Source organism: Aquila chrysaetos, chromosome 3 (assembly GCF_900496995.4).
Source record: "Aquila chrysaetos chrysaetos chromosome 3, bAquChr1.4, whole genome shotgun sequence".
In the NCBI taxonomy this organism is placed as follows: Eukaryota; Metazoa; Chordata; class Aves; order Accipitriformes; family Accipitridae; genus Aquila; species Aquila chrysaetos.
Genome location: NC_044006.1, coordinates 35,498,482 through 35,570,570, shown reverse-complemented (window position 1 = coordinate 35,570,570; position 72,089 = coordinate 35,498,482). Strand labels below are relative to the sequence as shown.

At 41.4% G+C, this 72,089-nt stretch overlaps 1 protein-coding gene across 6 annotated transcripts; it reads left to right on the top strand.

Moving 5' to 3' along the window:
• The first annotated feature begins 14,842 nt into the window (after positions 1-14,842).
• On the top strand, positions 14,843-63,614 carry LRRC3B (leucine rich repeat containing 3B). 6 transcript variants are annotated; one of them, XM_030010428.2, is made up of 3 exons: positions 52,569-52,777; positions 53,431-53,991; positions 62,365-63,614. In XM_030010428.2, the coding sequence occupies exon 3, from the start codon at positions 62,528-62,530 to the stop codon at positions 63,305-63,307; it is 780 nt and encodes a 259-aa protein (XP_029866288.1). In that variant the 5' UTR covers positions 52,569-52,777; positions 53,431-53,991; positions 62,365-62,527; the 3' UTR covers positions 63,308-63,614. The 6 variants fall into 6 exon arrangements, with proteins under 6 accessions (XP_029866285.1, XP_029866282.1, XP_029866286.1 ...); XM_030010425.2 differs by lacking the exons at positions 52,569-52,777; positions 53,431-53,991 and adding an exon at positions 14,843-14,996; XM_030010422.2 differs by lacking the exons at positions 52,569-52,777; positions 53,431-53,991 and adding an exon at positions 15,004-15,101.
• The last annotated feature ends 8,475 nt before the right edge of the window (positions 63,615-72,089 follow it).

Here is a 72,089-nt window from a genome sequence, read left to right as displayed (position 1 = left end):
AATCATGCATGGTTATTATTTAGATTCACAGTTTCAAAATACAACTCTACATGTCCAGTTCCAAAAATAGGTCAAAGCACCTCTCCCAACATCAGTAATAAAAATTCACAGGGTAAGCATAGAAGAAAGCCACGCATAAATGCATATCCTGCAGCCCACCCTGCCTTAACTGTGAGGGGGAAAGTGAGAGCGGAGCAGGGTGCCTCAAACATTAACAAAGCTCATGGCTGAGAACAAGATCTAAACCTACTACAGAGATTTCAGCCAGCACCTCCCTTTACGAAGAGGGTACACTGAATGTCTGCTGGTCTCCCCAGGGGCACTAGGACATGGAAATGAAGGACATTTCTCAAATTCCAAACCGTTTGGGGTTTACTACGTTAAAGCTGACCCCTTTAATCCCATCAGGAAGCTTATTGGAAACCAACACTGGTTTTGGAGCGTTGGTATAATGCATTTTCAATTGCTGTTCTATGTAAGAAAGGGGCTAAGCATTGCTTCAGCTACACTGGCAACCTCTGGCCCTGGTGGTGATGGGTGGCACTGATGACTGATAATAAATGGCTATTCTAATTGCTACAAGATTAAGAAAAAGGATCGTTTTGAACAACAGTTCTATACCCCAGTCTGCTTCTTAATACCTAATCTTTTGATTGGAAGATGATTAGCTAGTATTCCCAGGCATTATATTTAACATTCATTTACTCCCAGACTGGTATAACATAATCATAATGAAAATAGATTTATTGGTTTGTTTCTCCTTCTAGCCCAATTAGGTAAAGCTCAGAATTTTATAGGATATTGAGGACACTGAAGCAGACGCTGAATAATAACAGCTAATCTCTGTCCATTGTGAAATATCCCAGAACAGCTGCAAACGATGGCCAAGCTCTGTTATTATCCTGGATAGCATGAAAATTAAGGATTTCTTCCAAGCACCTCCTCTGCATTACAGACCCATTTTCATTTCCTTCTCTCATATCAGAATCCCATTAATTTCCACAGATGCAGAACAGCTATTCTTCATCCTGTGCTGACTTAGAAGTGAAGACTGTCTGGACTATCCCAACTTACATTTTAACAAAAAAGACTGAGGTTGCCACAGGTTATTCTAAGTGTTCCTTCACTTGTGCTAATTATACTGAAATATGGTATATACAAAAACAATATTAATGATCAGCCTACAAGCACTTTGGGGGGTATCTATGAAACCATGTTTATAATTACCAAGAAGTCCGCAGAGAGCACAACACATTGTGTGTTAAATATGGGGAGTCTCCACCCCTATAGGAGAAATAGTCAAAATGCAATAATCCTTGTTAAACTGTGGTGCAGTAACACACTCTTTCAGCAGCTTTTTTGGGCTTCATGTTGTATAAGACATTACAGCACAAGGTATTGCTTCCCAGGTCATACATTTGTCCCAGGCAAGTGTATCACAGAGGTAACATTTCTCAAATATTCCATCTTCTGCCCAACAGTGTGTTTTTCTTGTCCCACCATTTCCTGGTTTCCCATTCCCAAGAAACTGAAATAAATATAGTTTGAGAGAGTAAATTTCACTAGAATCAGTGCCTGGAAAAATCTCAAGGATGACACCACACATCTTACAAGCAGTATAGTAAGACATGGTAACTCAAGTGCTGTTTTTTAAAGAAAGTGACACATGGTAGCCCTGGTTTTTTGCATTCCTTGCTGTTTTTTGAAGTGTGTTAGACAACTCTAAAAATAGGTATGAGTGTAATTGCTAGGCATTTGTAAAGGAGCCTGTTTGTGAATGCCAAAGAGATTTGAAGGTAGATAGATTTTGAAAAAGTTGGGATAGAGTAGTTCCTTTTCCTTCATCCCACATGTTTTTGGGGGGGATGCGAGAGCAGAGCACGTGTCTGCGCATGGTGCAGTACAGCCCTGCCAGCAGTCTGCAGCAAAAGGGCCTGTACGGTATGCAGCCAGCAGAAATGGTGCTGTTTCATAAAACATATGCCACCTTTTTCAATACAGAATTTTCCTCTAAAACACAAATGCAGTGGTTTTGTTCATGTGTTTCAATGCTTATGAAAGCTACCAGTTGCAGATACTGGTATAGACTCTCATAGCTTTCCTGAAGTCAGTGAAACTAAGATAGTTTTATAGTTCTCTATTTGTTCCAAAGAAGAGGAAGAAAATGTGCAGCCTTGCTACCCTCTTTTACTCCAACATGATCCTGATCTTGACAAGTCACCATCACGTTCCAGAAAGATGACCAAAATGCTTCCCTTGTCTCTCTGTGCCTGCTGTCCCTATGGAAGAACAGTCCCTGATGGCTTAGGGGCAGCAAGCAGGACACGCTGGATCCTGGGCATTAGTGAGAGCATAGGGTTGTTCACAATGGCTGTATCTCATGTAGACAGAGACACTTCAGCTTTAAAGTAGCTAGCTTGGGCGCTGCTGATGGCATGGGAGCCAGGACAGCTGTAGTGCACAGTCTGCCCAGGAATGCTCAGGTAGTTAGCACATGCATACTTTGTAGTAGTGACAAATTATGTAGTTTGAAGGGTTGCATAATTGAGCAATGGGTAAGCACTGGCTTATGAGAGGGTTACCTGTTGTTCTTCACTACTCTGCTTTTGCTGAGACTGGGAAAATGATTGTGTAACAGCCCCAAGCTATGACCGCTCATTTGCAATGTGGAGAAGTGGCCCCTTAGAGCCCAGGCTGGTGATTCCCCTGCAAGGGCTGTTTGGTCACCTGGGACCCAGACCGACTCTGAACAAGTGGTTCACCACAATTGCGGTTAAGGAGTACATAGCCTATTACCAGTTTCCCAAGTCATCCAATCATTTGATTCAAAGCCTCTAAATTAAAACTTTCAGTTGCAAGGCTTTTAGCATCACAGGTCCCGATACACTTCATTCTCGGTTCTGAAAATGTAGGGAATAACTGCCACAGAAAAAAAAAAAAAAAAGAAGAGAAAATGCATTTCCAGTCAAGTGTATGCAGTATATGATGTTTCTTACATATATATTGCAACAGTTTTCAAACTCCTCTTTCTTGAAATAATTTTAGGCTTAATTAGTACTTTAGAAGATTTGTTCTTTGAAGATCTGTAATGACCAAAAAATGTTTAGTTTGTTACTGAATTATATCTTTCTTAATCAATAACAATCACACGTACTTAGGTGTGAAGCATGCATTCTTTGACACATCTCAAAATACCTTACAAAGGAGCACAGCATGCAATTCATCATTATACCCCGCCATGTCAGATGACTCACATTATTCAATCATCAACAGATTTTTAAAACCAAATTCCATGGAATTTCAATTGTTTACTGTGCTATCTCTGAACATTATTTTTACCCATTAGTATGTCAGCCAATATTGTAATATGTTTTTCACCTAATTTGGCAAGGCAATTAGGAACTCTTATCTTTTTGTGTAGTTGTTAAAGGCACAGATGCCTTGTACGATCTGAATATGGTTTGTAAAATCTGAAAACCTCCACATGTATTTTTGCTTGTCTTTGAGCCTGGCAACAGTTGAGATATTGAATTTTATTAAACTGTCCAAATAAACCATTACTCTTGTACTGGTGGTGGTGTGTGCCAAATAGTAGCCTGAAGCAGAGCTGCTTGGCTCTGTTAAAACCCTGAACTAATAAGTTCATAATGAAAGCAACAACTCAAACTAAACTGTAAGAAGCATGGAAGGGCCTATGCATCTCTCATAAAAACTAATATGTTGTTTCATTACTGTTCTGTGGTAACAGGGGCCACATTTTGACTTGCCGTCGAAAGCACACACAGTATTTGCGTACACAACCTCTCCACGAGGAGATTCTTCAGCACATTTAGGAAGTGCAGCCCAACCCCTTCTTGCACGTGAATATAAAGGACAGGAAAAAAGGAATAGGAAGAAAATCACTCCTTGATTTTAGGGTGAAGAAAAGATCAAAATCTCACTTCAGTTCTGTATTGAAGGCTTAAATGGAAGAAAATTGCACAGGTCTGTGCCAGCCCTCTGCATCAGGGTGGATGTTATTCCAAAATGCAGCACAGTTTTGCACGCCCAACAGGGAACAGTGGTACATTGCTTAAAAAAATCTGCTTCTTTGTAGGTCAGATACAGATACATGTCTTGCCTCGGTGAGAACTAATAAGAACTTCAAGTTCAGGTCTCTTTTTTTTTTTTCAGTATACAATTCCAGATGAATTAAAGGATTTCTTTTCACCCTGTTTTTTACTGAATCATATTATTTCTAAAATCATGATCTTCTGACTCATATATACACAGAGATCTTACCATCCAAATGTTTTCAACCACTCATCTCCCTCAAATTCATTTTTACACTTATTTTTGTAATGCTTCTGTACGATCTAGAGAATATTTGCCCTAAAATGGAAAACTGAAGTAGAGCTGACACTTCCCTTACCTGCTCTCCCTGACTTTTGAAATTGAACTCTCCTCAGTTTTAGGCAAATAATGCTATTTCAGAAATGTCTCATTGGTATAAACAATGATGTAGTTGATGTTTTTCTCCTGACACTGTAGCATCCATATATAAGATCCATTGTTATTGTGCTCATGCTGTGTTTCTGTAAGCACAAACAATGCATCATCACTGGACAATAATTTTGCCAGATCAAGGCTGCGACTTTGCCCTCTGAGGGTTGTCTGTAAGGAGCTAATAATGTTGAACTAGACAGAAGGATTTACAATGAACGTCTTTTTAATTATCATGCATAACTCTAGGGAGCTTTTCAAAATGGTCCCTCTTTGAGTAATTTTTAATGTGTTTCTAAAAGATTTAAAGTGATATAGGTCCAAAGGCAGAATCGTATGTATGGCTATTTTTAAACACTACTGTAAAACCCCAGCTGCACAGCTTTGTCTGTATTCATATTTTATTAATCAGTCCATTTTAACGTCCTCACTTCTCTCTCTCTCTCTCATTCTTTTCCTCTAAATCCCTGCCCAGCTGCTTCCCAGAGACCATTTTAAAATTAATTCTAATGATTTGAGGCACTTTTAATATGACTATCATCACAAGACTGTTCTCTTAGTGAACCAAGTCGTTAGCTGGCAGCAGTATTATTTGGGGACTGCGTCTCATTGTTTCCCCCAAGCTGACAAGAGTCAGGCCAAATTCTTGCTCTAATCCTGTTTACTTATTTACAATTTAAATGAATTTAAATGAATATGCCACAGTATAATTGGCTCCCTTAAAATATAATAGTAAAATAAAGAGGGTCTAAGCTCCAGCTGTTTTTCAGGGAGGGAGACAATTTAGACAAACCCTGTGACCCGGCTCATTCCCTGCAACCAGAAAAACCCTGCACCCATGAATTTCCTCTGGCCTGTTGGGCATCTGGGGCAATTACTCCCTTCCAATTTATGATCAGTATTGACTAACAGTTTCAGATACTCCGCTGAGCCTGAAAGAGTTCTTAGCAGACCACTGATTTTAACTGGGGACTAATGCTTATTCAAGTTAAACACTGTCTGGATGACAGCCTTTAGTGCTTTTTAGCACAATAGCTGTGCTTATGAGAGGGTTCTCTGGTCAGAATTTGTGCACTTAACTAGTTAAGTAGTTAAACAAGAGCAAAAAAGTCTGATTTTATTGACAGCCAGAAGAAAGATGGTAATTATGCTTCAAATGTTTCTGCTTACTTGATCACCTTCTTTACTTTTGTTTTACAGTTGTTCTTGTAAATCACTATGCATCTATCAAGAGTCAGTAACTTCAGCTTTGGCAATTTGCCTAAGATCAGTGCCTCGTAACAAAAAATCCCTTAGTGGCCTTCTTTGCAGAAAGTCATACTTGTCCCACTTCCTAAAAAACAGAGAGACAGAGTTCATGCTTCTCATTTTCCCAGGACCTCTGGTTCTTTCATGGTACTTCTCCATCCAGGTTGCACTGGCAAAGCTTAATTCAATGGAGGGTTCCCATTGGACTGTCTTCTGTGGAATATTCCTGAAAAGGAGACTGTTGAAGAGTAATTATGAGAATCACAAACTATGTTAAAACTCCTTCAGCTTCTCTTCAGAGTTTAATTTATGGGGGGGGGGGAAATGCACATCATCTTAAGGTTTCAGTCTTGGTCCTCCCTCATGTCCGGCACCAAAGAACAGTAATAACAAGGGATGTCTGATATCTGACACATGTGAAGAGAAGGAAATCTTCACACATAGGAGATATATATATATATATATATATATATATATATATGTTACTACAGATCATGTAATTTCCCCTGTAATACCTGTTACTACACCATAACATATTTGTCCATAACATAACATACCTGTTATTACACCATCACATAATTGTCTTGCAAGACAATTTCATGGAAGATGAAAGTACTTTTTTTCAACAAACTGGCTGCAGGAAAAAAAAGTAGCGATCTTACAGTAATAACAGCTTTTATACAGCACTTCCTATCTCATGAGCAAGATTTACTTTGAAAGTAAATTGCATATACCTTCCCATTTTATCTAGGTGGAAACTAAGTGCCTAAGCATGAGGGATCATTTAACCTATATATTTCATTCTCCCAGTGTGTCCATAGGTGTTGTTAAAAGTGTCACTCAGCAAAAGACTTAGGCACACAGTTAACTTTAAATCCTTTAAAAGGCTCAGTTGAAGTCAATGGCAGTACTCTTGGTGCATAATATTGAGCAGATGTATAAACACCTGCAGGATCAGGATCTTAGGTTGGCAGCTTCTTTGGAGCACATCATATTTCTCTTTCTATTAATGTAAAATACCATGTAAATGTATGGCAAAATATGCGCACTCAGTAAATATGCATAAATCCCAGTGAATTAGGCTAACAGTTTTCTACATAACAATAATAGATATAATAAAAAAAATTCAACCTAAAACCTAATCAATCAAGTTGATTACTTTGAATGACTCAAGACAACAGAATCTGGGTACCATGCGAGTTCTTCCAGAGCAATCAAGTTTTTTTAAGTCCTCACAATATTGTACATAAAGTAAGAAATATCTTCAATATCCTCTGAACAGTGTCTCAGATGTCCAAGTCTCAGATGGTTGGAATGAATACCTGTCATATTATTGTTAGCTGTTGCTGGATTACTGTTTTAAAATCTCTTTTTCTTCTGTTTCAGGAAGATAATAAATCCACCAAAGTTTCTCATTTTCTGCCCAGACACCCTGCAAACTGCTTCTGGGATAGTGCTGGTTGCTTCTTATATGTCCCATCATAAACAATGATTCTTTATGCAAACATTTTTTTCCCATCTAGCTATTAAAAATGAGAGCAAGAATTATGCAATAGGGGATTTGTTTGTAAAACCTCATTTGCAGTCTGTACTCAATAAGACAAGCCCATTTCTTAAATAAAACTGTATTTTAAGAGAAACCTGTGATAAATCTAAACCAAGAAGAATATCTTGATAAGCTGAGGCTATAATGTGTCCTTTCCTCCTACCCTGCAGCAACAAAAAGTATCTACAGTTCTGTGATGATAAGCATTATATGAAGCTACACCTACTGTGCTCTTGTAGGCTGCCAGGTGCAAACGTTGGGGGGATCTATAATACCGTGGTTTACTCATTTTTTAATGAATAAGTCGCAGCATCACACTATTCATTACACTTATTAGTGATTAATACAACACTCATCAGTATATTATTCAGAGGCAGTAAGTTATGGAGATGTGCATCTATACTGGTATGATACACGTACAAATGTTTTCTGTCTTGTTTCTGAGTTGGTTTTCTTTCGTTCCTTTCTGTGACTTTCTAAGTAAGAGGTTAAAAACAAGTTATTACTCACTATGTTAGTCTACATAGAAGAACAACTGATTTATGCTTATTCAGTAATGGTTTTCCACATGGAGCCACTTGCACCTTGCAACCACACCAAACACCATGGTGCCTTTGTAAGTATTTTGCCAGAGAGGGTGTTAAATATCTTAGTTCTCACACAGGGATGCTGAGCACCCTCACATATCACAAAGATGAAACATCTCATAGCTTAGGGCTGGAAGTCTTCCAAAACCTGCTTTGAACAGGGTTTCTCCATGACCAAGCTGTCTGGCTGTCCTTCAGTCCTGTCCCATCAGTGTAGGCAGGAAGGGACTACAGATGGCGAAACTGTGAGGCCAGGTCTCTCCTACTAAAAGCAGGTACCTCTGAGAAGTTCTTCCCACACATGCAAGGCAAAGCCCTGCAAGTAAATGGCAATATTTTGTGTCGGTGTCTTTTTTAATTTTGGTGGGAGTTGCTTTGGTTTTGAACTCTCCATGGGTTTGTCTCTCCCTGACCAGTGGTACTGGAGACTGCCAGGCGCTTATGACTCATGGTGTAACTACCTGTATTCCTGAGACCCCTGGAAAAGTAGGGGCTGTTATTATGTTATGTACAAGCTTTACATTTCTTCACAATTTAAGGCCAAGAGAGATCATCATCAGGTTGTCTAACCTGATGTCCTGTGTATCAGAGGCTATTAAATGTTGTACATGTATCTCAAGGTTGAGACAATTACTTTCATTAGCCCATAGTATTTTAGTCCTTGAGAAACCAAACTGTTATGTGTCTAAAGCAGTACCTGAGATCCCTGCAATACTTGAGAACTGATTAGGTGTGACATGCTCAGACAACCACAGAAACAATCCACACAAAAAATCCACCATCCTTGCCAATCCGAACTAGAAAAATCTCTACTGCTCCTGGACTTGGCTTAATTCAGACCCAAGCATCAGATGTTTAAGATAATTTTCTGCACTGGTTTACTCTCTTCCTGGCTACAGCAAAATAAATAATATATGCTTCAAGGGAAAGCAAAAACTTTTACTGCAGAATATATGAGGCCAAATATCCTCTGGGAGGAGTGGAGAAGGGATTCTTCCTCACCACTGTAGGCAGCCAACTGGAGCTCTCAAGTATGGGATTTGATTATACTCATTACCTTAACGCCAACCTGCAAATGTCTGAGTGGGCAGGGTGTAATTCAAGACATCTTGTTTCAGCCATAATGGGAGAAGGAGCACAGATGCGTCATTCTAATGGATGTAGGGCTAGAGGGATCACCAGGGAATCTAGCCTGGTATGACCCTCCTTCCCTCCCTGTTTGAGGCTGCTCTGTCTATTAGAAGTTCTCTCAGAAGCTGAAGTAAAGCTCATATTTAAGAAAGACAGGGAGTTTTTAGGACAAGATCAAGCAATGGTGAGTGCACCACCTCCCTTTGTAAGCTCTTACAGAGTCTAATTACCTTTACTGCTAGGAAATTGCATCTGATTTCAAGGTTGATTACACCTAACCTTAAACTTCCAGTCACTGGATTTAGTTGTGCTTTTGTCAGCAAAAGTGAAAAAGCTCACCACTATCTGTTATCTTTTCCCTGTATCTTCTCAAGCTTTTTTTGAATAAGTGGAATATGTCCAGCTCTTTAAGCCTCCCATCTCAAGACTTGTGCTTGACTCACAAAATATTTGGATTTTCTCCAATATTTTCTCTTCTTCTTTAAAGTGCAGACACCAGAACTGTGCTTGATATTTTGGAAACATGCAAGGACTCTGCCGAGTCCTTTCCACAGCACTGCACTGAGATCTCAGGGGTGATTATCTAGGGTGATCTCTTTTTATCATTCCCTGAGACTCTGCTCTCTGAGACAGTGTCCATTCCTACAAGCTTTTGGTTCCCAGAGGTATTAATTTGCATTTGACTGTAGTAAAATGAATTTAGTGTGCTGCTTGTTGGACAGCGATCATTTAGCCAGATCAAATCATTGCAGAAGTAATATATCTTCTTTATTTACTGTGCTAAAATACATTGTGTCATATGCAAGCCTTTAAAGCAAAGATTTTATCTCATGGCCTGGACTGCTGAAAATGATAAAATATAGTATCAGGTGAAGACTGTTTCTGATTCTGCTGGGAAGCTCCCCGCATTGAATGAAACCTCCCCATTAAAAGACTATATTTTGAAATTTGTCAGTGAGACAATTCTTAATCCTCGTAATGGGTGACCTGTTAATTCCACGTAATGCAAGACTTGAAATCAAAATGTCACGTGGTATTAAGTCAACTGCCTTGCAGAAATCCAAGTATGTCCTAAAAATACAGCTGCTTTTCTCATGCAGACCTGTAATCTTTTACATAAATCTTCTAAATAACCAAAAATTCCACAACAAGTGTGTCTGACAAGACCTAACTTCCACTAACCTGTTTTGACTAGCATTAAATATATTTATTCTCCGGTTCTTTTTCTATTATTTAAGTATCCCAGAAATGCATGCTATTTTATGAGCAGCCCAAAACACCAATTTCAAGTAATGGATGGCACATAGCAGAAAAATATACTTCCCTACTTATATTTTTCTCTGAATCGGAGCTAGGTGGAGTATGAGCTGAACTAGCTGAGCTTATTTACAACTGCTGTTTCTCTTTCAGAGTTAATGAATTATTGGCAGTCTAAGGATTTTCTGTTATTTAAAACAGAAACTCTCTTTTATAATACAGTGCAACAGAAGCTACTGGTACTTCTTGAAGAAAGCGTTTAAGGCCCAGTCCTCAAACCCTTGTGAGAGTAGCAGTGCTTAGAAATCAAGATGGTCTGCACATTGCTAGCACAGAGCTTAAGCGAGATTAAGAGACACAAAGGATTTGCACTGGCCCTCTTCAAAGGTGGCTGTTCTCCATTATTAATCTTCTCGGGGCAAAACCTCATCACCTATACATGCAGCGGCAGTATCTATGGGCTGAGAGGAGCATGAAGACTGTTGGCACCATCATGCCTAGAGAGACAGCAGAAGCAGGTATCCAATTTAGGAATACAGCTATAGTGTGAACACTATAGTTCGTGTTGCTTTTAGTATTCCCAGGACGCAAAATTTCATGCTTTTTGCTGCTCTTGTGGCTCAACGCAGACTACTGCTCTGGGCCCTGTGTGTGTCCTCCCTTTGAGCATGGAGTAATCCCAAGGAGAATGTGCTGCTGACACATCTTGGCACTGTCCTCTACAAAAAAATCACACTCTGGCCCGTGAACAGAAGAAATATTCACTCTAAACTCCTAAGCCCACGCTGCTAGAGGTAAGACCATTGTGAGATTTAGCTGTTTAATGTACCTACATCTAGAATATGAATTTCATACCATTGTTGGCTATGAAAAGAATTGATCCTCTAGAAAAAGGAATATTAGTTAATGGATGTCGTGGTTTAACCCCAGCCAGCAACTAAGCACCACACAGCCGCTCACTCACTGTGTCCCATCCCCCCCCCCCCAGTAGGATGGGGGAAAGAATTGGAAGGAAAAAGGTAGAACTTGTGGGTTGAGATAAGAACAGTTTAATAGAACAGAAAGGAAGAAACTAATAATGATAATAATAGCAATAAGAAAATGACAATAATAATAAAAGGATTGGAATATACAAAAGTCATGCACAATGCAATTGCTCACCACTCACTGACTGATGCCCAGTTAGTTCCTGAGCAGTGATTCCCCCGCAGGACAACTCCCCCCAGTTTATATACTGGGCATGACATCACATGGTATGGAATACCCCTTTGGCCACTTTGGGTCAGCTGCCCTGGCTGTGTCCCCTCCCAACTTCTTGTGCCCCTCCAGCCTTCTTGCTGGCTGGGCATGAGAAGCTGAAAAAACCTTGGCTTGGTCTAAACACTACTTAGCAACAACTGAAAACATCAGTGTGTTATCAACATTCTTCTCATACTGAATCCAAAACATAACACTATACCAGCTACTAGAAAGAAAATTAACTCTATCCCAGCTGAAACCAGGACAATGGATAAGGAGGTCACTCAATTTATCTCAGCACTGGAAGAAGTGGTATTCTTTGCTGATTTTTGTACAAAGTTATTAATATCCAGGAAGCTTAAAGGAATAGATGGTACCAGATGATTCTTTAATTTAGCCATTGAGATATTTTATTAATATTTATAAATTTTTAAGGATCCAGTTCCGTAAAGTCTTATTTGTATAAGTAACCCTTACTCACAAACAGTCTTGCTGAATTATGTAGGGGTTTTTTTGCATTAGAAAAAATATTTTGTGTAAAGGTTGGTGTTACTGGGCCCTTAAATATTTATAAACACTTATCAAATTATTTTATGATGTAAACTTAAGAACCATCTGGTATTACCTATTATTTTATGCTCCCTAATTTTCATAACTATGTGTAGAAGTCAGCAAGTATTAGCAGTTCCTTTCTTATCTGAGGGCAGCCAAATGACCTTCTCCTTATCCTTTAAACTTATACCCCTTTGTAACAGAGGACTAATCCTTTCACTTCCACCTATCACGGAAAACGGACATGCGATGCCAATAAGCTAATAAGCAAATCTGCTAGTGAGTTTGTTCATGGAGCTAAGAAGTTTCTTCCACCTAGAATAATAATATATTCTTTCCACTGCACACACAGCCAACTGAGGGGGGGGGCATGACATCAGCCATATTTCAGTTCTTAAAAATCTGCAACATTTTTAACAGCAAGTAGCTGTGCATCCCTTCACAGTAATTTTCCCCAGAAAAAAAATACTTTCTTCTCCTTTTCAAAGATATACTAAACACCCATTAATTTCAACTGAAGTTATAGATGCTTAGCTGCTCTCAGGAGTGAGTCTTTGAATACAAACCTGCAAACCAGCTACTCATGTGCAGCTGGTCAAAAAACTTTATATAAGCTGCAATTTATTCAACAGCAAAAATAAGTATTTCTACCTTTTGCGAACTTCTTTTTTCCTTAACACAAGCAACCACACTTAAATCAATAGGATGAATAACATTGTGGCTAATGCGGTAAGTTAAGTTACGCAAGCTAAGACCAGTCTTCCCTTATATTGTTATGATATGTAACTATGCAAATGGTTCATTCCACAAAGTACAACTACAGGTTCAATTTTAAAGGGAAATTACCACATGGAAGACATCCATTTTTATCTAATTGAACAAACTTTTTTTTTTTTTTTTTTTTACTGTTGTGCCAAATGAAAAGCAGATCTGCTAATCTTCTTTTTCATTAAAAAAATATTTAACAGCAGCAAGTCACTCCAAGGAAGTTTGCAATGTTTGTCGTATGAATACTAGTATTGTGGGTATGAGCAACCGAGTGCATCCATCCTGGGTGCTATCCCCAGTTGTCAGATGCCTATATACTGAACAGTGAAAATATAAACACAAGCTGAATTTGAAGAAATGGCTCCTGCACATTAGATTTTGGGTTCTCAGCAATGATTAATATTTTCCTACTGCCTTAAAATGAATCTGTGTTGGTTTCAGTTAAAGGAATAAAACTCACAAAGCCTGAAAATCATTTCCCATTGCAAATAATACAGGGCTGGCAGTCCAGTCATGGCTTCTTCTGGTCACTGACTTTGTGACATGATCCAACACATTGTAAACAGGAATGCAAGCTCATGTACTAAGTTTTTATTTTTTAACTGATTATGTCTTCAAAGCTGGGTTGAGTCAGTCAGTGTGAGGAATGTGTATGGAGCTGACGAAAGTGATTTTTATCAAGTTTCTTCATATTTGCTATTTCCTCTTATACTAATAAGAATGTAAAATGATAGGCATACATAAAAGTGTTCATGACCCCATTTGCAAATATTCTTAGGAGCAAAAAACAGGTTTTGATATATTGCAAAGGCCTGGTCCTGCATTATCTTGCTAATATGATTCAGACAGATTACTCAGGGAGGTAAGTATTTACTTGGGTAGAGAGTCCCAGGAATGAGGTTTAATGATGAAGAACGGCATTTAGCAGTGTATTAGTTGCATGTTTTTCCTTCTCCGCCCCCCCCCCAAAAGACCACCTATCTGTGGCCATAGCAGTGGTCCTTCTGACCCAGCAGTTTCTTTTTAACAATGGCCTATATGGAGATAAAACAGTTTTGTATAGTTAGAGGCAAAAAAAGCCTCGAGGAAATCCAAGCCAATTCATTTTCTGTTCCACACAGCATCTTAGGCAGCTTTCACCTTAAAGAAAACCAGCTACCAAGCAAAGATGAACCTTTCTAAAACTCTTCTATCCAGGTGCTCTCCGCTGGAGACAGGCAACAGAATCCTCTGCTGCACGAGGTAAATAGAAAGTTTACTTTGCAGAGCCAGAGTAAAAAAGTGCACAACAGAGAATGCATGTTTGAGCGCGAGAGGCAACCAACTGGTGGTGTTCCTTCAAGCCTGTATCTTGACAGTCCGTGCAACTGCTGCAACACAGCGCATTTCACGGAAGCACCTCTCAGAGAAGAAAGTCACCCTGGCAAGAATCATGGTAAACCCAAAGCAGGGTCTGAGTAACCGGTTCTACGCAAGACCAGTTCAAAGGGTCGGTTAGGTTGGGCGCAGAGTAAGTTCACCTACTCTAGCAAAACTGTGCAGTAGCAAGTTTGCCAAACCAAGTGTTATCCGCGGGCAGTAATAGCTTTTCGTTCAGACTGGCAAAACAAGTAACCTTATTCCTGTTTTGCTGGGGAACCTGGAAGACACTGGGGAGAGCAGAAGCACCCCCCGAACGCACTCCGCGCCCGCCGCGGGCCGGCGGTGCTCCCGGCGGACAGGGCTCTCCCTCGGCCCCCGGCGCGGGCGGCTGCGCACCCCGCGGCAGCGAGAGAGCCTCTCCCCCCGCCCCAGCCTCCGCCGGGGCGGCCCCGACTCTGCCCCGAGAGCTAGGTGGTGAGAGCCAGAATCAGCCCCGGGCAGGGGCGGACAGCATCACCCGTCCCGGGGGGGGCAGCTCCCCGCCATGCTGAGGGAGCGAGAGGGGAGTCTCCTCCCTCCCTCCCTCCCTCCCTCCCTCCCCGCCCCGCTCTCTCCTCCCTCCCTCGCCGCCTGCCTGCCTGCCTGCAGCCGCAGCGCAGGGGCAGGAGGGAGCGGCGGCGCGGCAGGCACAGCCGCCCGGCCCGTGCCCGGCGGAGGCAGCAGGGCAGGCGGGCGGGGGGTGGCTGCGCCCGGGCCCCGCCGCCCCGGCCCCGCCGCCGGCAGGCTCCGCCCGTCGCTCCCATGGCGCGGCGGCCCCGCGCCAGGTGAGGCTGCGCCGCCTGTTGCGCCGCTGGGGCGCGGGCCGAGCCGAGCCGAGCCGCCGGCGGCGAGACGCCGCGAAGTTTTGCGGGCAGCCGCCGCTCCGCGATGTGAGTTGCGGGGCCCCGCGGCCGCGCTTTTGCGGGGGGGGGGTGGTAGCGCCGGGGGGGGAACTCGACGGGGAGGGAGGGAGGGAGGCGAGCAGCGCTGCTGCTGCTGCCGCCGTGCCGTGCCACCTTGCCCAGCGCTCATCGGCGAGAGCCAGCGGAGATACCCCCTCCGCCGGTCTGTGCTGGCGAGCCCCCGGCGCCCCGTGAGTGCTGGGGGGCGACGGGGTCGGGGCTCCGCCGAGGCAGTGGGGGGTGTGGGGAGGGACTCAAGGGGCGGAGGCTGCGGGGAGGGGGCTGCCACCCCCTCGCTCGGGAGCAAGCGAGGGATTTGAGACCCGCGCCCCCCGATCCCGTACCGGAGCAGCATCAGTAAAGGGGGAGGGAAAAAAAAAAAGCGCACCCGCATTTGTCTCCGTTCCCGAGGCGCCTGGCCGCCGCGCTCCCCGGCCGTGTGCGGGGCGGGCTGCCGGAGGTCGCGCTGATCAGCATGCAGGCGGCGGCCGGGGCGCGGAGCGGGGCGCGGGGGAGGCGGAGGCGGGGAGCGGTGGGAAGACGCCGTGTGCGTTGCCGTGGGATTTTTCCACTTTGAGACCTAGCGGGACCGGTTGGGGACGGAGCAGGCGGCGGTGGCTGCGGTGGGCAGGAGAGGGCAGCTCCCTCTGAACGCGAGCAACAAATGGCAGCGGGCGGCAGCCGGGCTGCAGGGGCAGCGGCGGAGCCTGCTGCGCCCAGGTGAGCTGCGCCGCCCCGGGCCGCCCCCGCTGCCCGGTGAGGCACCGGGCGGGACCGTAGCGGCTGCCGCTGGGGCTCCCCGGGAGGCAGGTGCAGCCCCCCGAGGCGGGCTGGGCGGGCGCAGCCTCGGCGGGCGCTTGGCGGGGTGCGCCGTGCCCCCCCCCGGCCTGGCGGCGGCGGGGGGACAGGGGGGGCCGTCCCGCGGCGGGAGGCTCCGCGGAGGCCCGGCGCCCCGAGCAGGGCACGGCCACGACCTTCGAGGCCGCACATAAACGTCGTGGTCGCTTGCAGCGAGCGGGTACTGGGCACTCCGTGTGCGTGTGGTATGCCTGAGCTCTGGAAACTGCAGGCTCTTCTCTCGCCTCTGTGGCGATCTCCGCGTCCAGAATTTCCCCTCTCCAGAAATTTGGAAAATGTCTGGGATGTGCCAGCGGGAATTTTTCTCTCCTTCTTGGCTTCTGCCTTCAAAAATTAGGAGGTTTTGGAGTATCTGTTAGAAAATCGCGAAGTGATTCAGGCTGCAGCTTATCACCCAGTCTTTCTGAACGTCCCTAGACAGCAGAAATGGTGTGATTACAGAATAAAAACAGCCCAATAACTTGAAAAGCGTGAATAAACCAACTACTTAAAGAGTCAGAATGAAAAACAGACAAACAACGTTTAGTGCTCCTTTCAAAGAAGTGAGTCCAGAGGTATTTACCTATATATGAAAATGACAAAATAAGCTAATGCTTTTGAGATGATTGCAATTATTTAAAAAAATAATAACTACGAGAAAATGTTACAGATTTGGCAAGGAAAGGAAAACGAGTACTTCTAGAGCCGAAAACGCTGACTAGGATAGCCTTTTCTGAATGCTGAAAACTAACCGGCAACAATTCCTTCTTGTGGTAATCTGTCTAATAATTCGTACATTTAAATCACAAGGTGTGCATCACGCCCTACTGAAAGCGATAGCTTGAAGGCTTTGATATAGAGCACCACAGTGTTCGTATGGCTTACCCATTGATATGATTCTTAGTAATTTAATTAAAAAGGATAGGCACGCGATAGGCTTCTAGTTTGATTTAGAGGGAAAGAACGTATTTAAGCTGTAGAATGAACTAATTTGCAAAACCTTTGCTATGTTCAGAGTCTAATTTTCTAGTTTAGTTTCTAAATAGTAAAATCGCTTGGAATTGATTATAACTGTGATTGCTTTGTTGATTCTGCAGCCCTTACTTGTGGCGAGTTGTGTTGCCATGGGTTTCTATGGGATTACTCCCACAGGTAATATTCTGATGACTCAAGATAGCAGGATTGTGCCCGTTGTCAGGTAGTTCCAGCATATGTGGGGATGCGCCCATTGGCACTAATGAGAGGTCTTTGACTTTGGCAGGAGAAGAACTTGGGGTTAAGTCCAGATCTCCTACATTTATTCAGCTATTGCTGCTTGGTCACTGAGCCCTCATCTCACCTTCCCTGAGGTCTGCTGTAAACTATGCACGACTTCAACTAAAATGAGCTCCTGTGGGTGACTGTGGTTTTCCATTGCCTTAGGGGGAGTTGAAGCTGCTCACTATCTTGGACATCAGGGCCTGAGTGAATGAGAAGGAGGATTATATCTGCAGCTATCAAGAATCAATGAGTTTTGCCTCAAATGACAGATTAATTGAAAAGGAAGCATCGTTTAATAGGCATATAAGTTCGTGCTCTGGATCCAGTCCTGTGCTAATAAAGTCCATGAGAGCTTTGCCACAGATAAACAGAATAGCAAGACTTAATTTAAGGATACATTATGATTTGTCTCTTCCGTGTACTTTACAGGGTCCGTATTTCAGGTCTTTTGGGAGGTAGGAAACTCTTGCTCATACAGAAGCTGCGTTAGAGTAACTTCAGAGCAAACGCATGATATGTCAGCTCAAGAAATAACCTCCAAGCAGTAGAACTGAAATTTATAAAATTCGGCCTTACTCAGAAGTGCTAACTTGGGTGTCTAAATCCAGAGAAAATGTATTGCTTTGTTACAAAATCACCTTTACATGTTCAGTTAAATAATAAGGTACTTCTGAATCTTGCTTTTAAGGATACTTCCCATCACTTCACTAGGAGTATTTATGAGAGTAACACAAGGGTTACGTGGCTCACTAGCAGGAAGATTTTAAACTTTTTAATTTAACTTTTAAATTATTCATTAATTTAAGCAAGCAGGAATGTGTGTAGAAATACTTGTTGTTACCACTTCAGTTAATCAGAAGATGGACTAAGGAAGGTACTTTTTCTCAGAGTAGAATATTGCATTTGCGATGACTTACAGGATTTACATGTAACTGCTGTCCTTGGTGTCATCTGCATGCATGGTCTTTGGATCAGCCCTCACTTGAGAATGCAGATTAAATTAGTGTTCTGTGGCTAGCAAAATAATCTTTATAATTTTGCTTCATCCAGTTAAAATTTTTCCATAAATTTAGAGAAAACTCTTACAGAGCTATGAAATTTAGAAACTTACAGTAATGCTAAACAGAACCTTACTTTAAAATGATGGTATTTTGAGCCAAGAATAAATTATTTGAGTTCATGGAATATGTAGCATTTACCTTGGCTTGTTTGGCCAAGCCTTTTTAAATATTATTTTATTTACTGCAAGTAACCTCCAGAAAGTGCAGTTTTGGTAGAGCATTTCAGTGCTTGTATGAATCAAATGTCAGTATGTCTACAGAAACTACAAGCAATGAGGATATAGGAATTCCTCAGCACATTCAGTAAGTATTTTTAAAATGAATTACAGTCTGTAAATACATGCATGAACAAGGTGTGCCTTCTACTCTTGAATCCAATGTGCTGTGGGTGAAGTAGGATCAAATTTAGAGTTGTTCTCTTCTGGTGAATTTAAATCCCTGCTTCTAGTTTTAATCCAGCTCTTTTCATAAAGTAGTTTCTGTGCTTCCGTATTCTGGTGCAGTTTGTTAGTCTGGATGTTCAATGGACATGTGGGTACATCCCAGAGAAAAAGCAGTATGATGTAGTATCAGTTTTACTTGTTGCTTCATCTGAGCTCACGGTTTAGATAAACAATTGCCAAACCCACGGTGGAGGAGGATCTCATTATTTCACCATGATTAAAGATGTATGCTCCTGCTTCATGAAGATTTCTGTGGGTAATTGGTGTCTATGTCCATACTTGCCATTGATGCCTTGCATTGCTTACCCCTACAGACTAAGCAGCATTTGTAGCTGGCACTGGCTTGTTTTACATGGAGACTTAGTTTGAAGAATAAACACAGTTCTTTCTGCTACTGAACAAGAAAGTAACTTTTATTCCTCTCTCCTTGGATATTTAAATCCTCTATGAGTACCTTCAGCAAACAGATTTTTTTAAAAAACTAGCTTGTTTCTGCACTGGCTTCAGCGCTGGACATGGGAAAAGCCTTTTACCATAAGGATCGGCACAGCTCCTGAGTTACGCTTTCCATCAGCAAGGAAAAGGCAATGGTAGCTGAATTAAAAAGGGGTATCTCTCTCTGGAAGGTACGAGCTTTTATAGGGATGAAAAAAGAGAGAAATGGGAACAGATGAAGAGGGCCAGATGCCCTCAAAATAGGGGAAAAGTAAAAAAACAGTAGGGGGAAAGGTAGTGGCTGAACTGGGTAGTTTGACTTGCTGAAGGATGAAGGGGTCGGTGGAGTTGCACCATAGCCCTCTGGCTCAGCTCCCTGCTGTGCCACGGGCTTGCCATGGGACTTCAGAAAAGATATTTTGGTTAATTTCAGTGGGGCTAGAAGCCTTGCTGAGGGATTGAATTTGGCTTTTTGTGTCTCAACTCCACAGATAGAAAGGAGATAAAAATGCCTCTAGAGTAAACGGGGCTGTTAAACGGCCTTTTCAGAGATACATTGAACTGGATAATTGGAATTTTTACTTAAACAGAGACGAAAATTAGCACTACAGATCTTGATGTGCTTGATTAAGGTTTACCTCCCCTTTTCAGGGTCAGTTCAACTAGCTAGTCTGTGTTTTAAATGAATTTTTTCCCTACATTAATAACAGTTTCATAAAGCTGCTAACTTACCCTTTGAGAAGAAGAAAAAAGTTGATCTCTGCGTGCCAAATAGTACTAGAAAGATATGATAACAAGAGAAAGTGAAAGGTGATAGAAGTGAGCGATAGCGCATAAATGGGATGCTACTCTGGTTTGGAAGCAAAGCAAATGGAGACTATTTAATTATTTAAGGAACAATAAATGAAAAGCTGGTTATAAAGTGACAGTAAAAGGAGAGACAAACAGAATAGAAGACAAGTTGGGAAAGGGAAACAATGCATAAAGAAAGTAGAAAGTGGACAGGAAGGGATCAAAGGGGCAGGAGATTAATTTAAAATTTCCGTGGAGTTTTCAATTGGAAAATATTATCTGTATAAATCCATATATTGCAGTGCTTACGTAACAACCTGTGTTTTACTCAAATTGTGGAAGTCTGACACAGAGTGTTCTCCTGGGGGGTCACTTCATGTTCCTGCTTCATCCTTTGGACACACAACCTCAGTTAATAGGGCATGTGTTTTTAAAGGTAGCAATGCCTTAGTGACAGGCTGTCTTAAGAGGTATACTTTGCAGATGATGTTAGTTTTAATGGCGTTACCATTTTCTCTTCTGTCAAAGTTGCGGTGAAAGTTACCTCCTCCTCCAACAAATAATAGCATTGATTTTAAAGGGAGTATTTTTTTGCAGTTTACCAAAACTGGGTTACATACATTTGCAACTGTACTAACTACAGATACTTTGTATGTAAAGATCCTGAGTATTCAGCGTTTCATTAGAGTGCTTGACTGAGCGTTTAATGTGCTTGTACTGGGAGTTAGTGGGACATGTGAAAAGCATGTGAGGGTTGTTTCCCTCATCTAGATTACAAATGTGTATCGCTGCTTCGTGCAAAGTATTTTTGTAATACTTACAAAGTATATGTTTTTATGTGCACGTGAATAATTTGCAGCAAAAGGGTGAAGCCTTTGGACATTCAAATGAATCTATGCTGTTTGCTATTGTGAAAGCATTATAATTACAAAGAAACAAAAGCACTGGGTGTACAGTGTTCAGTTTTTGCAAGTACTTCTCCTTTAAGAACAGAGGCAAGTACTTCTTCCTCTTAGAAGAGGAACTACAACAAAATTTTTTAATGAAGTTTCTTGCTAGGTCATATGTGGTTAAGCAAACAATGGTGGTTATGTGTCTTATTGGTGAAACTTAAGCTTATGAACATTAAAACCAAAATATATTTAAGCTACTGATGTTTTAATTCTTGACTTTTTTATGCATTTTTATTTTGTGTTGGGTAATGAAAATTGTCACAATCTATTTAGACTTACATTTAAATTATTTTTATTTTGAATTCTTCATGTAGGAGGTTTTGTGTATTGTTTTCAATACACTCTTACCTTAAAAAAAAAAACAAAACAAACAACCCAAACCAAAAAACCTTTTCATACACTTCTAAAAACAGATTCTGTAATGCTTTTTTTAGTCTGAAGTTTTATTTTGAAATGGTGATGTTCTGTTATACTTTCCTCCGTCTAGGCAAAAATGGTATTTGCCAAGAACAAAAATCTTGAATCAATATGTGCAAATGTAGGAGTTCCAAAAGAGGGAAAATACTTAAAGGCAAGGAGACTGTTCGCAAGACTGGGAATCAGTAAATCTGGGGGTCAGTCTTTACAGCAAGTCTGGCTAGGGTTTGGTTTTGTTGTTTTTTTTTTTTTTCCTACATGTGCAGCAAATGGTCTTTAAAATTTATCTTGATTCCTCTGTATTATTAAACATAATTTATTGTTATTAGTGTCAAAAGAGAGAATGACCTTTAGTTCTTTTCTCCTGAAATTAAGTTAACAGAGTACAACCGCCATTGCAACCTTCAAATAGTCTGATCGTGTTTCTTAACGTCCTTTTTGCCCTTGTTTTCAGCTTTGTTGACACCGAGTCATTGAGATGAGAATTGGTGACTTTTGAACAGTCTATTTTTAACAAAGTTTGTAATAGAGGTTTACTGTTTATGAATATGTGTCAGTCCCAATCTGCACAAGCACTAAAAGCGAAGGCATGTATCAGAGGAGAAATGCATTTAAGTACTCATTTTTGGGTTTTGCTGTTCTCTGGATATGCCTGGTCCTGTTCTGTACGTAAGAGTATCAGTCTTCGCTGCTGCTGCAAGGATGTCTCCTCTTTTTGAAAGCTGAGAGATTCCAAACTGTTTCAAAGAAAATGGTCTACATCACGTTATAAAATGGGGTACAAATGGGAAATTGTTGTTTTCTAGGATCTTCAAACTTAGAGTGAAACAACTCCCAAAACATCAGATCACGGTATTTCTCAGACCTTCAGTTGTCATTTCTCTCACACTGCAAATAACTGAAGCACACCAATTCAAATAGAATAAGAACATCTCAGCTTTGACTTAAAAGCAGCACATGGATGACAGCATGCAGTAAATGGGCAATCCTTTTCCTGTATATACGTATTGAGGCTGCAAAGCTGAGATGTTGTGTCCCTACAGACCAGATTTCTGATCACATTCTTGGTTTTAAGCAGAGTGTTGTCACTGAAGGGTTAATAATTTCTGTGAAGAAAATGTATTGGTCATTCTCTGGTTCCAAAATATTTCACAGTTTTTGCCCTTTGACAGAAGACATTGTATAAGTATTCTGTTCATCATTTTCATCAATTACATGGTATGCTTATTGGCAGCTCTCATGCATAAATACTTATTCTGCTAGAGTGGGAGATGACAGGATTTAGACATGTAAGAAACCTAAATCTTTGGCTCAGAAAAAATTCCTGATGGATACAAATGGTATTTCAATAACTTTCGATCTAAAAACTTTTCTTGCAAAGCGACATGACTGTTCTTCTTGCCAGTCACGGCAGGTGCTCCATCTGTACAAATACCGCCTAATTTGAACCAGTCAAGCTTAACGTTTTTTTTTCCCACTATCTGCCACATTTTCAACAAATTTTCTCAGTTCTTTAAACAAGTGTGAGGCAGCAGTGTGGAACAAAATGGACAGAGGCCAAGCAATTCCTTAATTATAGCAGGTTTTTTTTAACACATTGAACAACAACAGTCAACTGTGCAGTGTCAGTAGCATTGCAACTTCCCTTGGTTGTGAGTAAAAAAATGAATCTTAAAAATTGAATGCATGCTGTTGTATTGTCTAATATCATCTCGGCCCTTCTCATTGTCATGCTGCATGAACGTATCAGCTGTGTGCTGTTCTTTTGATCTGGTTTGTGCAGCAATAATTGATGTACCCTCTTGCATTCAGTCTTTGTTGTCTACGAACGGCTCTTTCTTGCAAGCTCGCCATAGGGGTATTTGCTCTTACACCTTTGCCACTGATTTTGGCTCACAAATGTGGATTTATTTTTTACATACAAAAAGATGTCATGCTGGGGATCTTTCTTGATATGAAATCAGACTGCAGGTCAGATCCAATAAAATATATTTTTGCATGAATTTCAGGATGTTTGTATAAAAATATCATTCCAATTTGGACTTTCTGTGTGGCTGTATCACCACACCACAAACATACTTCTAGAGACTCTGTCCCTTCTCCAAAGAAGAACCCAGCCTTCCCTGAGAGAAACCCTCTCCATGCAGTGTCAGCTCCATGCACTGTCATCTTAGTATTTTTTCCAGTGTGGCATGCATGACTTGGTCAGCAATGCTTTGATGATAAGTAAATTGCTTTAAAAAGTTTATGGATGTTTGAGTTAGCTGGGAAATCATTAGAAAAACATAAGGTGAATGAGGACACTGCAGGTTGCACAGGTCCTTTATTTTCTTCTTGCTGTGGAGTTGCAGAGCAGGTAAGCTCTGGCTTTCTGTGGGCTTGCCAAAAGGAGTCTTGTTGACTGGAGTTATTGTGTCTTGGTTGTTGTTTTAATGAAGTAATTTTAACTATGTGGGCTAAAATTGCTAGTTTTAAATTCTGGTTCTAGAAGCTGTGGAGCGCAGCTTTGAATCCCAAGTATTCACTTGGGCTTCTGCAAAGGGAGGCTGAAATACTATCAGGCTTGCAGAGTAGTGCTTCATTAATGCAAAGCAGTGGGGTGCTGAGGGCTGATTCTGTGACCATGTGTGTTCTTCCATTCTGTGTTCTTCCATTCACTTGGCTACTCCAACTAGTCTTCTGAATTTCCTATGCATCCATAGTTTCCTCAATTTGTTTTTTTTTTAAAGAATATTATTATTACCTTTCTTCTAAAAATATTTAAGGTAAGGGGTTAAAAAGACTGTTGAATTTAATAAATACCTGTATTGTAGTAGAAATGACATCTTTGTGACTGCAGATGTGATGTGTGTATGCAGGAGCTAATGGAGCTCTAAAAGCATTCGGTCTCAGCCTTTCCGATGTTGTTTCTTCATTTTGGACCAGTCAGTTGCACGTAAAGGGCACTGACAGGATAACTTTTTAGTGACTTAAATACCACAGCTGACAGAGAAAGATTTAATTTCTAAGGATCAGCTATCAGGGAAGTGCACTTCACTACTGCCATCTAGAAAAAAAGGCATGTTTGTTTTTAATTACAGATACGGAGTTTGTGGTCAGTTGATAGAGGTAGGCTGACTGTAGAGGTGGAAAGTTTGTGGTAGTGAAAATTGGAGATTGGTGAGAGGTGGAGTTCTTGCTAACATTGACGCTGTACTCAGGTTCACTGTTTTCACCCATATACCCGACTATTCTTGGTGTTACCTAGCGGCATCTTGGATAGAAGGACTGCTCCTGGAAACAGTTCCCTTTCAGTCTGAGAAATTACCTATGAACTTTGTCCCTTCCTCAGTATAGCTTAGACTAGGTGATTTTATTTGACAACTTAATAGTTGTACCTAAGCTGCCTCTGAAAATATTTTGCACTGGAATTTTATTAGTCTTGAATATATTACTTCTTCAAAAGAATTTTTATAGTTCTTACTAGATAAAGTATGAACATGGAAAAAGGAAATTAAAAGAGAATGCTCTGTGTCTTCACTTCCAAAACAAATTCAATGTATAAAAAAAAGTGTAATTATATTATCTTTTCATCATTTTCACACCAGAATGGGGGGGGGGAAAGCCCATCTGTGAAAACCTTTTGAAACCTGCCTCCTGCGCCATGGCCTGTACTTCTTTAGATTAGAGAGGAACACTGTATTCCTCAGATGTGATAAGGAGAATATTACTATTCCATGACTGTGATAACAAGCAAAGAAAACACTGGGCTGAAAGTCAGGTGCCCTGCTGCCCTACAGCAGCGGCGGTGCTGGCGTCTCTATGTCAGTGCTGTAGAAGGAAGTGGGCGTTTTGCAGGCTCCCTGCAAGCCTGGTCGCTGCAAGGGCAGGGTGCGCCTACGACCATGTCACACCACGGCTTTGCGGCATACCTCTTTAGTTCAGGGGCTCTGTGGGACATTGTAAAGTTCACCTTGCATCCTTACGCTGTGTTGTAGTTCCCCTTGCTGGTGAAAGCCTTTGATTTTTCATTAGGGGTTTGACCCTGGGTTCATTTGCAGGGGGAACTTTATTTCCTTGCCCATCCAGAAAAAAAACCACGAGCAAAACCCCAAACAAACCGAACAAAAGCGCCAGCCTCTGTCAATGATAATCTATCAGATGTGACGGGGTTGATGTTCCTCAGTTTGGGCTTACATTTGTCAGGCTTGGGGGCGGCGTGAGAGGGAAGTGCTGTCTATAAAGAGCTGGCGGGGATGTACCTGATAAAATACCTGTGTAAGAAGGCTCCTCTGAAGAGATGAAGATCAGGACATGCTGAAACATTTCCTGTAAGATTTGTACCTCTGGTGAGAGGTAAAAGATAAAACATCCTACTAATGCTAAAGCATATCCTTGCTAAGCCTACGATTACTTTCTTGGCAGCCCTGATGGAGGCATTTTCCTGGGCCCAGAGAACAGGGATTTTGGGTGTGCACAGGACATGGGGATTTGTCAGGGCTGAGACATGGACACTGGTACAAAGGGCAAGTCACGGAGCTCCTAATCCATCCAGGGAAGCATCTCAGACAGGAGCTCTGTCTCTGGGCATCTGTGTGAAGGGCTCAGAGCTATCAGCAGTAATGGGCTTCCCTCGGAAGTCATAATCTTAAAAATCTGTTCAAGAGCTCAGCTTTTCTGCAAAAGAGGAGTTTCTTCATAGGATGGGTGGCTGGTCCAGGGTGTAAGAGGAAGGATGACAAGTTTTCAGTACCTGCTGCTGCCAAACTTAGTTATGCTTACTGCACTCTAAAATACTGCCATTTGAGTTTTTAACATGAATATTGTCAGTGTGAGTCAAGGATGTTTTTAATTGCCATGGTTTGCATAAGGCCTTCCAGGTTATGATTCAAGATTTCAGGAGGTCTCCTCCAAACCATTATTGAGAAAAAGTGCTCAATTCTTTTCCCTTAGTGGCATGGTTTAGGGGAGGGTAGGTAGGTGAGATTTCAATGTTCTCAGCAATGGGGGAGTCCTATGTGGCATTTTGCAGTGTGGGTTTAAAATCTCTAACTTGCCATCCGTTTCCTTTTCTTTTTTTTCCTTCCCCAGAACTTTTAAAACCTTGTTCTAATTTTTCTCTGAACCAAAGTGATGTTTAAAGAACAAAGTCCATTAGAGATGTTGGCACCACAAAGAAAAAGAGTTTCAGAAGATGCAAGTCAGTTTAGGAGGTCTGATATGGGAGGTGGATAGGTCTTGCCTTTCTCAGGGGAAAATGGTCATTCTGAATAAGAAGGTAAGGTGTTCTCAAGTGATGAATAAGAAGAGTCTTCAAAAGGCTTAACCAGGTACAGCACCTCTGCATTTCCCAATCAAGCTTGGAGAAATGTTTTCTTATAGCATAGCAGCAGAGCGAGTTAATTAAAACACAAACTTTGTGTAGTTTTCCGTGTAGTTTCCTTTCCAAATATTTGGATACTAATGAGAATGTTTACAGTCCCTAAACATTTTACTCCTTTCATCTTACTGTCTTTCTTCCCTTTTCATTGCTGCTGCTTTTTGAAAGTTATGTTTTCCCTCTCTTAGAGGTGTCAGCTACAGAGGACTTTTCCCATGCATCAACTTAACGCCTTGTGTGGGCTAAGAGTTACATGGAGCAGGGCAGCAAAAGACTTTCAGTGCAGGTGCCTGGAGCTGGTTCTCACACACCCCTGCCGGGGCTGACAGATGGGTCTCCTGGGGATGGAGATGGATTCTTAGAAGGAGAAGGAGCCATGGGAATGTGCACAGGTTCAGGTCTGAGACCAGGGTTGTACAGAGGTGTTCCCATTAGTGATTAGGTTGCTGTTTGTTTTGGAAACATCAGTATTGTGTTTTGGTTTTTTGGTTTTTTTTATTGAGAATCGCTCATATTTAAAGACTTGAGGTAAACCTGCATAAATCTGAGCTCACTGAAGTTGCTTTGATTAAGGTGGGTGTAAGCCATAGTAGATTTATGTCCATAATGCGCATGCTGTCTCTGTTTGTGATAGACTTATGCGAAATCATAATGAAAACACTTTAAGAATGGATGTTATTCATACTGATTTGAACACAGCATATGTCCAAATAGGAAGTGAGGTATTGTTCCTACTTTGTGATATAAAAATACTTGAAATAACTATTTCTGGGACGTTCAGTATTATCTATTGAATTTGTATCTGCCCATGTCATCTGACAGGCTACTGAAGCAAGATTCTGCTCAAAATGATAGAAGTGACAGTCATACAATACATTTCATTCCTGGTGAGCCCTGTTATGTAGTCAGTTCGGGGAGATTGGGATCTTGCTTCAGTTGTTCAAGGACAGTCCTTTGGAAAGGATTTTCAGAATTTTTAATTGTGCCCATAAATCCCCTGCTCACCTCTGCAGGTGTGGTAAAATTTCTCTTGCAACCCTACTGTTCTGTGTTGGAGAAACAACATTTCTATCTTATTTTTTTGCTCGTTCCCTCTTTTTCAAACCCCAGTGGTTGCGTTGTGCTTGCAGTGAATTCTCTCTGCCACTGCCACAGACCATGCTTTCCTTCCTCTGCAGTGTTGTTATGTAGAATTGCTTCTGTGCTCTGTCAGCATTTGACGCCTTGCAGCTGGCAGTGAATAGAAGAAATCATATACACAGAGACCCAGACTTTGCCCCCAGCTACGCTTGTGAAAACCTGTGGCATTATACAATTGGCTTGGAAAGACTTAAGAAATCCCGTGAGATCTGCTGCACTGAAAGTCGCTCTGTAAATGTTAGACAAGGCTGTTGTTTCTGCACTAGTACATTTTATTTTAAAGCCGTACCTGAACTGCAGTCGATGATACTGTTTCATAACATTGAAACAGAGGGACAGATTTGGAGTATGAGATGTGCTGTGCTGTCAGTGTGGTTCGCTACTAAAACTGTCTTAGCTAGATGCCGTAGCAGTGTCTGTGCTGCGAGACAGGCGTGCTCTGTGGGCTTCTGGTTCCTGGCAGCATTCAAACCACGGGTCGCAATGCGACCATCCTTCTCCATGTCCTGGTCTCTTGTGGGAGGGAACCAGGCCCATCTGCTGACAGGGCTGGGCAGCAGAGGTGCCCAGCGTCCCAGGCCCATCTTGGTGGACACTGGCCCTGCAGCACAGCGAGTCCCAGGCAGCAGAGGACGTTGTCCTTCCCGGGCCCAAGAAAACTGGGTTTAGGTCTGACGCATTCCTGGCACCGTCCAGTACGGAGCAAGCACACAGCTGAGGAATGTAAAAGGAAGGTGCTTGTACCCCCTTGGTCTCCAGGCAGTGGGGTGAAGCTCTGGGGTCTGGCCAGTGGTGGTATAGCTGACTACCCTGCCATTTGTGACTGCAAAACATAGCATATGTGGAGATGTATGTTGCTGTATGGAAAGGCCCATATGACCTTTTTGTTTCATGTTTAATGCAGAACCACAGGAAATAATGTTCAGCCTGTAGGCAGATACTGTACTGACCACAGCATCTTTGACTCATACCGATCTCTGCGACCGTGGAGGATATTTCATACAGCTGGCCCACAAATAACTGAAGAGCTTGAATAGCTGTATAATTCTACTTTTTAAAAGTGTTGCAGTGACAGACCTGAGCAGATTGAAGTTACAGTCAAAAAGTCCTGCCCTGAGCCATTTACTTTTCTTCTTGGTTTCTGTGTGTTGTGATCCTACTGAGACAAGAATGCAAATTATAAGAAGTGAGGAAGTGAAGCAGAAGATATGATGAGATGTATCACACACACTTCCAGTACTGTCGTTCGACGTTTTTACCTACTGGATTTTTTGGAAAATTTTCAAAAAGAAGAGTTTTGTGGGGTTTTTTTCCAGACTGAATGGAAATTTTGCCATTGCTTAATGTAGAAAGGGAGTCGGAAGGATCAAAATTACATGTGAATTATTTATGTGTCCAATTTGCTGTTATGAATGGAGGAGCAAGGATCTTAAAAGCTGTTAATTACTATGAATTTTATTGTACTGACTATGGTTGTAGCTGCAGGCCACATAGGCTCTGGAGGGTTACCTAGTGCTGTGCAGTCTAAGGGCACTTCTGGGAGGGAGGAGGGAATGTGCCAAAACGGTCACTGCTGAACAGTGAGGCTACATCTATATGTTTTGTCATGTTACTGGAGAGGAGTGGTGTTTTTCCTTCAAGGCCTGAAGATGAACAGCTTTATTTATGTTTCTTCTGGTATGTCCGGAACAGAAAAAAGAATAGAACAAAAGTTATGATATTGTAGTACAGCATCTTCACGTTTTTTATTATGTGCTTCCTATATTCAAGGGATTTCCTAGCAAGAATAGAAACATCTGCAATAACAACTCCTATTATGTTAATCTTTTGCAATCAGCATGCAGTCTGAAATAATTACAATGAATGCACCCTCTGCTCCAAACACTCACAACTTGCATTTATTTCAGGCTGCTTTGCCTCAGAAGTCTGAGAACATAATCCCTCATTCTGCTCTGCTTCATCTCCTCTGCATGAATTTATCCAACAGTACCTTTTGTGAGCTTCATTAACAATGGTCATGCCATAATAAATTACATAAATCGAGAAGTTTTTAATTAAATAAGTTAACAAAAAAAAAAGTCAAAGCATAATAAATTTAATTAGGTAACATTTTCCTGTACTAAATTTGCACATGAGGTGTGTAATGCAGTAGGCCGGGGTAAAATCTGTAATCTGAATTTTTTAGCCTTCATAGCTTTACTAATTTAATCTGCAAAAAGATTTTTCTTTCTTCTTCTTAAAATACTTTTTAAAAATCATGTGTCAAACATACCTTGTTGTGCAAAGATTATGCAAACTTAGCAGGAAAACAGTACTTACTGACAAAGACATGACTAAGAGTATGTTTGACCCTATGAAGACACATCTTCCAGTCTTTCCTCCCCTGTTTCTTTTAGAGCTGCTCGCCCAAGTCAGGGTCACTTTCTCCAGTTTGGCATTGGCCCTTCAGCTCATTCATGGTTTTGGTGCTGGGCAGAACTGGGGGGTATTTTTGGTCGAATTGGCCAATGTATATGGTATAAAGAGCACATTCAGAGCCAAGTCTCCATGCTGGTGCTCTCTGCATTTGGCTGGGCTGCTTGCCCAGGCAAGTGGGAAGGAAAAGTAAGATCAGCCTTGGCCCACATGTGCAATGCCATGGAGTGACTCCTTAGGTGTCCTCTGCAACTGCCAGCACCTGCCTTTGCTTTCCCTTTCCTGAACTTCCATCCAGAAATATTAAGATTGCTATGCAATCCCCTGCCTCCTAACCTCTTACACGGCTCAGCCAGGCTGCTTTCACTTGGGCAATGTTCCCACCTAAGGGATTTGGTCCAAAAAGAAGAGCTTTGCTTTTCCTTGAAGTTCAGGGTATGCAGCTTTATGACAGTGAATGGTGCTCTGCTTTTCAATGGTGAGACTGTGAAGGGATCGAACAAAAACCAGTGGGAGAGGACACAGAAAGGGAATTTAAAAAATTATGAATATTGGTTTGTGTTTTTCCCAGACATCTCTGCAGAGTCACAGAAAGCACTGCAAAGGGAGTATGCTGGTATATTACCTTCACTGTTTTGCTTTGGTGATGCATAGAGTCAGAATAATGTTTTGTAATTGTCTTTCACAAGTGGAAATGGCTGTGTATTGGAGGCTGTGAAAAATAATTACCAGTATTTATTATCTCTGCGAAGCATCCTTTCCTTTTGATATTTTAATTCAGGGCTTATTTAGAGTGGCAAGATTGATGTCAGCAACATCAGTTTATGGTTTGGGGTGGGTTTCTGGTTTTTGGGGTCCGCTCCCATTATTCTATGTACCATCAAACTCTGAAATCAGGGAATAAGACTTTTGGACATTCTGTGAAAAAACATAGCACCAGGTCATTTGATTTGTGTGTACATACAACTGGGGTTGCAGGGTGAGACAAAGATGTATGATGAGGGAGATAAGGGAAGGACAGAGATGCTGGGTCAGATTGTGACAATACTGCCTGTGGTGGCATTGACAGTGCTGTGTCTCTCTCCCCTCCTAGTCACCTGTCCCCTCATCTTAGGTCACTGCAGGGGTAGCTCAGTATTATGGGAAACAGAAAAAAAGGGTCTGTTGCATTTTGATATTGGCTGTGCCAGTAATTCTTCTGCTTTCTGCAAGATATATGTAATATTTAACCAGGTGAGGTCTGTTGTGAAGATGAAATGGCAACTTATCTGAGATGGTGTGTAACTCCTAAAATTCACCAGAAAGGTCACAAACCTGTGAGCATGTGGATCTCTGACAGTTCTCTGACTCACAGACTACAGTTAATTGTCCGCTAGAAGACATTATAAAGCATTTCAGTATATCCAGATATCCTATCTCTCTCTCTGTCCCTGCCTTTTTACATCAAAAGAGAAGCAGCTGTAATTCTAGAGGAGGTAGGAGGGTGTAAAGTTTATATAGTAGAAGCACATCTATTTTACAGAAAATGCCCTGCTTAAGTTTTAGGGTTCTACCTGAACAATTGCCAGACAGCACTCCTAGACTTGTAGAGTATTGCACAGAAATCATTGCTGTAGTCCTTTGCAAAATTTGAGGTAACTTGTAGCATGCAGGGTAGTCTGGTGGTAAAGAAGAAGAGGGACACACAGGTCCAGAGAACAAAACCAAGGGGAAAAGAAAGAGTTAGTGGGAACACAAAAGTAGGGGGGAAAACTAATGCACAGAAAAAGAGGGGGGAAATTAGTCAAGAAAAGATAGGAATTAAAATACAAAGTGTTGGATGAGAAAAGCAGCTCACTAGAAAGTCACTTGCTGGGATGAGAACATAGTACGTTCAAGAAGAGACTCAAGCAGACCTTCCCCTGGAGGTTTGGGAATTTCCCATGTGAAGGACCTTGGCGTGAGTGGGTAGAAACGCTCCCTCTTAAAGTGGTACGATTTAGATGGCTGAGGCAGAGAAATTTCTTAATTTTATCTGGAAAAGAAGACATTAGAAATTAAGGTCTTGATGACAGGAGTGTGTCAAATTAATGCATTACGTATTTTGGGAATTATACAATGTGTCATAAGCCAATTTCATTCTAGGGGAAATGTGACATCTTCTCTTTTGTGAGTGAGGTTTCCAAAGGGATGAAAAGCAAGGAAAATGTAAAGCAAAAAAAGAAGTCAAATGGAGAAGAAAGGCATCAACTGTGCTATTTAAACTGTATAAATCAGTGGTGGTGTATCCTACCTCTCAACCCTTCTGATAGCTCTGCGTGTTTAGGCTGCTAGATCTGTTTTCCATTTTCGGTCCATTTCAGGGCAATAGGTTTTACCTTGACCTGTAAAGCCAGTCATATCCTTTTACATAGCAGTGACTTCCCAGAGAGCAGAAACATAAATCTACACTGTTGCCAGGAGGTACATGCTGTGCCTCACAGCGGATCTGGTTTTTAACTCACAAGAATATGTGCAAGAGGATTTTGCTCGGCTGCTGAAAATATTTGAGCTGCAGTTTTACATATTGAATTCTTGTTTCTTCTGCTTCTAGAATCTGAATAGTTTAGAAAGGAAATGCAGAGTTAACATCTGCAATCTGAAATGGTCTTCCTTTTCAGAAAAATATTGTTTCTGGCATTCCTGTTGGGGAAGAGGAGCTATCCTTCCCAAGACATTCAGTTATAGGTATGAAAATGTTCAAAGAGCTGACAATTAATAATTATTATTCACTGCTGCTGCTTTGCTTCTAGTACAGTGAATGTATTTTTGGAGTAGAATTAAATCCAAGTCTCTCCAGGGGCTATTGGTATTGTGCTAATGCTAAATTAAAGCATGTGACATGTGCTGTGCACTAGGGGTGGTCAGTAGTGGCTTGACAGAATTTAATTGTGTGTGTGGCAGGGGTGCTCTGGGTCACTGCATGGTAGGTGTGATACAGCAGCAATCTGGTGGGAAATCAATCTTTCACAGCCCCTTGTGTTTTCATGAACAGGAAGGAGACATCCCCAAGCTGCTTTCCATCCTGCCCACAGGTGAGGTGGTTCAGCTCCTGGAGTGGGTATCCTGCACAGCCAGTTTTTGTTCCTCTGCTCATCACCTATCCCTTTGCTTTTTCTACTCCCAAACTGTAAATCCTTTGTGCTGGTTTTGGCTGGGGTAGAGTTAATTTTCTTTACAGTAGCTAGTATGGGGCTATGATTTGGATTTGTGCTGAAAACAGTGTTGATAACACAGGGATGTTTTTGTTACTGCTGAGCAGTGCTTACACAGAGCCAAGGCCTTTTCTGCTCCTCACCCCACCCCACCAGCGAGGAGGCTGGGGGGGCACAAGAAGTTGGGAGGGGACACAGCTGGGACAGCTGACCCCAACTGACCACAGGGATATTCTGGACCATACGATGTCATGCTCAGCATATAAAGCTGGGGGAAGAAGAAGGAAGGGGGGACGTTCGGAGTGATGGCGTTTGTCTTCCCAAGTAACCGTTAGGCGTGATGGAGCCCTGCTTTCCTGGAGATGGCTGAACACCTGCCTGCTGATGGGAAGTGGTGAATTAATTCCTTGTTTTGCTTTGCTTGTGCACTTGGCTTTACTTATTAAACTGTCTATCTCAACCCATGAGTTTCCTCACTTTTACCGTTCTGATTCTCTCCCCCATCCCACTGTAAGGGGATTGAGCGAGCAGCTGCGTGATGCTTAGTTGCTGGCTGGGGTTAAACCACGACATACTTAAAATGAGAAATAAGTTAATTAGAAGCCATGAAACAGAGATGGAAGCTGAGCTACCTTAAAAAATGAGTAAGTGAAGAAGCAGGTTTGGATTGGAGAAGAAGGGAAGTAGTCTTTATAGCCTTCAAAATTATCTTCCTATTAAGCTGTGGAAGCATAGGTTTGCAGGTATCAATACAAAAACTTAGTAGTATTCCCTCTTTGGGACATGCTGGTATACGTTGGAAGTCTTTAAATGTCATATTGTCCTGTACTGCCCCATTTTGAGCACTTGTCCTCTTAATGTATCTTTGATATTATTTTTCTTGATGAGGTCCTCACCTTTCTCAGCCGTACACTTTGAGCATGTTCACGCTACCCAGACTGGTGCAGTCAGTGCACAGTATGTTGCTGCATGTCTGGGCTAAAATAAAGTGTTAGTAGGAAGAGAACCACTGAAATTAAACCTGTGAATCTTGCACCTGAGCCAGCAGAGTCACCAGGTGGGGAAATTTCTTGAAGAGCTGAGCTGAAGGCCCTATTCCCAGGCTCTCGTTCTTCCCGCTTTCTTTTCCATCTCTCACTGAGGGCTAAGATAGCTCAGGCAACCATGCACTGGCTGTGGATAGGGTTCCCAGGAGAGTGGTAATGGTGATCTCTGTAGCATGCAGTAACTAAAGGGGTAATTCATGGCATGCAACACTCAGTGAGGTATAGGTGCAGGTAAAGGTTTGGGGGAAAAGTCCCCCTGATGTGTAGAGCACCCACAGCGGTCCTCACTGAAGGGTATGCTGCCTTGGGGCAGGGAAGGAGCAGGAGCTGTGGTTGCAACTCGGTGCAGGTGCTGCAGCTGGTTGGGTGGTGGCAGGGCAGAAATGTTCAGGATGAGAGTGAAACATCTGAAAATACATTAAGCTAGCATGATGTTTGGGAGTCACTATGTGGAATGGTGGCATTTTGTTAATTTATTTAGTAATTTGTGATGGCAGTAGTTGAATATTGAACAGCTTAAATCTAAGCATCTGGCATTTCATGCTTTGGTGAAGAGGGAGTGGGTGAGTGAAATAGTAGGGGTAAATTGTGAATAGGAGTGAAACCAATATGTGCAGCTTTCTCTGAGCCTGCCTACCTCTTTCTTTGTGTAATACTGAGCAGCTGGGGCTGTGCTATCTCAGCTTATCATCACTAATCAGGATATAGATCTCTGGGGACAATGTTTTGCTTTCAGTTGCTTTGGTAGAAATCTAAACTTATTACCTAGATTATTTGCATTTAGACCAGCAAAACTGCAAACAGAATTTGAGCCTTTTTTGTCAGTGTGGTTGGTGGGAAGTACTCTCATTTTATGAGAGACTGCTGTCTTTGTTTAGTCGAAGAAGAAACCACTTGAATACAAAATGAGAGAGCATTTGCACTATTGCCTTTTTTTTTCCTTCTGTGAGGAAAATTGTACTAATCTTGGTAGGAGTAAAACTAATAGAGTTGACTATAAATTAATTGAAATAACTTAGTTTATTTTAAAATGGCATTTTCCTAATCCATAATATTTATGCCAACCTGTAAGAACATAGGACACAAGACTTGACCACGTTAGTTACAGAGGTGTATGCAGCTGTAATTGAATTCCTTCAGCTGTTTCAAACATTTTTCAGGGAGATTTCCCCCCCCTTGAATTCCATGGAGTTTTTTTCTAAGTGGCCTGCTGGATTCCCTATATGCTTTTTAATGCTACGCTAGGTAGGTATGTTTATGAGTTGCCGTCCTGGACTGCTTTCTCCAGAGGTGTAATTTAGAAACTGGTTTTTCATTCATTTCTGTCCTTACCTTGGTCTGAATCTATGATTCCGTCTGTTGTTCAGCTTGCAGACTGGTGACTCATTCCTTTGCTTCAACGGATAGCTGCATGTGATCTTATCCCATTCTTAGATGAGCTTTGGGAATGAGCTAACAAGAAATGTTTACAGCATTTGGGTAAATTGCAATTCCATAGAGAAATTTATTTTAGGAAAAAAAAAGGGGAAAAAAGCATTGTTGAAACTAAAAAAAAAAAATTGGTTTAATCATTTATCTGTTTTATTATGCCTCTGTTGGGCCTCACAGTATATGCAAAGGATGTAAGAAGATGCTCTCTGCCCCTTTCTAGCATGCATGAGAAAAGTCAGGGTGTGCAGAGGCAGTGGTGCTTCCATTCAGGAACAGGGTGTAGCAAACCCACCAGAGACATCCATCTCACATCCTGTAGAAATCCATATGACGAAAGAAATCCTAGTGGGATGACCACTGTATTTGCAGGAGTTTTCTGTAGAAGAGCAGCTTCCTGCATGCCATGTCCCCACATGACTTAGCAGGAACCCGTAGGTATGAATGCCTGTCTCTGCAGAGCAGGATATGCAGAAGATGAAGAGATGGGTGGTGGAGGGAGACATGGTGACTAACTCTTTATTCCTGGAAGTGTACCTTCAGCATGGAGGACAGCATTAAGTATGTCCCAAATAGGCTCCTCACACTGCATCATTACTGGGGATTAAGCCATTTTCCCCATGGATACTGTACTCAGCAGAAAGCTCTGCAGGAAGGGGTAGTGTTCCTCCAGATTTAAATATATGCAGAAATCAGCACTTACATAGTAGGTTAATTCTTTATTATCCACCAGTTTCTTCTGTTCTGTGACATGGGTTTCAGATACTGCACATGTTGATTTTTCTCCTTGTGCCATGTGGTCCTAACACATAGTGAAGGAAGAACATTCAGACTTGAATTATTTCATTTCGCAGCAATCTGTCAGTTTTCCAAAGTCACTTTTTTTTCTTCCTGGTATCTCTTCTGGTATTTTTATTTAATTTTTTAAAAATTGGACATTGAGGTTAGATTGTTACCTTAAAACTGGTTGTTCCTGTTCACTACTAAAAGACGCATTAGTGAACTGCAACTGAAATAATTAGTAGGGTATAATTTTGCCTTTTTTGGGGGGGGGGTGGGCGGAATTTGCTTATATTAATCTTTCTGCTTTGCTAGGTCTGTGGAGACCACAAGGTTTAATTTCTATAGGTAATTCTAACTTGTTCATTTTTCAAGTTTTTATCTGCTGGCTTTGAATGGTAAGGGGGAATTTGCAGTAAAGACTTGTCATGGAATTTGAAGAGTACCTTTATGCTCGGGGTAAATAAATAACCTCTTTCCTTATTTAGGTAAAGGTCTCAGCCAGCGCTCTTGCTGATGGTGTCGTTTTGAACTAACCTGGTATTGTATTGTGCACAGTGCAACAACCAAGTGATACCAGGGAGTATTTTTGTTATTACCCGCTTATAAGCGATACCCTTATGGTAGTTAAGGCAGCATAAAGAGTTTACGCTGTACTTGCTCAACCTGGGACCTGTCTTCACCTAGTAAACACTTCTTGTGGCCACTTGGAGGGTCTGCATGACCATAGTCCACAAAACCTTTCTTCAGCTTGGCTGCCAAGCCATATTTGCACAAGTTAGAAGCTGGGTGGTGAGGGTCAGAACTGGGATTTCTCCAAGGCTGGTTTATTAGGTTCCTTCAGAGCACAGGAAAAACAGCCTTCCATCCAACTGTATGGTCGAGTATCGCTTATAAACACTTCCCTTCTATGTTTTATTTAATAGTTTGGCTGCTGTTGAGCTTTTGCAACTGTGAGGTCAGCTGGATTCTTGTGTACCAGATTCTGCAGAAAAATTTTTGGCCAGTGGTGACTGATATGAAAGAGGAGCGTGGACTAATTCTGTTTAACAGCTTGTGCAAAATATATGTAGGAGTCTAAGGAAGAAACTGTCACTACTGAATCTCAGAAGAAGTAAATGTAAGAAAAACGTTTAGAATTTAGGGAGGAAGGAGAAAATGGTGTGCATGGATTGAACGTGAAACATCAAGTCCCCATTGAAAAAGGGAAGCTATCCAAATGCTGTTTGGGAAATTTGGGTAGTTTTCAGAGAGCATTTTCTGTTGTATCTTGCTACTGATTAACAAGTCTGTAAGTTTTTGGTGCGTATCATAGTTTTACCACATGCCATTACAGCTTGCTGACTAAGGCTAGTGAAATTCGTTTCTACTGAGGATGAGTATCCTCAGAGGACGTGCACAAAGAGGTTGGCTGATTATATTCTTCACTTTTTGAGAGCGCTAAAATGTTCATTACAAACAACTTGTAAAAAAGCAAAGAGCATTTCATTGATAGTGTTATGTGAACACAAACTTCTTGTGTCATTTTATATGAAGGAGACCAAAACCAGCACAGTAGTTTACAAGCAACAACTAAAGCAAGGCTTTGAAAAGAACATGGATTTGGCTTCTATCAATATAGCAAAATATTTACTTAAATGAGTGTGACTCCTATTTGGTGTTATAAGAGAAAATATTTTTACACTTCATTTCTTCTCTTCACCATAGTGTTGAATCTTGCTTACTTTATGTAGTCATGCATGAATACACCGTATTAAGTAGTATTTTTATGAGTTATCTGGACATTTGAATTTCTTATGCATGGACCTATGAAATAAAGAATGCTACTTGAAAAAAATGGTTTCAGATGACACTAAAAGAACAAAGTAACTCATTATTGGCTCCTTTACATAGGTACTAGAATTGTATTTTTTTCCTTAAAGTATGTACATATATTCCGTCTGGTTTTGTAGCTTTCTGATACTATTTCCTCTGGGATTCTTTTTGGCATTAATTTTTGTGTATACCATTTTTTTCATATATCAGATTAAATGAAATGAAGATACCACAAGTGAAATAAACAGAGAAATAGGTTAACATGTAGAAACATAGAAAACTTGTTTAGGAAATAGCTTTTTAAATGAGTTTAATCCAAATGGTCAAATTACTAAGGCTAACCAGAAAAGAATGGGCATTTTTGTGGAGAAGGGTGAAAGATGTATTAAGGGAAAGTTGTGAAACCCCACGGGGAAATATACAAACAGCAACTTTTAAAACAGTCTAGCCTTATGACCAGAAAGAAGTAAAAAAAAAAAAAAAAAAAATTAAAAGAATTAATTGCTTCCTTGCCATCAGACCTTTCCCACCATGAGAGGTGCCGTAAGCAGCATTGAGTAAGCAGTGGTTGCCAGCGTTCAGAGGTAACGACTGCAGGCAAGTATGTGGTGGGCTGCCTTTTTTAGGCTTGCTGCCTAAGGGAGCCTCTCTTGAGTGTAAAACAGAAGTAGAAATTAAACTTGTTGCCTTGAAATGTAAAACCAAATTGTTTAAGGCATTTAAAAAGGAATTTGTCTGCTGTCAGTGCTATCAGCCCTTGAATTTTAAAGGTATTTTTGTTACTGTGAACTTGAAAATTGAGATGGTGCTTTTTTTCAAGGCATGAACTGCATGATCCCATGATGTAGCATCTTTGCTTACATACGTAGGTTATCTCCATGGCTGAGTCCCTCCATGGCTTTGGAGAAAAGCTGGTCAGCAGTAGTGCTCCTCTGCTCACCTGCAGATTATCTGGACCTGTAGATGTATGGAGCAGAGGTGGTATGCCTTACTTCTCCAACGACTTGCAGCACTTGAACTTTCCTTCAGAGTCTGGCCTCCTGGGAGCCCCTAGGATTGCTAAGTTAAGCAAATGGCCTGATAGAAACTTTGACTGATACCAGCAGATGAAAACAGTTGTGCTGGCTCTGCTGGAAGATAGCAAGGGAAAGCCACAGAGAATCCCTGAGTGAATGCAATCACAAAGTACTGACCCGGGGGCTCTCGGTTTGCCAAGCTGGGGACCAGCAGGATAAAAGGCTTTTTTCCTTTTAAGGCTTTAAAAAGGAAAAGGAGCCTCCCAACAGGAGGCTTCAGGGAAAACCTTGGGGGCTTGTTCCTGCAGAGTTCTTTTCCCTTGGCATACATGGCATCCCTGTTGAGGGATGTGAATTGGCCTCAGATTTTCTAAGACAGGATTGTAAATGAAGGATGGGAAGATGTATTTTGTATTACAATCTGTTTGACTGAATTCTTAAAATTAATAACAGAACGTGGAATTTTAGAAAGCTTGTTCTACCATGGCTCAGTTCAGCTCCTCCTGAAATTAATGGGACAGTTTACAAGATACTTAAGTAGCAACAAAGTTCAGTGGGTTTGTTTTGTTTTGTTTTTAAGCCTTCTAGCTACACTTTACAGGATTTTGTTCTGTAATTTGAGTGCAGAAAACAGAATGAAAATTTCCCCTTGTTTTCTGACCAGCTTGAGTGTCATTTTGGTGCCCAAAAGCATTTAAAAAAGAGTTAAACTTTTTTTTTCTCTCTTTTTTTAAGGGCAGTGTTCTTAAAACAGCTTGTATGAAAGTAGGCATCCAAGTTAGCGTTTGATGCACTGAAATCAGTTATTCATTTAAGTTGTTCATTAGGTACTTGTGAATTCATTTACCAAAAGTTTGGCCATGTGTGACTTGCTGTCATTTAAAAATCTTCTCCTTTCAAGAGTTTCCAAATAAGTTATGCATATTTATTGGGGATATTGTCATGCTGTCAATTCAGTAATTCAATTTGTTGACTTCAGTTTAGTAATGTAAATGAATAAATATTTGCAGTTTTGGTCCTTTGCCTTTAGATGTTGGTATGAGTTAAAAAAGAAGGACACTATTTTGATTTAAAGTCACAGAGCAATACAATAATTGTGTATCTTCAATGTTTGTTTGCTAATATAGCCATTTGTCATGAAGCACTGTTGTTGTGGAAACCAGCATAATTTTAATTAATGTTTTACACTATGTGCCTTACAATTAATATTTTAAAAATAGAACATCTGTAATTGGACTTGTTTACCCATCCTAGTCATAGCGGAAACTGTACTCAATGGTAAGATGTTGCATAAACCCTATCTGAGTGATAGAAAACATCTATAGCCCAATTCTGGTTTGGGGGTAGGTGTTTATAATTTCCTGTTGCAAGTGAAGCATCCCGTGAAGTGCATCTCTTCTTTACAGACAACACAGATTTTACAACCATGTGTAACATAAACAGGAAATAAAAATGTGCTTTGGTAGGACTTAAATGTTGTGCTGCAAGGCCTAGAATTACCTCTGTCTTAAGTTATACTGCTTTCAAGTATTTTTTCTTGAGTTGTAGTTCTTTCAGGTGTTTTGTTTCACCTGCTTGGAAGTAATCACAGAATGGCTGAGGCTGGAAGGCACCTCTGGCTGTCGCTTAGTCCAACCCCCTGCTCAAAAAAGGGTAACCTGGAGCAGGTTGCCCAGGACCATGTCCAGCAGGCTTTTGAGCATCTTCAAGGATGGAGATGCCACAACCTCTCTGGGTAACCTGTTCCAGGTTTGACCACCCTCACAGTAGCGGGGGGAAATATTATTTTCTCACTTTCAAATGGAATTCCCTGTGTTTCAATCTGTGCCCATTGCCTCTTGTCCTTTTGCTGGGCACCGCTGAGAACAGTCTGGCTCTGTCTTCATTATTCCCTCCTGTCAGTTATCTATACACATAGATGAGACCCCCCTGAGCCATCTCCAGGCTGAACAGTCCCATCTCACAGCCTCTCCTCATACATCAGATCCTCCAGTTCCTTAATCACCTGTGTGGCCCTTCGCTGGACTTGTTTCAGTCCGTGTTTCTCATGTACTGGGAAGCCCAAAACTGGACCCAGCTCTGCAGATGCATCTCACCAGAGCTGAGTAGAGGGGGAGGATCACCTCCCTTAACCTGCTAGCGATGCTCTTTCTAATGCAGCCCATGACACTGTTACCTACCCTTGCTGCAAGGGCACATTTCTGGCTTATCTTCAAATTGGTGTCTCCCGGAACCCTTAGGTCCCTCTCTGCAAGGCTGCTTTCCAGTCGGTAAGCCCCCAGCATGTACTGGTGCGTGGAGTTATCCATCCCCCATGCAGGACCTCGAATTCCCCTTTGTTGAGCTTTGTGAGGTTCCTGTAAGCCCATTTCTCCCTCCGGTCCAGGTCCCTCTGGATGGCAGCACACCCACCTGATGTATCAGCTGCTCCTCTCAGTTTTGTATCATCAGCCAACTTGCTGAGGCCTCTAGCCCATTGTCGAAGTCACTCGTGAAAATGTTAAATGATACTAGCCCCAATACCGACTGCTGGGGTACTCCAGTAGTGACAGGCCTCCAGCTGGACTTTGTGCTGCTGTCCACAGCCTTTTCAGCCGAGCAGTTCAGCCAGTTTTCTATCCACCTCACCATTTAGTAATTTAGTCTGTACTTTATCTGTCTGTCAATGAGGATGTTATGGGAGACGGCGTCAAAAGCTTTGCTGAAGTCAAGATAAATAACATCCGCTTCTCTCTCATCTCAATGAGATGAGCCAGGCATCTCATTGCAGAAAGCTATCAGGTTGGTCAGATGTGATTTCTCCCTTCATAAATCCATGCTGACTACTCCCAATCACCTTATTTTACTCTGTATGTTAAGGAAATTGTTCCTGGATTTATTTGCTCATCACCTCCCCAGGGTTGGAGGTGAGGCTGACCTGCCTGTAGTTTACTGGATCCTCCTTGAAAATAGGACTTTTGCTTTCTCGCAGTCCTGAAGAACATCCTTTGAACCCCATGACCTTTCAAAGATAGTTGACAGTAGTCTCCTGTTAACATCAGCCAGCTCCCTCAGCACCTGTGGATGCAACCCCTCAGGACCCATGGGCTTGTGTATGTCCGGTTTGTTTAAATGTCCCTTAACTGGATCCTCCTCTACTGATGGCAAGTCTTCATTGCTCCAGACTTTCTCACTGGTTGCAGGGGCCTGGGATTTCTGAGAATAGAATATTGAAGGAAGAAATATCTTTTAAATTGACTGCCTTTTTTTCTGGTGGTAGTCTGTCCCTCTAGCTATCAGAGATACACTTAATATGCTTTAAATGCAAACCAGTTCTTCGCAGAATGTCTGTATTAAATAAATTTAAAATCTGTTGATAGACCTATATTTAAAGCTAAACTATTAATGTCTTTCCATGATTACACTGAAAAAGAAAAATTCTAGTGCACAAAGGGGTATGAATCTACCAAAAATGTGGGAGTTTTTTCTGTGTGCTTCTCTGCTGTGTTGGCCTGACTGAGTGCTGGCTGCGCAGAGATGTGTAGCAGGAGTGAGTACAGGCAATGCCAGGATTTCAGAGATGGTTTTCATGTGTCAGAACAAGGTGGATTAGTCTGCAGTCACATTCACGTTGCCATCAAGAGCTGTCGTCTGTGCCTGAGCAAGGTTGTTTTAAGCTTGCATGGGTGTAACAGTCCCAATCTACAAGCATTTCTGTGCAGTCGTCAAATGGGGAAAAGGAAGGAAGAAAAGAAAGTGAAGATGCTGTTTCCTGCTCAGCAGGAACCTGACAGCTCCTGAGCTCAACAGGACCAGGGCACTGGGAGCCGCTGTCTTGCAGGGTGCAGGTGCGATCATTGGTGGGAGGCAGGATTCTGGCTCCTGGCTTCTGATCTTCAAGCCCAGCAGCAGCTTGGGAATCCCACCGCTTACAGGGCTGCAAAGCACAGATTGTCCCTTTCCTGCTGAGCATGTGCCACCAGTGGGGAGCGTAGGTTAGTCAGCCCTGCCCTCCGAAGAGAAATTGGACATCCCCACTGAGTGGAGGCAGAGCTGAGGAGCCACCCATCTTTGGCAGTGTTCATCTACTCTTCCAGCATGGCTCCACCAGCTTTAAGTTAATAATAACTTTAAAAAAGCCTTCCAGTTTCTTAGGGTTCCTTAAACAACCAGTGGTCCTCGGGGTTGCACAGCAGTGAGGACTCAGCCCAGCATCATGTGAAGGTCTGCCAGGGTCGCTCCTCATCCTGCATGCAAGCGAGAATGGCTCTGGGTGGGAACCGTGGCACTGCCTCAAAACTAGTGGGAAACTGCAGATGTTACAGTAATTATTCCCAAGAGTAGCTGTGCCATCTTTTGGGCTGCTTTCTGCTGGCACTGTTACACAAAAAAGGTCATTTATTTTCCTCAGTGTATCTTCTATTGTTAACGCGTATTGTTAAGTCAGGGTTGCCATGTCTGTGTCTTGTTAGTGGTAGACTGTTCATAACATACCCCATATTAGGTGTCTCGTCTTACAAACACGTTGTATGATCTCACCACAACCGTCTGAGCTTCTGCTTCAGATCATTACTAAGATCCTGAGTGGTAAGCCCAGCCAAGCAGCATTGAATAGGGCCACTTTGCTCACTTGTTTGTAAGGGGCTGTAACCGTTAGTGCACTGAAGCAGCACCTTCTTTTTGTTTTGAAGAGAGTTCCGGGTGGAATAACTGCTGAAGAAAAAATACCATCTTTTTAGTAAGACAGAAAAATGGCATTGTTATTTAGATTTTGTATTTTGATTGAAAATTTTCTTATTGTATAATGTTTTATACATATTGTTTTCTCTCAGGAGTTTTAAAAGTTTTTTAAGTTTTTTAAAAGTCATATTTTATTAAAATGACTTTCATAAAATTCAATAAGAAAGCATGTATGTTCCAATAACATTAAAAAAATCCATTAAAGTGTCAGTAACACCTTTGATACAGACGCTATGAAAAATGCAGCAGAAATAAGAAATTACTTAACTGAAGGAATGCCATGTAAATGGAAAGATGTGGAATTATTTTTTTCTCTTTTTTCTTAACCCACCATCAAGTTTTGAGCCATGTGCATATTTTAATGAATAAAAGTAGAATGTAGAATTTTGCCTTTACTTTAAATATAATTATTAGCAGGTTATAAGTAGTCTTATTTTTTTTCTCATCTTACTACTAACATTGATTCTAAGAGGCAGCTGTTAAAATCACTGATGAGAACTAATCACTCATTCTTAATGTAACAGTAACTTCATAATATGAAATGATGGCCCAGTGGGTTAATATTGTAGCTGAAGTTGTAAGACACCTCCAGGGCTGATGGTTGACTTTCCCACTTCTCCCCGTTTGCAGAGGTGTTTGCATCTGCCAAAGTACATTTCAGTGTTGCAACTTCGAAGAATTTTAGAATGGTTGTTTGCAAGATGACAGGGGTTTTTTGGTGGAAAGAGAAGGGAGAAGTTGTATATGCCAATGAAGAGGAAAGCAGGTGAAGTGACCCATCATAATAACTTTTTAGGACTTTTTGAGGCTCGTGCCCTGAGTTACTATGTGCTTGCCAGCACGCAGTCCCCTGGCTTGCCATAGTACAGTTGTGCTGTGGCCACTAGCACATGGTCTCTGCATCCTCTGTGGTGGCTGTGAAAGTCGGGAGACTACCTCGATTTATCTCTTCACACTGAGCGCAGGCACAAGGTTGAGGTCCGTGGCAGCCCTGTTGATGAGGGCACGTGTCCACAATGGTGACAATATGGGGCAACTATCAATGCGGCTGAAGTGTCTCCCTTCTGTGTTCTGGGGAGACACTTTTGAACACAGAGCACCATGAGAGCCCGGGTGGTGCAGTAACACGTGGCTACTGCCTTGTGAACACTGGCTGCTTTCAAATTCAGCTCATCTGTCATGGATCGGTTGACAGCAGTGTGTTTGCTGAGGTTTAATACTGGGCTGTTCCTCAGGCTGGCAAAGGTTGCAAGGTTTGAAATGCAGATTTGCAAGGATGGGCTTCTCTTTGCAGCTGGAGGTGGAAAATCTGATATTTTCGGGAAGCATCCTTTTGGGATGCAGGCAAACTTTCCCTGGACCAGAACATGAGTGGCACTGAAAGCATGTATGGCACCACTGTGCTGTGACAGTTTAGTCCACTGTATTGTGTGTGAGCTGGTCTGTTAACTTCACTGTCTAGTAAGGGAGGGCAGCGTGGAACTGGAGGCTGCCTTTGGCTGACTGAAAGCAAGAAGGAAAGGAGTCGGGAGTGCAGGAGGTGCTCAGATGTAAACCAGCTTACGGAGGTGGGACTAGCATTGCTGCAGCACTGTGGCACTGCATCTATGGCAACTAAGGGAAGGAGAATGAGCAATGTAATGTTTCCTGTGATGGGGAGCGTGAAGAAAAAGAGATTTGAAAATGCTGCTCTCAAGTGATAAGGTCTGCTTTACTATTTGTTTTGCCATTCTTCATAGTATGTAGACTGGGACTTGATAATGGTGCTGCATAGCCCATTTGGACTTCTTTGGGTGTCCTGGACTGTTGACTTGTATTCAGATGTGGGATTTGAATGCATAAAAGAGGTAAAGGTGCCTTTGAAATTAATTGATTCTTAAAAAGAGGGAGAGGAGGGGGGCAATTAGCAGGATGCTTTTCATTTCTCTCTCAGTGAAAATGTGTGGTAGATACAGGGTAAAACTATACCACTGGATGGGTCGTTTACCATATCAGTGCATCTCTTTCTGCCATCTTAGTCAATGGGAAGCTGATGCTGCTGGTGGTGGGCCGATTCATGGCCTGTTATGTAGCTCCTGGAAAGACTATAATTTATAGAACTTGCTAATGCTTGGTAATTTCACTGGGCTCCAGGTTGTAAGGGGTTCACCCATCAGCACGTGAGCCACTGTCATCTCTCACATGAAACCCCCATGTCTGGCTTCCTCCCTTCACAGTGAGAGCACAGGTGTGACAGCAGTTTCTGGTTCCCCTTCTTCTTTCCTCTTCCTGCAATTCCACAGGCTTCTCTGACAGCCTTGAAAGTTCCTGTAGGTATCACCGCTCTTCTACCCTCTGTCTTTTTGTCCTTGAATTAGTAGTCTTGCCAGTGAGACAAAGACTTCCTTTGTAGCTGGGCCATCTTTATAAAGAGCCCCTAAATCCTAATGTTTGTTTCTGACAGAGAAAAATGGAGGTGAGTGGCTTTGAATTCATATGATTTTATTTGGGGGAAAAAAAGAAAAAAGGGTCAAGCAAGTGAAAAAAAAAGCCAGAGGGTAAAAGTAAGTCTTAATTTCAAAAGAATTCCATTTTTTATTTTCTCTGCCTTTCTATTTCATTGCTTCTCCATTTCTGTTTTTGGAAGGAATTGTTTCAGGAGAGGAAATAGTAGTCTCGTCTTACCTACTACCACCCAGACCGTTTTGAGGCAGTGTATGGGCACAAGTGACATGTGCTGGCAGACAAAGCCACCATCATAGTTACGCTCAACACACCTCACCGAGAGTAGGTGCTGTTTCAGGAATCAGAGGAGAAGGAGGGCATACGTGTGCCACACACTGGGGACAAGTTCCCTTTGCTCTGACGTGACTTTTATACGTCTTGTTAGAAATGAGTGGGTTAGTGACCGGCCAGGGATTGCAGGTGACACGGCGGGGCTTGGCATAGCAAAGAAAACCCAGGGCCACATGGGCTCTTGTACTGAGTGAGAAAATTCAGCTTTATGGCTCTCCTGGAATCAGACTAAAATGAGACTGGTAGTAAACAACTTCTGTGCTAATAGCAGGGTGCCTTAGCATGCAGGTGGTTTGGAACAGAAGCAAGTGCCTTTAAGCATTGTTATATGGTGGTGTGCGTTTCAGACTGAAAAATGGCCACAAGCTTTATTACTTTAATATTAACGCTTTTTCATTACTCTCTCTCTTCCCTCCTCCTGCAAACTGCTGCATTCATCCATTATAAAGTGGCTCTTTCTTTTTTCCCCTCACCTGCCATTTTTCACAGTGTGAGGAGGGAGAGGCAGATGGGTGGCAGGAGGGACAGTTGAGGACATAATGGCACTGCATCTGTTGCCAAATGAAGCCAAAGCCCAGGCTGCCGCCAGATAACCTGTTGAGGTAACTCGCAAAGCCCTCAACGATAAAAGCATCCCTCCTGCCATGGCTGCCGCTTTCTAGTCTCCTGCGATCGGACTGCATCTCTTACAAGAGCTTCTCCCACTAGGGTTTTCCATCCTCCTTCCTGCTCCTTGATGGCGGGGCCTTTGAGGCACAGGTGTTGGTATCCATCCCTTCCCAACACTTGTGATCGGGTCTTTGCACTGCATTTGCCACCTAGGGGTGTGTGCCAGGATGTTTTAAAATTGGGAAACAAGTAGTAGTGATTCACAGGACCCAATTTGCCCTGCTCCCCCCTGCAATTTGGAAAAATGGCATAAATTTTTTTTTCAAAATCCTATTCTTATATTCTCTTTCCTATTCTAAATATGTCAAGTTAAGTTTATCTCAGTGCCAGTACCAACTGTAACCAGAGTTAAATTAGCCCTCCTCTTAGCTCTGCTTGGTTTTCACTTTTCAACAAGCCTTAGTAAAATAAATCATGTCCCCCTCATCTTTAAATTTCATTATCATGACCTAACTTAACTTGCTATAAATTATTTCTACCTGAGCTTCTTCAGCTGTGAACTTGCAGCCTCCAGTGTCTTGCTCATTGGATCATTGCCCAGCTAATCAAGATTTTTTTTTGTTTCTTCACAACTCCTTTTTGTCTCAGCTAGCTCCGCCAAAGTCAACTTGGCTGTGTAACCTCCATGGGGACACACACAGAGCTGATGTATTCTTGTCTTTAAAATAAGGGTTTTATTGAACTGAGTTTCAGTCTCTTCCTGTCGGGCTCTAGTGCTGCTGATAAAGACTTCTTTTCCCTTAGAATAAATGTGACCTCAACGGTTTGTTCTCTTCTTGGAGGCAGCCATTGCAACACTTCCTTTTGGCTCTTCCTTCCTTTTCTTTTCTCCTTGGGAAGAATGACTGACTGACTGGAAAATCTCTGCTCACTCAGTATCGAGCAGCTGTGCCCTTTTTTTGTTTTTTAGCACAGCTAGATTTCATGTCTGATAAAGACTGGTGTTTATTTCCAGTGAGAAATGACGATCCATTATTTTTTTTTCTTTAGAGCTGTTCCTATTATTTAGCAATTGTTGATAAAACAACTTCTATTTCAGCCCCCTGATCATTGAAGGCTCGCCTCTCACCAAGCTGCTGAGTTGCAACCAGGCTAAATATTTTTGCTGAGTAAGGGTCAGAGAACCCTTGAAGGATTTCAGCCTCCTACATCAAGTTGTAATAACAACTTGCTATGATCATATGTCCTCAGAAGAGAAACTTACACAATAAGCTTTTTATGACTTCAGAAAAACTGGTTTTAAAAAAAAACCAAAGGATTTTACCTGACTTCCTGGGAAGCCTTGGGGATGCTCCAGAGCAGTCATTTCAAAATGAAAACAAGCTGATTGTTGCTTAGGTGGAACACATGTAATTTGCAAAGTCCTTTAATGGCAGCTGAGGGCCTGATGTAACTCACCAGCACATTAAAAAATAGCCAGTTTTTCTAACTCATTTGGAGACAAGTGGTAACATGCAACTTTTTATGATGAGCAGTCTAACGTTCTCTTTCAATATAGCCTTTCTTTTGAAAACAGACACTCTTGCTTGGTGTCTAGATCCTGGTGGAGCAGATACGTCTGCTCGAGTAGTTTAACTGTTATGGTGGATGTTAACAGAATTGAGTTTTCTGGGTGCATTCAGACTCCACTGAAGGCATCCTGTTTCCTCCCAGTATGGGATGGTGCAGGAACAGTGGGTACAAAAGGTACTGCTTTGGGCACACAGCAGTCTCCTCAGTTCTGACATGCTTCAGTCTGACCTAAATTACTGGGCTCAATATGAGGTTTACTGGTAAAACGACACGTCATGGGATAGGCAGGGGGTCAGATTAGATGATCTAATGGCTCCATCTGGCCTTAAACTCTTAATTAGGGAAATGCAGCCAGCACAAGATAGCATTGAAGCTTTCTGCTGCTAGATTTTGCTCGCTTGGGAGATGCTCAGCTGAAGCAGAGCTGCAGAGGTTGTACTTGGGCTAGTCTTTCCCCCAGCCTCTGATGCCAGTAGCTGCCAACAGAGCTAAAAGCGAGTCCTGATGGGAACCTACTAATCTTGCTTTCATGGAAGTACAAAAGCCCTGTGTCTAACTATTCCAGACTGTCACACGTTCAGCTTTTAGAGCTATGATGATACCTAAATATAGAAATAACATCTATTATTAGCCTGGTACTATGGCATTCATAGAAAGAAAAAAAATAAGTTTCTCTGGCAAGCTGATGAAAAAGGAATTACAGTTATTTGAAGCTGCTCATGGATTAAAATATTAAAAGTGGGGATGTGGTTTTAGTGGTGGGTGGTTTGGTACGGTAGAGGTTTATGATACCTTTGCTTGACACTTTTGGTGCAGAAATGGGAAGTATGGATGTGTGTGGTGTTGTAGATGTGCTCGTTGCTCTCAGCTATGCAAGTGGCAGTGTGGAGGTTTAATAACCTTGACACAGCAAAACCAGCATCACTGATTAACCAGTTTCTTCAGCAAGCCCAGATGGCTTGTAGTTAACTCAACATTTCACTTGATTCCAGAAGGTCACTTGAATGTCTTCTTAAAGTTGCTTAATTGCTTATTGATCTCATAATTATTCCATACTTGCTGTCTCTCTTGCTATTTTCTGGAATGTGTTGGTATGTCACAATTTTAATTTCTTTAGTAGAAGATAGTGGTTTTGTGGTGTTGAGCATTTACTTTTAAGTTTAGAGCTTTTAATTGGGAATTTCAAACTTTATTGGTTTCCTTTATATACAAATGTTACACATTTTACTTTTCTGGCATTTTTCTAAATCACATACTCTTACTTCTGCATGCCTCTTAAAGGTCCTGTTATTATACAACTAGCATATTTCAAAGCAGAAGGAGCTGAATTAATAACTGCTGAGGTACTCTATTCTAAAGTCCTGTCCCCTACTGCTAATTTAGCTTGTGGGTTTTCCCCTCCTTTCGGATTTTTTCATACAGAGTTAATTGCTCTAGAAGTACGTTCTTTTTGTTTGTGGTCTCATCATGTGGATATTAATCAGATTGTTTCATTTTAGTAGTAGCTTCTACTACCCCGGCTTCTTTCCTTGCAAATTCCTTGTGCCATAGATTATTGCTTTGTGTTTATGTCACTGGGCAGTTATGCATGGAGAGAAACAGCCTTGGTTTCCTGTGGTTTCTAGATCCCAATTAAAAGCAAGAGTATGTGAAACTGGATGCTAAACTGCCACTGTGGCACTGCCTCTGCTCATATCTGTATTTCCTTTTGAGGCGTCTAACCCAGGAGATGGTCTCATCTGTGGTGACCCATCGCTGTACCTGGGAACCTGCTCTGTGGCAGAGGGTCAGCTGGAAGAAGCAACTTTCAGTCATGCTCTGCTTCTTTCTCCTCCTCTCTTCCCTGTCTTACTTTGGAGTCTGCAACACATCTTATTTCTTCTAGGACTCCCTAGTGCCCAGGTATCTGCTGCCAGCAGCTGTCTTGCTGGCTGCTTTGTGCAACTGTTGTCAACTGTACAAAGTAGCTAGCATGTTCCTTGCTGAATGGTCCCTTCAGGTTTGCATGCTTATTTCTGCCTTGCTGACTTTATTATCAGTGCAGCTTCCCCGACCTAATTACAACTTCTCTCTTCCCACTGCCTACTAAGTTGCAGAAACATTTGGATGAACCTCAAATGAGCCTGAAGATAGCAGTATGCAGACCCAAATAAACGCCCTTAAAAGTGGAAGAAAGGTCTCTGGATGCTCTGAATCTTGCTTATCATTGCAAGGTGGTGCCTTAAAGGCCTATTAGTTTCTGATAACACAGTTTTTGGTAGGGAGTTAGATTTACACATTGCAAAATAAGAATGAGATTTTCAGTTGGACAAAGACACCATCTGCAGTCACCAGATGCAGTTATCAAGATTAAATTGCAAGACTTGTCACTGATTATGCTGGTAATCATTGAGGTGATCAGTGTAATTATCTTGAGATCAAGAAGACATTTTCTCTGCTATGGTACTGCAGAATTAAGTTGATGGAGCATCCATCATTAGCTACTGGGTAGAATCAGGGTATGACTCCAACCAAGCACTTGTCTTTTTCATTTTGATTATGTTATTTTATAATATGGGAGAAAAATAGATCAGTGAATATTGTGAAATTGACCTTTTATGTTGAAAACGTTTTCCATTGGAATCTATCAGATTTATTGAAAACCTACTGCATTGCTTAATCGTGAAAGGCTCCTAGGCATTCAGTTCATAACCAGACTTTAGAACAGACTTTAGTCTGGGTCTCTTTACCCAAGGAAGACAAAGTATTTCCACTTCAGGTTATTTTAAGCTTTCAGAGTGTATTTTTTTTCTAGTATAGATCATATGGAGGATTGACTCAGCTGCTGCTGGAAAGAGTTTTCTTGCCAAACAGAACGGTTGTTGATGTTGTCTCAGAAAATGTGACTGAGATTCGGTAAATTATATAATCCCAAACTCTAAAAATGTCTTTGACTCTAATGCACACTAATAATTAATCTAGAAACAAATGATATGGCTTTGGAGAACTCTTTACAGACAGTCATTTGTCTGTATTGAAGCATTTCCCTTTAGCATCTGTAATGTGGTTCTTCATGTTCTCATATAGTGGTAGAAAAAATCCATTTTGCAGATATGTTTGCTGAGCAGTAACTGGCATATCTTGAGCCTTTGTTTATTCTTCTATAGATTGTCAAGCCAATTTCTTGCAAATATAGTGATAAATGATGTTCGAGAGATGATGGTATTTATCTTGTATCTTATGCCTTTCATTTTTAACTTACTTCATGTTGCCACTACATATGCACTGTAAGTGTATGTAATGTTTTGTTTCCTTTTTAAAATGGCATAGGTACACATACAAAATGTTGTTTATATTTCCCAGCAGGGTATATTGCTCAGGGAAGGGACGGGAGCCTTTTGTAGACTTAAGTCTTGTGAAGAGGATGCCAGAGATAACTGGGAAAGAGAGGCAGCACTGAACATCTTCTAAAGAGCAAGTGATTCAGTCTTTGTTATGGCTTGAAAGAAAGAGGTCTAAGAGCATCCCCGAAAGCTGTTTCTTTAATTTCCATCAAGCATATTGAATTTCGTTCCAAGAAATGTGTTGCCACAGAAGACTTCCAAGAGCAAAGCATCACAGGAAAGATAGGAGATAATTGGTAATATTTTTCTGTCATTGATCTATTATTATATCTGCTAAGCTTCACACAATTATTTATCAGCTGAGAGTTATAAAATAATTCCTGACTTGACAAGAAAAGGGAGAAAAGTCAAATACGTTTTTTAACATGAACCCAACCCATCAGTCTTAAAGTGCTGATTCATTTGCCCACACAGTATAATTAAGTAAGCTGTTAATCTGTAATAAGGAGTGATACATTCAGTGATCTTACAATCAGAAAGTAGTTATAGCTTAAAATGTTCATTTGGCTCTCCTCAACCATTTTATTACTCTGTGACTGTTAAGAGAGGGTATTCGTAGCTTAGGATCTGTAAAATTTTACCTGCACAGCTTGCTTCTGCAACTGGAAGTGGTTTGCCATGAGCAGTTGTTAGAAAGATGCCTATACTGGAAGGTTTTGGGGAACAAAATGTCAACCGGCATTCTGAGTCCTGTCTTAGGGGAGAATATTATAGTTTGAGTACATTTGGTGTTTCATTAGATAATGAATCCATTATGTAATTGGAGTTCAGGCTCACACTGATTAATCATGACATTTCAATTATTCATTGAATCAGTGATCTTTTGCACCCCTCTTTTCCCACCTCATTTGCTGTTGGCTTCTATTAATTTCTCTTCTTACTGCTTTAGGTTTTCATCTTGCTGTGTTCTGAGATCCTGAAAATCTTCCACTGCCAGAGACTTTCATCTGGGAATTTAAATCACCTGGCACCTTGCAAGCAGCTCTTGGCATCTCTCTGGTTTGTTTGGTGCTTCATAGCATTTTAACTGCCTACCTTCAAGGTAGCTGTGCTGTGAAGCAGCCAGGCAGCCACACCACGTTTGAGGAGTGCCAGGGAGAGATGCGTGAAAGACAGAGGTTGTCCTGAGACTCAAGACCAGATTCTTGTTTCATCTGCTAAATTGAATTTCCTGACGGTGTCCCAGAGCCACAGAGATGGACGAGTTGCCCGTCTTCGAGTCTGCCTGTGCAGCTAGTGAGATTGCCCTTAGCTGTGGTGTGCCGTGGTGCCTTCCCTGCTGACAGTACACAGGCAGCGTTGTTTTAAAGGATTGTGTCATTAGTCTGGAGGAATTCACTTGGTACCCATGAAATTTGTTGTTCTGTAGCGCACAGACAGCACAGAGATCAGAAACAGCTGCTGTGTTCTCCTTCGGGTCCTGCTGCTCCCGCTCAGCTCCAGCTCGCAGGTATCCTCACTTTCCAGCTCAGTACCCACTCAGTCAGTCACATTGCTGTGGTGTAGTTTTATCATATTTCCATAGGGAAGTGAACGCAAATACCTTTTTTCTTTTTTTTTTTTTTTTTTTTTTAATAATTACTGTTATTTTGATACTGTCACTTTTAAGCCATCATCTAAATCCCGGAACAGATTTAGAGTAAGATATAGCAGATGGAGGCTCAGCATTTTTACATCAATCTTTTTGTGTTTTTAAACAGTTATGGTCACATTGAGCCCACAGGTGTTGGAGGAGTGTCCTGGTTTTGGCTGGGATAGAGTTAATTTTCTTTCTAGTAGCTGGTATAGTGCTATGTTTTGGGTTTAGTATGAGAAGAATGTTTTCAGTTATTGCTAAGTAGTGTTTATACCAAGTCAAGGATTTTTCAGCTTCTCATCCTCAGTCAGCAAGAAGGCTGGAGGGGCACAAGAATTTGGGAGAGGACACAGCCAGGACAGCTGACCCAAACTGGCCAAAGGGGTATTCCATACCATGTGATGTCATGTCTAGTATATAAACTGGGGGGACTTGGCCTGGGGGGCACAGATCGCTGCACGGGAACTAACTGGGCATCAGTCAGTGAGTGGTGAGCAATTGCATTGTGCATCACTTGCTTTGTATATTCCAATTCTTCCATTATTATTATTATTGTAATTTTATTATTGTTATTATTATCATTATTAGCTTCCTCCTTTCTGTTCTATTAAACTGTTTTTATCTCAACCCACAAGTTTTACTTTTTTTTTTTTTTTTTTCCCAATTCTCTCCCCCATCCCACTGGGGTTGGCTGGGGTTAAAGAATGACAAGGAGCCAGGCAGGATTTCATGGAGGTTTTTCCCCCAATGTGCACAGACTCTGTTAGCCTCCAGAGGCTCAGATGCTCTTAAACACAGCATGCAGATGCACAGGACAACCCAACATGTAGCTTACTGGGAGGTCTGTACTAACCGGTAGTATAGGACTGATTAAAGATAAGATGTATAGAAATAGTTCTTCCCATGGATATCTTCTCTGTTTTGATTCTTTGTAAATATGCCATCTGCAGTTGTTTGGGAGTAGTGGTGGCAAATCTCTTTGGTTCAGGTAAAATTGTCCTGTCCTCAGTCCTTTAGCAAACTGGACTTTTCAGGTGGGCTAATCACCTCTGAATTTTGTGATGTGGAGAGCAAGGCAGGTCTGTGTGTGTGTGCTGTAACAAACAGACTGGCATTACAGGAAGAAGAGTTCAAGGAAAACAATCCATTAAAAAGAGGAGTATTTTCTATTTCAGTGGGTAATTTGCTAAACCTGATTTAAACCGAAAGTATGCAATATGGCAAAGTTAAGACCTATTTTAAGAGAGAAGAGGAGAGTAAATTTATGAATGAGCATCTTTTCTATATACCAACATAGTCAATGTCTTAAAAAGGGGAAAAAAAAGTTATAATAATGTCAGGTCTTTCAAAACTATAAAACATCTCAGTAATTTTTTGGAAGTCAGATAAAACAATGATCTTTTTACAGTGTTCCCTTTTAATGGATTTTTAGTTATAAAATTTTAATATTTATTCAAAGTGCAAGTTTGCTCTAAAGGATGTCTAAAAAAAGAGCCCTGTAGGAGTCTTTATTTCCTGGGCTTTTCTAATTCTGTATCAAACTTCCGATGTTGGCACACAAGAAGGTTGTTACTCTGAAAGGCAGGAGTTTACGTAGACTGGGCTTGAAAAGTTGAGCTGGTTTTTTAGGGATCTCTTGAAGGCAAACTGGGAGCTGAGAGTTTCACTTGAAGGTGGTAGAGCTGCACACACAAACAGGAGCAGTTTATAGATTCATATGTGAGTTGTGTGGACTGTGCGTGTGGAGGACAGGAGGCACCTCAACACGTGCAGTGCATCTCCGATGTGGATGGCCAACAGTTGCTCACAGGGATGCCTTTGGTATTAGCTGAAAAAACAGTGACGTTTGTGGTGGACTCTGTGGTCCTAAGGAGTGTGGAGCTCTGCGGCGCCATTTGGGATGTGTTTTCAAATGAGGGCTTCTCCAGGTACTGTGCCTAAAGTTAGTAGCAAGGTCATTTAAGTTTTCCAGCTGTACATCGTCAGAAGCGTGGTATGGCTGGGCAGGTGAATTGTACACCAGACCCTACGATCCACATTCTTGGGAAGCTGCATTGTACATATTTTTTTCTAGTTTTTCTGGTGGTCAAAAAGTGACAGACCAGACAGATTGAGTGCAATCATGATGCAGTCAACAGGCCACCCCCTGTGGCTGATCTGTTGGCTTCGTACTTTTGCCTCTTCCAATTCTTGCTTGTTCGTTCGAGCTCATAAGCTACAGTAACAACAAATTCCCCTCTAATCATGGCACCTTCAATAACCACAAATACAAAACGTGTGTGCAGATGCCAAGCATCTCTAGTTAGCTGTGACTCCTTTGACATTGCTGGAGTAATGGATGCAATCTTTTTCATCAGGGGATCCAGCTTTGAAGACAAGAAGAGACATTATTCTAGTACCTTACATTATTGATGGGGAAAATGGAGTTGCTGTCACTGAATTTCCCTCACAGTGAGACGTGTGCCATGCAGCCGTCTTTGCACACAAGAGGATGGTGTAGTTGCCCAAATGCCAGTGAAGACATAATTTAGCTTGTGGAATCTGCACAGATGATCATGCATGAGATGGAAATATCACTAGGCATAAGAGATCAGCAGTGAAAACCCTTTGTAGCAAGACTTTCTGACCGTAGAAGCCACAAAAAAATCTGTAGGTGGCTGACAGCTATGCTCTCACTTTCATACTGTGCCCCTAGACTTGACTCCGCAAGTTTGCCTTGCTCCTGTGCCCTCACTGCTCTCCTTAGGATCCCAGTGCTACTGCAGTTGCCCTTAGCATCACTCATGCTTTTGGGACACTGCTGCAGTCCCTATTCTTCTGCTGGGCACCTTCCATATTTCTGCTTTTTGTTTTTTTGCAACTCATTTTGTTCCATGGCTTTGTAGTCCCGTGCAATCTCTGAACCTAACCAGGGGGATAAAAACTTCTTGTACAGCTGGGACTCTACTCTGCTCATTGACAGTGCTGCACTCTCCAGTTCTTGGAATTGGACTCCAAGAGGGCAGATGCAGCTGCGTGGCCTGATCAGTTATCTATCAGATATCTGTGATCAGCCCATCAGCCCCTGGAGTGGGAAGAGAGAAAAGAGAGGGAACACTGTGTAGTGGGTAGAGACAGGGACGTGATGGGAAGAAGCATGCCTCCTGTGCTCAAAAGGAGACCGTCCTTCAGCTGTAGCTTGATGCCATAGCACCTTCTGGTTTTTTTTTTCTCAGCATCCCATGACATCACATCCCAAAGAAACAGCATCTTCCAAAGCACCACCAAGATTTATCCAGTTGTTATTGCTAGAAGTGTGCATTCTGCACAGTGCCTGTACTGGTTGGTTTAGGGAACAAGAATGGTTTTTAGGATCATATCTTTCTCTATTTTCACATTTCTGCTTGTTTGTGAATGATAACAACAACAAAAATTAAAAATCCTCCCCTGCCTTTTATCACTGAAGAGTCCTTATGATCTGTGATTCAGTGAAGGCCAATGTGGTACTTACTGCAGAGAGCTGCTGCTGATTCTTCCCATTAGTGTTTGACTACAAGCAAGACGAGTGATGATGTGTGTGTGAGTCTGGGGGGGTCTTCACTGGTGTGGGTCTGTGTGATCCTTTTCTACAGACTTCATTTGTGGCCCTCATTGCTGTGATTTCAGACAGAAATCATCCCATCAAGATATTTATATTAAAGACCTTGCCTGGTCTTTATAATGTGAGATCTTGCTTGATGAATAACCATCAGGAAAAGGGTGATGTTCTTGATCCCTCCTCAACAGAAATGTTTGGGAATTCACCTGAAAATGTCTGAGAATTCAGGTGAAATTTCAAGTAAAAGTGTTGTGATATTGGAGTGACTTGAACAAAGATATTTGGCTGTCATAGGTAGTTTTTGTAGTCCTAGAGAGTAATCTTTGAAGCACCTTACTGATATCTAGATACACAACGTAGGGAGAAGGGATCTAATGAACAAGCAGGGAGTGAGTCTCTCTCATTTGGAAGACACAATTTTTCAGGAAGAGAGTCACCAACGAGGGGCTCTGATGACTTCATCTTGGTGGAGATGCAAGGTGATCCAGACAGTTGAGGGTGTCTGTGTTTGAAATACTATAGGCAGGATACCTCTTCAGGCTGATTTTGGCCTCTGCTTTTGAGTCCTCAGCAGTGGCTGGCCTTCAAGTGCAAGGGACTAGCAGCTTCACCACTCTTACTTTTTATGGGGGCAGAGGCGATGTGGAGGGCCAGTGACGTAGTTCTGTGGCTCACACATGTGCACACTTGTGTAATGACTGAAGAGCTGCCACATGGACTCTGAAAGTCTCTACGCTAGAGTAGAAACCACTTTTACTTCCCCTTGCCCTTCCCCTTGTCTTAAGTCAGACATCTTTAACTATATGTATGTGTGATTGATTATTTTTTTAATGCAACTTTTGTTGTCTTAGTATTGTCCTAAACAATAAAAACTCTCAGGCTCTTTCACAGGGTCACTTTTGTACTGTTCTGTTTGATGGTTCTAGGATTTTCTATATTCCTATATCTTGCTCTGAGGACACAACAGCATAAATTAATACTGAAAATAGTCTTGTCATGGGCTTTCTGTGTGACTTGGCTAAGTCTGCAGGCCCTTTTTTCCAGGTGGATATTTGGAGGCACTAATGTTTCTTTACCATGCTGAATTCTTGTGGGAATGACTTATTAATCAAATACCTAATTTAGTAGTATTGCATTCAGGTGCTAAGATACAGTCTCTGCACCTTGCTCACTGGAAAGGCAAACATCTGCAAGTACCTGACACCTGAAGCTCAGTAGAAGTCTCACTATGTATTAAAAGGAAATGTGCTTCCCTTGAGGATTTCGGGATGTGTACATTTTCCTACGCTGTTGGATGTTTGTATTGAGTGAATGGTCTTGGGGGAGCATGAGAAGAGGAAAGCTTGAAAACCAGTTTAAATTGCAAGACTGTAAAGAATTCTTTTGTGCAATCTTCCCTGTGTAGTTTTATCGCCCTGCAGTATTTGACTTGTACGTTAGGTTTTCTATGTAGAAATGTACACAGAAAGCCTTTTTATACCATGCTGTTACCTGTGCTTGTAGTATTGCTGTCATTTCCCTGTGCCTTCATTCACTTTTTAATTTATCTTTCTTTTCTTTATATTCAGATTTCTAATTAATTAATATATTTATTTTAATTCTATGTCTTCCATCCCTTTCTCTGTAGTCTTTACTGTTTCTGTCTGGTACGTATATCTTGGTTTTATTCCAACTTTGTTACCTTCTTCTTTATTTATTGTGTTCCAAGCAGACAAAATTAGATAGATGCTCAAGAAGCCAAAAATCTTCCTGTTGGCATTACAAATGAGTGGACCCTAGTTTTCTTTTTTCTTGTTGCAGTCACTAGGATGCTATGAGTTTGTTGGTGAAACCCAAACCTCAGATATCCCTTGGATCAGTTATTTTGATTATGGAAGTAAACAAAGCTGTGTTTCCCCTGACTGACGCTCAGTCCCGTTGGATTGCTTCCAGTTAATGTACTGAGAATTTGCTGAGCTTTATTCTTGCTCAGCTAAGTTTTGTTGACTGGGTTGTTAATTACAGGTTTAAACTTGTATTTGCTCTAACAACTTAAAACATTGGGAGTTTTTCTTCCTCTTTATGCATTTACTTAGTTATCTCTTTTGAAGAGGCATTGCTTCATTAAACACTTTCCTGCTTAGTCTGTAATGATCCTACTTCCACTCTAAACACGTTAATACATTAAAGAAAAAGAGCTTCATTTGTCTTCAGTGGGATGAAGATGTTCCACATGGTCTTTGGTGCTTGGAGCCTTTTTGACACATGATCTTTGGTGGCATAGCTGCACTTATGCAGGGCTCAGCAGGATCCATGGTGTAATTCCAGGTTGGCAGAGGTTTTTTAGCCTGCAATGAAGCGAATATGATACTTAATCACCCCACTCCAGTGAGAACAGTGTGATTTTTATGCTTCTACAAGATTAAGCATCTGAGACTACTTCAGCTCTTTGCTCTTTCACCACAGTCCATTCCTGTGGTAGGACCCCAGTATTGTTGGTGGGAAGCCACTGTATACAAGTGATGAGATGATGCTCATTCTGTGGTGATGAGCTGGACCACTTATCTACTCTTGGTGCAGCATGGTAGCGAGACTTGTAAACATGAAGGGAAAAGAAAATAGGTGGCTGTTTTTCCAGGGGACGTACCTTCTTGCCACAGCACCAGGGGCTGCGGGAGGGAGGAGCAGATTGCCAGCTTGGAGCTGCCAGGGGTAGCAGCTGCCAGCTCCAGCTTGGGCTCTGAATGGGCTGCACATTTTAGCAAGTACTTAGCACTTTTGGGCAGGCTGGGAAAAAACAACTTCTGGAGCTTGTCTCCTTCTGTAGCAGATTTCTATCTGATCTGAAGACCAGGCACTGCAGTGACCAAAGAGCCGCAGGGAGAAATGGCAAGGATGCACCCAGTGCAATGGGCTTATTTCACGTAAATCCTATTTCTTCCACAGAGGGCCTGCAGGACTCCATTGATTGTGGAGGTGTTACCTCACCTCTCCATCCTCCAAGGGAGCTTTTTGTGCTCTGCTTACTTCCCTTCTTAATGTTTTCACATTTCCAGGGTTAACTTCACAATTTCTCATTGCTATCAATTTCCTTTCTTTTTAATTTTAGACTAGCGGTTTTATGGAGTCCAAGTGTAAACTTTCTGTTTAGGTTCTTGGGCAATCTTTCTCTTGATCAATAAATAAGTTGAAGAGTAGTGGTGATACACTACTCTTTGCAGTAGTTGCAGTGAGAGTGTGCTGAGCTTTTGCCATTCCCGAGCGATAGCAATGAAGTAATCACACATAATGTACATGCTATTAAGATACATTTGGGTTTGGGGTTTTTTCTGTGGGGTTACTGACATACTAAGCATCAGCAAAAGGGTTAAATAAAACTTGAGCTATGGGTTTGATATTCTGCATGACACATCTGATCCATATTACTGCGATGTACCAGAATCTGCAGTTAGTATGTGAGTTCTGCAGGCAAAAAATGATTGCAATGTAATTTCTTCTTTTTCCTGTAAAATTGCATGTATTCTCCCTGCAGGGACTTTGTTGTTCAGTAGACTACAGTGTGGATTTGGAAAAAAAAAAAATTCATTTCTGTCTAAATACAACCTGAAAGCTGCAAATATCCAAGCTGATACAAAGACAGAGGGCATGTACATGAAAACAAATGGACCTGTTGTGGTTAGAAATTCATAGCTTACCATAATAGGGGAAAAAATAAATGAGGTTGTCTTTGAAATCTTATAGGTCAGAATTTCAGACTTTTGTATTTGTGCTCCAGTTAAAGGAGAAAATGGAAAAGCTTCTGGATATTTACTATTCTTAAGCCAACTTGAGAGGGGAGAAGCAGAAACAATATTTTTCATATGTTCTATTAGCAAATTACATGCCATGAATAAGATTTTTTTTGTTTGGCTCGTACATAGGTTTGTGTGAGTTTTATTTGGTTTGGAGATGGGATGTGTGAGTTTCTGGCAATTGTTACATTTCTTTGTTTTTTCTCTATGTTAAATGAAAAAAAAATGTTCAAGAAAACTGGAAGTGGAAATGATTTCTGTGGGTCTCACAAAATGCTGGGAGGTACAGGAAATCCAGCGTTCAAAAGCAGAAGGGAAGGAGGGGGAGACAAAGAAGGAGATGGTGGATGTTTGTGGTGTCGTGCAGCAGCATTTGGTTTACTTAATTTTTGTTTCTTGATATAGTAAAAATATTTCCTTGGTGAAGTACTTTGATTTGGACTTAAAATAGCATAAATTATTTTGAGATAAGTTCACATGAACCACCACAAATTCCTCACTTACCTGGCACCGTTGCTGGAGATTCAATTCTTAGCTCCTATTAATGCATCTTCTACTTTAGCAAGGGAAAATATAATTTAGTTTTATAGCTGTTTTAGAAAAGTACATGATAAAAACAAACAAGTGCCTCCTCTAATAAGTATTAAAGCCCAAACCTGTGCAATTTGTAATAAGTATAGTCTATCCTCTTAAAAATGTCCTGGGGATTTATGTACTAAACTCAGATTAATGCTAATAGGAATTACCTAAATAAACCCTCTGGTGCACTGATGGGATAATAGATCATTTATTTAGTGTTGCATTTCACTTTGACTTCATTTTATTTCTGTTTTTTTAATGAAAACAAAATTGGGATTGGAGTTTATGGTATAAGGAACTTTTTTTCCTTCCTCTCTGTAGGTGTGCTTCTAAGAAGACTATTGACCATGAGGAAGCCCACATGTTAGTCAGTTTTTACTAATCCCACCGAAGAAAATGAAGCTGCGTTTCAGCTTTGCCGATCCTTTTCCCACCACTGTTGGCTGAATAAAAAATGGTCGTGTGATTATGCTGACACCCCAGCATGCATTTGGTAGACCTGTGGTTAACTCGTTCCCTCTCCATGTGTCTGCTCTTACAAAGTTTTGTCCTCATGATACTGTGCTTTCATTCTGCCAGTATGTGCCCGAAAGGCTGCCTCTGTTCTCACTCCGGAGGTCTGAACGTCAGCTGTAGCAATGCAAACCTCAAGGAAATACCCAGAGATCTTCCTCCAGAAACAGTCTTACTTTATTTGGACTCCAATCAGATAACATCCATCCCCAACGAAATTTTTAAGGACTTGCACCAACTGAGAGTCCTCAATTTATCAAAAAACGGGATTGAGTTTATAGATGAACATGCCTTTAAAGGGGTGGCAGAAACCTTACAGACTCTGGATTTGTCCGACAACCGGATTCAGAGCGTGCACAAAAACGCTTTCAACAACTTAAAGGCCAGAGCCAGAATTGCAAACAATCCCTGGCACTGTGACTGCACGCTGCAGCAGGTGTTGAGGAGCATGGCCTCTAATCACGAGACGGCCAACAACGTCATCTGCAAGACTTCTGTGCTGGATGAACACGCGGGGAGACCGTTCCTCAATGCTGCCAACGATGCTGACCTCTGCAACCTCCCTAAAAAGACTACCGATTACGCCATGCTGGTCACCATGTTTGGCTGGTTCACCATGGTGATCTCATATGTGGTTTATTACGTCCGGCAAAATCAAGAGGATGCACGGAGGCACCTTGAGTACTTGAAATCCCTGCCAAGCAGGCAAAAGAAACCAGACGAAGCCGATGACATTAGCACTGTGGTATAGTATTCTGAATACAATGACTGCCTTTGTGATGGAAACTAGGTTTGGATGACACTAAAACCAGAGGTTTACTTCTAACGTTCATTGTAAACATTAAGACTTTTGGGTTTTTTTTCCTGTTTAACTGAATTACGCCACTGTTGAGCTTTCTAACAGAAAGTTTTATCCGGGTGGTATACTTTAATTATTTCTCTGGTGGTATCCTAAAGCAAGTGAATTAATATGTAAACATTAGTTTAGACCCATTCCACTATTTAATAACGAAATTTATTTTTTTAATTTAAAAACCAAATAAAAGCTTAAATTTGAACCATGTAAAACAGAGTAATTTATTGATCAGAAACTTGGCCAGTGCCAGAGCACACTTGGTTTGATCAGTGCTCGCGAGGTAGAAGAGAGGAGCAATGACAACGTGGGCTATGAGAGGTCTGGGAGCGGAGGGTCCCCAAAGGGCACTTCTCTCCCTGGGGTGCAAGGTGAAGAGCTGCTGAATGGTACCCCATTTTTGGGGCTGCTCACCATGATGGAGAGGGGCGCAGTGTGGGGAGAGCAGAGTGCCCTGACTCAGAGTGTAAGGGATCGATGACCCCAGAGGGCATTTCAGCAGTGCTGGGGAAGAGCCAACATGAAGGAGCTGCATTGCAGGACATCGAAGAGAGGTAAGTGGGGAAATGCGGCAGGTTTTCATCTTAAACCCACTTACTGCCTCCCATGAGCTTCAGGCAGGTGTCTCCAGCACTGGGGAGGACAGCGAGAAGGCAGGAGCAAACTTACTATACTGTTCAAACTAGAGTGCCACTAGTGATGTTTAAAAAAAAAAAAAAAAGTTAAATAAAATTAGTCATCTTAATCTGTATATTGGTTCATAACTAAAATTGGCTTTATTTTTTAGGGTGCAGCCTTTTTCAGAAAGCTGAATGAAATAAGTGAATATATAGGCTGGACATATTCTATTGTGTATTAGAAGATCTTTTTATAGGATTTTATGGATAAATGCTTAGGAAAATATAAAGCCCATGCAGTTAAACTCGGCCTTGGGTAAGAAATGGATATTTTAAAGCTCTGCTCTCTTCAAAACCATGATGGTTTTCTCTTTTCATAGATAAAATTTTCAAAGGGAACAAATTCACAAGAATGTATTCCTCTTGTCCTTTATTACCATAATAAAATTATACTTGTCTCTGGGTCCCTATAGATCTAGTCTAACTGACATTAGAATATAGATTGCAGAAGGGTGGATTAAAAAATGTATAAAATGTTGCTTTGCAAAAACAAGTGTTAAAAGGACAGCCTTAAAAAATTCAAAAGACTCCAGAATCGTATCTCCCACTAGATTATCCATTATTTCTGTTACTGTTGTACTCTTTTATATTTTAGAAGGCACAAGCTTGTTTATCTTACTTTGTTCAGAACATTGTTAAAAGAATATCTAAAATATTCTTCAAAGCAGATGAGAGAACAGGAAAAAAAGGACTTTATTTATTTTTAAAATGTGCATAGAGTCAACTTTTTATGTCATCTTTGTGGGCTGAGTCCTGCCTGAGTAGCTGTTCTTGTGACCGACTTAGCTATTTGCAATGTTTTATCTTGATGAACAGTTTTTGGTATATTAAGAGAATGTCGATGTTTGTAAATGGCACAGTCTGTCCAAAAAATATTTGCTCTCTGATATTTCTGCCTTCCCCCTTTCCCCGCCATTAAGTAAAAATTTTATTTTCTAAGGAGAGGAGGCTGTTGATTACACATCCTGCTTAGCTGGCATTTTATACCTTCCTTTTTTCAAGCTCTATCTTGCTGAACTTTCCAGCATTGCAAAAGTGCCACCCCCAGCACCCCGAGCTCTGCGTGGCCTCCTGCAGGAGCCAAAAGCCGTAGAGCTAAATACACATGTGAATCTGAAGAAAGCAGATAAAATGTTATATTGTACTGGCAATATAACAAACCCTACTGAGCGGGACATATAGTGCCTCTGTGTAGGCTGAGCCAAGTTCATTCCTGATGCAATTCTCCTAATTTCTCTAAAATCTCCTTTACAAAGGTAAAATTTGTCTTATTTCTATCACTGTGCTCCCCAAGCAATATTTCGGATCCCAGCTAGTATGCTACTTTTGGAAAAAGCAGGGGGGACTAGCTAAAAGAAGGGACTGAGCTGGAGGTACTAACTTAATCAAGAATTCAGTGCTGCTTATTCACAACTAAATGCAGGAATTTCTCCACAAAATTTGGACAAAATTATTTAAAGAACAACATTTACAAAAATCTGGACAGTCTTAAAACATTTAAAAGCACTTGCAGGTTTTAAAAGTTTGCTTTCAAGCAGTGTTTGGTTTTTTTTAAAAAAAAAAAAAAACAACTCCCAAAACTGACAAAGCTATAAATAATTTATCTTTAGTTTTTCCATTTTTCCACTTTATTACTTGATCTGTAAGACTGGTTCTGGAGGTGTTGCAGTTTTGTCCCATCTGAGCTTCTGACTCTACATTTTTAAATCCTGACCAAACCTAATTTAAACCAAGTTAAGCAGTACTCTGTAGAAAGGCTCTGGAGGGATGGTTTCATATCAGTTCTCCAGAATCAGTCTACTGATTTTCTTTAATTGATTCCCTATCACACATCTCTCCTCACAACACTTTTCCTTTCTTCTTTTAAAGCCAATACTGAAATCTCTGTTTAAAATCTGAGAATCAGGGCAATGCTCTGACAACCAATAGATGCAAACTCATCAAGCTGAATTTAGCTGATGAGGAAAATGAATTAGATCACTGTTCCTCAGCTGTGTGGACTTGACAGTGCTAGTATTCCTGTCAGCTCAAATATTTGAGCTATATCTCTTTGTTTCATTGAAAAGAAACAGAAAAGAAAGATAAAAACCTTTAGCATAAGAAGATACTTGTTTTTATCATGTTTACTGCACACCTTTCTGTCCAAAACTACTGTCTGTAGAAAAACCTACACACTGCCCTTTGAAGTCAATGGCACAAACTTTTAAACTTCGATTGCATAACACTTCAAGGAGTTATTTTATTTACAAAAACAGTTTTGCTCAAAAATTAGTAAATTGGTATATTTTTAGCTGTGATACCTTAGCATATAAATACAGATGAGAGGAAATGGATGTTTCCATATTCACAGGAGATAGGATGTGACAGAAAATAAGGAGGGAAATGCATAATGTAGTGATTCTTAATTTTTTTTAAATTAAGATGTTTCAGGAAAAATAGGGCTAGGGCTCAATAACTTAAATGTGATTAATTTCTCTATCCTGATTTTTTAAAAATCTTCCCTAGTTTTTGTTTCTAAAGGGTAAATGATAACTCCCTCAACATTAATTTTTTCTTAAAACTAATGCTGATTTTTCTCTGCTAATTTTCTAGTGTTATTATGCTCTGTGGGTAAGATCTGTGATGGTGCATTTGAGCTGTGTTTTTTTAGGCTCATACTTCTCAGTTTTGTACAGAATTAGATACAGATATCTTCACCATTAATGTACATTATGTTTTTAAGTTTTCAATAGCAAGATTTTGCACCGCAATTGCCATAACTTTCAGGGCCTGAGCATGAACAGAAAGTGTGGTGGTGCACGTTCTGGTCTTCCCGGGGAGGAAAGAGGAGAATTCTGGTTTACCAAAGAGATGTCATACAGAAAATCCACCACAGTGTTTTTCAGTTTGAAAGGGGCAAATCGTAAGCGTTAGGAAGCAAGCAAAAAAGGGGAAGGTAAAAGGAGCAGCTGGAGGCTAAAACGCTTGAAGATACCATGGAGTCTTGCAGCATGTGTAGACGTGCAGTGGGGTCTCAGAGTGAATCTAAATCAATTTTTAAAAGGGTGTCCCTCTACTCCCACACCTGGAAAAAAAGCTAGCGTTCCTAAACCACAGTAAATGAGATTCTCAGGAGTTAAAAACATAGTCTTTAAATTGTAGGAGTGAAATCTGAAGAAGGAAAATAGAAGGGCGTATAAATTCTGGTCAGGTTAGATGTAAAGATGGCCAAAACACATTGGAACATTTTTTTCTACACAAATCAGAAACAGGAATCACACCTTAGCAAGGGCCAAGAGCTAATCGGTACTAAGGGAGCGCTGTGGATAGATTGGGCACATGTTCTGAAAGAAACTAGGCTAGCATGTGAGAAGGGAAAAATGATCCTACAAATTAGTTACTGGTTAAAAGATAAGAAACAAAAGTAAGAAGAAATTGTCTGTCTTCTTGAAGGAGGATGGTTACTGAAATTTCTGAGAAGGTGTCACAGATTGTACAATGTATTTCTGGATGATGTGGAAAAGGGAGTTAATAATGAGCTGATAACATTTGTGGATGATAAACAGTTATTGAGGGCAGTCCAACCTACAGCTAACTGTGAAGAAATACAGAAGATTCTCACATTTGTAAGTTAGCAGATGATGATAAAATGAAGGTTGAATTTGGTGTGAATAACTGCAAAGTACTGCAGATGGCACATCCCTAGCTATGAACACAAGGATATTCTCTAAATTGGCTATAATCAAATGGAAAAAACATCTTGGAGGCACAGTGGGAAGCTGTTCGATGACAAACACTAGAAATTATTAGGAGGGAAACAGCCAAACAGCATGGTGGAACGGCATGCTAAACCACTGAATAAAATCTGTGATGAACCCACATCTGGAACATTGCATTCAGTTCAAGTTCTCCTCATCTCCAAAAAAAGATGATCTGCAGTCTCCGAACTACTGAAGATGTAGAGAAAGACAGTAAGATAATCAAGGATATGAAGTTTCCATACGAGAAGACATCAAACATCCCCAAGCACGGGGATGAGGTGCCAGAAGACATGGTAATAACTGGAGTAGGACACAAAAGGTAACTTGAGAGGGACTGATCTCCATTTCTTGCAACAGAAAATAGAGCAGTTCTGATTAAACAATATCAGGCAGCAGGTGTTGTGGTTGGTTTTTTAATATTTTTTGTTAGAGAGCATGCATTTAAATGATAAAGGACAGGATACTGTAGAGAAGAAAACACAAATTCAAAGGTAGGACTTCACAGATTCATGGAAGTCAAGGTTGCCAGATGTTATTTAACACTGCTAACATTGGTGTAGATAAAATTCTCAAGAAGCAAAGCCCCTGCTCATCCCAGGAAGCAGGGATAGTTTCCCTGGGAAAGGTTCACAAGTCTGTGCTTCTCTTCCTTTCTGAGGTGCTGCTGCAGGTGTGTGTTGAATAAGTGAAGGTGGGCTTGATTTTATGGCACCAATGCTCTCATGCGTCTGGTAGGACGCAAACTGTGCTGCACTGCCCTCCCTGTGAGGCAGGAGGGGGCATTTGTTGTGCGGACAAGGAGGTTTCACATGCATGGAGTGGGAATGAAGCCCAGGAAAAGCAAAATCACATTTAACTCTTGGCGTCTCCTCACTGAATTGCAGCGCTAACTGCTGGGCAGCGTTCGGGTGCTCTGTGCCAAGTTCTGCCAAGACTGTGTTAACTACAGGAGTGACAGCTTTTCACTGGGGACCTGTGGGAAAATTATTCAGAGACCTGCCCTGACACATTGAGGTGCTTTGATACTACTCTTATAGCTCATCTGGTCCATCTAAAAATGATGGGGATTTCCCTATAGGTTCTTCATTAAAACAAGGTTAACGCCTTGTTTTTCACAAAGAAATCGCTTCATCATTGTCTGTTTTGTCAAGTGAAAAATGGTGTGATGACTTAGTGAAAGTGTGAGTACTTCACAGTGCCACTTATGACAGGGGAATGCCCTGGCATCTTTAGCTTTGGTTTGCCCAAGTCAGTTAGTTTGAGGAGTGAACCCAAGCATTAAACATAGAGTATACATGCCATACCATGGCAATGTATGAAGTAGGTGGTTTTTGTATACCAATACATACATAAGTATGTATGCGTGTGGGTCATCCATACATCTCTCAAATTCACTCATATTTCCCTGTGATTAGTCATGTGCATGAATGTGTCAGATATGTGTACACACACGTGCACGCAGATAAAACAGGAACTGCGGATGCTTTCATTTCCCCTATTTAATCATTAAACAGGTTGCTTTGTTGCTTTGAAGCCATGATTCACACTTCTTCCAAGCTAAGTACACCTCCGTCCTCAGCCTTTCACAATGCCCCCCCTGTCCCAACACCAGCTGCATGCGACGTGAAAGAAAATGGGGTGACATTGGCACAGCTCATCCTCTTTCTGAGATCCTTAGTCAAATCCATCGGTTACCATATAAAGCTGTTACAGACCTTTGTGAACAACCTTTTGTTTTCCTTCTGGCTCCCAGAAAGCAATACAATTTTCTAGAAAGAAAAAGGGTTATATGAATGATGTAATGCCTTTTAGCTCATAAGAAACAGTCCTGTTTTTGTAAAAACCGGAGAGTACAAATGTGGCTAGTGTCCCTGGATCTGTTCTCTTCTGCACTTGTTAATGAGTAGGTTCTTGGCATTACAGTGTGTTTGGCTGTATTTTTCTCCTAGGAGATAGTTTTGCCCCTTGGAGGAGATTTCTTGAGATGGTTGTGAGTCTGAATACAGCTGCTAAATCCAACAAAAGCTCCTGAATGAAAAATGAGATTGGTTTATGTTTTCCCTACTGCAGGGAAACTTGAGAAGCAGTTAAGTATTTGGGAATTCAAACATCTGTATTATTCTTAATGCTGCCGTGAGGTTTCAAATGCACATAGTGAGCATCCTGCTGGTTTGGTGGGGCAGTCTGCAAGCAGATTTCATAAAGACACAGCAATCTCCAAAGCCTCTTAGTGACAGATTAAACTGGGCATTGAGGGGGAAAAAAAACAACCAAACCCAACCAAAAAAGTCCATATATTGAACAGTCTGTTTAGATACCTTTATGCTTCACAATTATTAGTCTCTGCCTCACAATCAAAGAGTTTGTGAGCACTAGACTTTTTCATAGCTCCATCTTAATTGGAAGAATAGGCCTTTTTAAACACATCTGCTCTAACACTAGTAGTACCTGACTTGACAGTACTAGGATTTAAAAGGCAATTGAAATTTAACATATTAGCTAAACCTTGTCTGCACTGAGTTCTGTTTGTATGCCTGTCTGCATATCTGCAACAAAATATTTAGGTATGTATTAAAAATTATACATTTTCCTTACATAGGTGTGGCTATGAGACCATGCTTTTTCAGATATGCTCTGAAAGTTTTTAATGTAAAAAAGCAAGAAAAAAATTGGAAAGGAAAAACAGACTCCAGAACTTTCGTAAATCAAAGCTGGACAACAAGGAGGAAAAAAAAGCTCTAGCACAACCTATTCTTGTTTCTTCCTTTGAGGATTAGCTTTGTGCTCAGTGCTGCATTTCATGGCTTACCAATTTTTTATTTCTGTACCTAAGCCAGATTAACATTCACTTTCAGCAAAGTCTCTTATAAATGGAAGTCTCAGCAACAGAGAATACTGAGACATATCAAGTGGGCTGAAAAAAACTGTGACTGCAACAAATAAGCTCTCTAGACAATATTTCTACACCCTGTTAATTAAATTTAGTGGCAAAGGAAAAGAGTTGTTGTTGAATTAGGGTAATGCTAGAGAGATTTCAGATTCTAAAGTAGATGCTGGCTTTTATATTCTTAATATGGCTGTATGTGGGGCAACCAACACACCTTTTTGCTACCCTATTTCAGAAGCTACAGGTCTGGTTGCTATTACAGAACACAAAGCCTCTTATCTCTTTCTTCATATAGTCACTAAGGACGAGAGCTTTGGGAAATGCTGTACCTGGGAAACGCCACCCTGAGAGCAGTTTGCTCAGAGTCCCACCTCAGCACTGGAAGCTGCGTTGGTTTAGGCCATGTGTAAAAGGAGGGAAACTGCTGTTTGGATGACATCTGTGAATGCTCTTGAAGTGACTCAGTTACCACTAGTAGCAGATACACCACAGCTCAGGACCCCAGACAACTCATCCCTTGAAACCATAGGGCACTTTGGATTTTTTTTTCTGATGGGGCATCCTGACATGTTGATGAAGCCATATTATCTGGATAAGGCAATTTCATGGCTACTTTGCTGCAGAATGACCCAAGTTAGTTTTGGGCCATCAAACTCTCTAGTACTACAAACTGAAAAACACCAGCCCAGCCAGTTTGATTTTCAAGAAGGGGGTGTCTAACCACATCGCAGATATACTCAAAACATTGGAATTTTTTTTCCCCTCTCTTTAGTCTTTTCTTGTTTAATATTACATTTGTGGTTGAATAACCTTCATAGCTCTTCATATTGAATCTTCAACAAGCTTGTTTTCACTTATCAAAAATTAATTCCTATTGCTATTAATGGTAGACCGGGAAATATGTGCATGGGTGGGCATAGATTTGGTCTTTTCTCATGGTTTTTACAAGATTCATGAGCTGATTAATATATTAGGGTTTTTTACAAAGAAAAGGAGATATGATGTTGTATTGGCTTTGTGTGGCAAGGTTTTGGTAGCGGGGGGGGGTTACAGGGGTGGCTTCTGTAAGATGCTGCTTGAAGCTTCCCCTGTGTTCGAGAGAGAGCCAATACCAGCCGGCTCTAAGACGGACCCGCCACCGGGCAAGGCCGAGCCAATCAGTGATAGTGCTAACGCCTCTGTGATAACATTTTTAAGAAGGAAAAAAAGTTGGGACAGACAGAAACGGCAGCCGGAGAGAGGAGTGAGAACATGTAAGAGAAACAACCCTGCAGACACCAAGGTCAGTGAAGAAGGAGGGGGAGGAGATGCTCCAGGCGCTGGAGCAGAGATTCCCCTGCAGCCCGTGGGGAAGACCATGGTGAGGCAGGCTGTCC

Excerpts from the sequence above, each read along its gene's own strand:
- LRRC3B (XM_030010425.2), top strand. The coding sequence starts at position 62,528 with ATGCATTTGGTAGACCTGTGGTTAACTCGTTCCCTCTCCATGTGTCTG.